The sequence below is a fragment of the Leptodactylus fuscus genome, chromosome 4, assembly GCF_031893055.1.
Source record: "Leptodactylus fuscus isolate aLepFus1 chromosome 4, aLepFus1.hap2, whole genome shotgun sequence".
Lineage (NCBI taxonomy): Eukaryota > Metazoa > Chordata > Amphibia > Anura > Leptodactylidae > Leptodactylus > Leptodactylus fuscus.
The window spans coordinates 37,223,801-37,295,889 of NC_134268.1; the positions used below are offsets into that span (position 1 = coordinate 37,223,801).

At 44.3% G+C, this 72,089-nt stretch overlaps 2 protein-coding genes across 3 annotated transcripts; both read right to left on the bottom strand.

Annotated features, from left to right (window-relative positions):
- Positions 1 to 12,972: 12,972 nt before the first annotated feature.
- LOC142201271 (RNA-binding protein 12B-like) lies at positions 12,973 to 23,977 on the bottom strand. Of its 2 annotated transcripts, none has more exons than XR_012715492.1 (2): positions 23,864 to 23,977; positions 12,973 to 13,201 (listed from the first exon to the last, which is right to left on the bottom strand). XR_012715492.1 is itself a non-coding variant. In XM_075272104.1 (2 exons), the coding sequence occupies exon 2, from the start codon at positions 19,974 to 19,976 to the stop codon at positions 18,633 to 18,635; it is 1,344 nt and encodes a 447-aa protein (XP_075128205.1). In that variant the 5' UTR covers positions 19,977 to 19,990; positions 23,864 to 23,977; the 3' UTR covers positions 18,044 to 18,632. The 2 variants fall into 2 exon arrangements, 1 of the variants encoding a protein (XP_075128205.1); XM_075272104.1 differs by lacking the exon at positions 12,973 to 13,201 and adding an exon at positions 18,044 to 19,990.
- A 5,825-nt stretch (positions 23,978 to 29,802) lies between these two features.
- CIBAR1 (CBY1 interacting BAR domain containing 1) lies at positions 29,803 to 43,062 on the bottom strand. Its single transcript, XM_075272105.1, has 9 exons — positions 42,958 to 43,062; positions 39,852 to 40,086; positions 39,229 to 39,297; positions 36,720 to 36,821; positions 35,515 to 35,520; positions 33,297 to 33,401; positions 32,930 to 33,043; positions 31,581 to 31,688; positions 29,803 to 31,147 (listed from the first exon to the last, which is right to left on the bottom strand). Exons 1-9 carry the CDS (start codon positions 42,984 to 42,986, stop codon positions 31,046 to 31,048), a joined length of 870 nt encoding a protein of 289 aa, XP_075128206.1. The 5' UTR covers positions 42,987 to 43,062; the 3' UTR covers positions 29,803 to 31,045.
- Between the last annotated feature and the right edge of the window lie 29,027 nt (positions 43,063 to 72,089).

Genomic DNA, 72,089 nt, shown 5'->3' on the forward strand with positions numbered 1-72,089 from the left:
AATCAGTATGAGAGGTCAGAGCCAGAATAGGTATGAGAGGTCAGAGCCAGATTCAGTCTGAGATATATATGCGAGCGCATATATATGCGCGCACATATACAGGGTGTTCCATATATATGCGCGCACATATACAGGGTGTTCCATATATATGCGCGCACATATACAGGGTGTTCCATATATATGCGCGCGCATATACCGGGTGTTCCAAAAAAATGTATACACATTTTAGCAGCTGATAACTCAATTATTTATTCTTTCTTTACAGACTGAACCCATTACGAGCGCTCCCATTGAAGTTAAAGAGGACCTTTCACCATTTTTCCCAAAGGCAGTGTTATATACTGCTGGAAAGCTGACAGTGCGATGAGTTCAGCGCACTGTCGGCTTTCCCGATCTGTGCCCGGTGTGAAGAGCTTACAGTCCGGTACCGTAGCTCTTCTATGGTCAGAAGGGCGTTTCTGATCATTAGCCAGGAACGTCCTTCTGCCTCGCGGCGCCAATCGCGCTCAGCTGTGAGAGCCGGGAGGAACGCCCCCTCCCTCTGCTCACACAGCTCGTCTATAGACGAGCATTATCAGAAGAGGGAGGGGGCGTTCCTCCCGGCTCCACAGTACAGCGCAATTGGCGCCGCGAGGCAGAAGGACGTTCCTGGCTAATGGTCAGAAACGCCCTTCTGACCATAGAAGAGCTACGGTACCGGCACCGTAAGCTCTTTACACCGGGCACAGATCGGGAAAGCCGACAGTGCGCTGAACTCAGCGCACTGTCAGCTTTCCGGCAGTATATAACACTGCCTTTGGGAAAAATGGTGAAAGGTCCTCTTTAAAGGGAAATGTTCGGCAGCCTGCCGTAGCGCTGGCGTGTACGGCTGTGATACACGCTCGGCGTTACTCTGTGTGAATGTTCCCTTACACGTGGTTGTGCACGTCAGTTTCACAACCTGAACAGGTGAGAGGCCATCGGGTCTAAATAGATATTATTACTTTTTATACTTTTTTTGTACCAACCATATTTTAAAAATTACTACATTATCATCGGTTTTTGCTCGGTGCTGTTTTGTTTTGTGTTCTCTTTGAGGTTTAATATGATGGAAGTTCTTGGTTGTCCTGATCTGGTCCTAGTCTTCGCTGAAGTCCTCGCCTGTCTTGGATTGTGTTCAGTCCTGGTCTTGGGTTGTGTCTGGCCTTGTCCTGGATTGTGTCTGGCCTTGTCCTGGTTTGTGTCTATTCCTGTCCTTGGTCTGTATCTAGTCCTGTATTGGGCTGTGTGTAGCCTGGTCTTGGGCTGTGTCTAGACCTATTCTTGGGCTGTGTCTGACCCTGTCCTGGATCGGGTCTAGTCCTGTCTTGGACTGTATCTAGTCCTGGTCTTGGGCTGTGTCTGACCTTGTCCTGTCTTGGGCTGTATCTAGTCCTGTATTGGGCCGTGTCTAGACCTATCCTTGGGCTATGTCTGGCCTTGTCCTGTATTGTGTCTAGTCCTGTCTTGGGCTGTATCTAGTTCTGACCTAGGGCTCTGTTTAGCCTGGTCTTTGGATGCTTCTTAGGGTGCATGCACACTGAGTAACGCCGAGCGTGTATGAGAGCCGTACACGCCGGCATTACGGCAGACTGCCGAACACTTCCCACTCACTTCAATGGGAGCGCTCGTAAACGCCGCTGTTACGAGCGCTCCCATTGAAGTGAATGGGAAGTGTTCGGCAGTCTGCCGTAATGCCGGCGTGTACGGCTCTCATACACGCCCGGCGTTACTCAGTGTGCATGCACCCTTAGTCTTGTCTTGGGCTCCGTATAATCCTGATCTAATATTATCTATAGTCAGAGTGTTTTGAGCATGCATTATCCCTAGCCTCACACAGCAGGGACTCAGTAGTCAGCACTGCTACATCTGTCAGACCCCATAGGAATGTTATTATCCATATTCTGCACCGATTCTATGCTGAAGGCTTAAAGTGACAGAGCAGACTTTCATATAACCTTCATGGAGTGCATCTGTCAGGGGTTTGTGTGATGCTGCGGTGCTGCACGTGTCTCATTCAGTCCATTCTTTTTTACACACACACACACACACACACACACACATACACATACTGTACATATCATGGAGGCTTCAGACCCGGGAGGTCAATTATTACCATCTCCCAGTACATGCTCGGCGTTCTACCTCCCAGAGGACACAATCCGCAGCAGAACCATCACCCAGTTATATCGACAACCCAGCAGGAGCCACAATTATTATTATTTCTTTCTAGTCACGTCCAATGTAAGCATTATAAAAAAAGTATTTGCCCCCTTCCAGAATCATTATTTATGAGTGTAAATGTACTTCAGTACTTTCCTCCTGTATTTGTAGTGCAGAAGTCTCGCCCCTGGCCATTGGGGGTAGCTGGTTCCATAGATCCAAAAAGCCTCAAGATGTCTCCGTAGGACAGAGGCAGGGTCTTCAGTATGGCACCTGTGAACCGAGTAGGGTCCAGTACGTAGACAATGGGGCTGAGCCACAGAACTACCATTGGAGAGGCTAGACAATGTTGCAGACAGAAAAATGGAAGAGTCCATGTTGCTAGTTGGGATGGGTACAGCACAGATCCAGTTGTGAACCCTCAACAACATGGAAGACGTCATCTTATCAAGAAACTGAGTTGGCCTGGAACCTGGAGGACAAACCTGGGTTTGTCCTTGTAACGTAAGAGACCAGCTTGTAGGCCGTGGGTTGAAGACCAGAGGCAAAGACAGCAGAGACACTGCACTTATTTGGAGATCCCTGGGTGGAAGTGGTGATCCTGACACCACCAAAAACGGCCTATAGAGTCACCTGTAGGGGTGGGATGAAGTCGCTTCTCCCCAGTTCTGTTGATCTACTTGTTAAATATTTGGCAGGTTTGCAAAGACAGTGATAAAAGGTTCCACTGATGTGATTCTGAGCCTCCGGTAGAGCAGGAAGCCATAGGCCTCCTGCCCTACCACTCTGATATATAGGTTAAAAGTACCCTGCGGTCTACAAGGTGCGAGGAAAACAGACAAGTTACGTGTCCTGGTGCAGGTGGTGGAATAATCACTGCCTTGTGTCCCCCGTGTCGCGTCACTCATGTCCTCTCAGAACTCCCGGTACCTTGTATGTGGCTCACAATCTGGAAGAAGAAGCAGCGTCACCGCGGGATGGCGGAGGTGAGTATAATATTCACACATCGGGGGGGTTATAATAAGGGGACATTGTGGGGGATTATATTATTGGGGGAATCAGGTTACATTACAGGAAGGAATAAAACATGGTGGCAGCAGGTGACATTGATGGTCTTAGAGCACATTGGGGGGATTGGTTATATCATGGGGATATCAGGGGATATTGGGGGAATATTAATACAAAGAGACACCATTTATATCAGGCTATAGTCATACTACCTTCTTTCTATCTTGAAACACTATGCTAAAAAAGCACAATGCCACAAAAAATGTTTAACACAAAATATATCAGACTTTATTTAAATACATGTTAAAACATATATAAGAAAAGAGATAATGAGGTGGTACAACCATACAAAAAATGGAGGCCCAATTGAGATAATACTATATATTAGTAAGTAAATGACACTCTCATTGCATACATATAAGGATATATACAATATCCATAATTTTTAGAGTGCAAATACAACATAGAATTATCATAGTACAAAAATATTAATTATCTATGGGAAGACCTCCATATAGTAAACGCACCCCAAGCATGGGCATGTTATACTGTATGGGGGAGCACTGCTGGGCTTGCTATACTGTGGGGGGACACACTGCTGGGCATATAATACTGTGGGGGGGACACACTGCTGGGCATGAAATACTGTGTGTGTGTGGGGGGGGACACTGCTGGGCATGTAATACTGTATGGGGGAGCACTGCTGGGCTTGCTATACTGTGGGGGGACACACTGCTGGGCATATAATACTGTGGGGGGACACACTGCTGGGCATATAATACTGTGGGGGGACACACTGCTGGGCATGAAATACTGTGTGTGTGGGGGGGGACACTGCTGGGCATGTAATACTGTGGGGGGACACACTGCTGGGCATGAAATACTGTGTGTGTGGGGGAGACACTGCTGGGCATGTAATACTGTGGGGGGGCATTGCTGAGCATGAAATACTGTGCACGCCACTGCCCTCCCCCTTAGATGCAGCAGTACCCCCAAAGATCTCCTGCTCCCCCTTAAATGCCAGAAACACCCAAAGAACCCTGTCTCCCTCCATGCCAACGACTCCTATACCACCCTAAACATCAATCCAATCCCCCAGACCCTCCGGGATACAGTCCCATATAAAACATCACTCTCTTTTCAACCTCATCCAACATGCAGTCCCGTGTAACTACATAACTCACCCCCCCCAGCCTTACCCAACGTGCAGCCCCATGTAACTAACTCACTCCCCCCTCAGCCTCATCCAATGTGCAGTCCCATGTAACTACATCACTCCTTCCCTCAGCCTCATCCAACATGCAGCCCCATGTAACTACATCACTCCCCCCTCAGCCTCACCCAACGTGCAGTCCCATGTAACTACATCACTCGCTTCCCTCAGCCAACGTGCAGTCCCATGTAACTACATCACTTGCTTCCCTCAGCCTCGTCAAACATGCAGTCCTATGTCACTACATCACTCTCTCCCCTCAGCCTCATCCAACATGCAGCCCCATGTAACTACATCACTCCCCCCTCAGCCTCACCCAACGTGCAGTCCCATGTAACTACATCACTCGCTTCCCTCAGCCAACGTGCAGTCCCATGTAACTACATCACTTGCTTCCCTCAGCCTCGTCAAACATGCAGTCCTATGTCACTACATCACTCTCTCCCCTCAGCCTCATCCAACATGCAGTCCCATGTAACTACATCACTCTCTCCCCTCAGCCTACTCTAACGTGCAGTCCCAAGTAACTATATCAATCCTTCCCTCAGCCTCATCCAACACGCAGTCCCATGTAATTACATCACTCCTTACCTCAGCCTCATCCAACGTGCAGTCCTATGTAACTACATCACTCTCTCCCCTCAGCCTCATCCAACATGCAGTCCCATGCAACTACATCAATCCTTCCCTCAGCCTCATCCAACATGCAGTCCCATGTAACTACATCACTCCTTACCTCAGCCTCATTGAACGTGCAGTCCCATGTAACTACATCACTCACTCCCCTCAGCCTCATCCAACATGCCGTCTCATGTAAAACAAACCTGTCTCTCCCCTTCCATCCTCCATTACCACGCTACAATCCCCTCTGCTTTCTGTTCTCCAGCTCCATGTGCTCCGGCTTCCTCTACACCAGGCATGTCAAACTCAGGGTACCCCGAGGGCCACATGAGTAACAAGAGGTTGTTGCGAGGGCCGCACACAGCAGCCAATGGCTAGGGTCTAGGGGACTGATCACTAATACCATGCATCGCAAAAATCCAGCATTTCTATTGCAGGCTACATAGAGTAGCCTACAATAGAAAGTATAGAATGACAGGCTGGAGCCTCACAAAGCTCCCGGCTGCCATAAAAATGCACGCAGGCCCCGAATCTTGCTCCGGATGCCTGTGATTGCCGGTAAAATGGCACCTCAGTTAAAGCTGGCAGACACCATTATTGTGTTGGAGTGCTGGGGGAGAGGGGTGCTGGGGAAGGGGGGGCTGGGGGAGGGGGGCTTCTGGATGTCTGGCCCTTTCATGAGCCTGAGGACTGTTTTTTCCCACCCACTTGCAATTCTTGCACGTGGGGGTTAATAGGAGCACTACAGACTGTAATGCTCCAATTAACCCCCAAGTGAAAGAATTACAAGGTGGGTGGGAAAAAAAACAGTCCTCAAGCCCAAGGAAAGGCCAGACAGACATCAAAAAGCCCCCCTCCCCCAGCACCCCAACCCTTCCCCAGCACTCCAACCCTCCCATCATCATAAATCTAGTATTTATCCCCTATCCGTAGGATAGGGGTTAAATACTTGAAAAATCACAATTTCTTCTGCAGAAGCTTACCTGCTTCTGCTCTTCAGCCTGCGCAGTGGTCTTGTGAGACCGCATAGGATGCAGGCACACGTCGGGTGCGGGCCTGATTACGTGGCCACGTCACCCGGCGTCTGGGGAGGAGGGGGCGGAGCGGAGGGAGGAGGGGGCGGAGTGGAGCAGGCAGAGAGCAGGCAGAGAGACCTGCTCTCTGCGAAGGGTGAGGGGCGGCCGCTGGAGCAGCGATGCGTCCAACAGGGCCGCACCAATCCACCGCTCACTTTCCTTGTACAAATTGTACACTTTCCTTGTAAAGTTTAGAGACAAAGTTTGAGACTTTTGTGCGGGCCGCAGATATGCCTGTAAAGGGCCGCATGTTTGACATGCCTGCTCTACACAGCACAGAGCAGTGATGGCCGAAACTCCGCCCTCCTCTGAGAGGCCACGCCCCTTCCTTTGACATAATACCTACCAGGAGCAACTCCACTCTAGTCACGACCGATACTGTATATAGGAAGTTGTCAGACTACTTTAGTATCCCATTATGGCAGGTTGTCAGGGCAGTGCATTATTAACCCACTCATGGCCATGTTAAGGTTAGGTTTCTGTCTTGTATATTTATATAGCCACTGAGATTGTCCAGCCATACAGATTATTTAATGAAAATAGTTCATACCCATACCTCCCAACTTTTGAAGAACTGAAAGAGGGGCACATTTAGCTCCACCCACTTTTATGTTGACTCCGCCCATTCTCATTCATTTTTCATGTGCTCCCACACAGTATAATCCTCCTACAGTCACCATAAATTATATGTCCTCCCTACATCTCTCCCCTAGTTTCATATACCCCCTTCATCTGCTCCCAGTTTCATATACCCCCTTCATCTGCTCCCAGTTTCATGTCCCCCCCCATCTCTGCCCCCAGATTCATGTCCCTCCATCTCTGCCCCCAGATTCATGTCCCTCCATCTCTGCCCCCAGATTCATGTCCCCCCATCTCTGCCCCCAGATTCATGTCCTCTCCATCTCTGCCCCCAGATTCATGTCCTCTCCATCTCTGCCCCCAGATTCATGTTCCCCCATCTCTTCCCCCAGATTCATGTCCTCTCCATCTCTGCCCCCAGATTCATGTTCCCCCATCTCTTCCCCCAGATTCATGTCCTCTCCATCTCTGCCCCCAGATTCATGTCCCCCATCTCTTCCCCCAGATTCATGTCCCCCATCTCTTCCCCCAGATTCATGTCCCTCCATCTCTGCCCCCAGATTTGTCCCTCCATCTCTGCCCCCAGATTTATGTCCCTCCATCTCTGCCCCCAGATTCATGTCCCTCCATCTCTGCCCCCAGATTCATGTCCCTCCATCTCTGCCCCCAGATTCATGTCCCTCCATCTCTGCCCCCAGATTCATGTCCCTCCATCTCTGCCCCCAGATTCATGTCCCTCCATCTCTGCCCCCAGATTCATGTCCCTCCATCTCTGCCCCCAGATTCATGTCCCTCCATCTCTGCCCCCAGATTCATGTCCCTCCATCTCTGCCCCCAGATTCATGTCCCTCCATCTCTGCCCCCAGATTCATGTCCCTCCATCTCTGCCCCCAGATTCATGTCCCTCCATCTCTGCCCCCAGATTCATGTCCCTCCATCTCTGCCCAGTTTCATGCTGTTCTTCCCCCCCCCCCCCTTCATCTGCCCCAGTGTCACTGGTCCCCTTCATTATGTTCCACCTCAATGTTTCACACAAAAAAAACACTGATACTTACCCTTCCAACGCTCCCCCGTCGCTCTCTCCGCAGTTTCACTAACAGAGTTGTAGGCGCAATGTGACGTCATCACATCACGCCTACATATCCACTAGCCGGAGCACAGCGGCTAGTGCAGGGGTCCTCAAACTTTTTAAACAGTGGGCCAGTTCACTGTCCCTTGGACCATTGGAGGGCCGAAATATAGTTTAAAGGGATTCTACCATTAAAATCGCATTTTTTCTCGATAACACAATCAATTGAATGGGTTTTAAAGGGGCTCTATCAGCAAAATTTTGCTGTATGAGCCCCACATATGCGCGAATAGCCTTTAAAAAGGCTATTCAGGCACCGCTAATCTTATTTTAAACCCCCCGCCCGTTTTCAAATAAAACTATAAAAACATATATGTAAATCATACATGTTTGCATGCACAGGGACTGTCTTGCACGATCCGACGTCATCTTTGGTCCCGCCTTCCTATTTTTTCTTCTTCCAGTGACGTCCTCCTGTCCTGGATCTTCTCCGCCTTCATCTTCTGTTCTTCTGGCGGGTTGTGTTCAAATCCCGCGCGTGCGCAGTAGCGCTCCCTCCGGAGAGCTACTGCTCACGCCCCGACGCCATTTTTGTTGCAGTTCTAATTATCCCTTAGAACTACGTGAACATGCGCAGTACGCTCGCGAACGTCTTCACTCCGGAGGAAAAGAAGATGAAGGTAGAGAAGAGCCAGTACAGGAGGATGACACTGGAAGAAGAAAGAAGAGGAAGGCGGGACCGAAGATGACATCGGATCGTGCACGACCGCCCAGCATACACGCTAAGGTATGATTTACATATATGTTTTTATAGTTTTTAAACAGTCGAGGGGCTTAAAATAACATTAGCGGTGCCTCAATATCCTTTTTAAAGGCTATTCACGCATATGTGGGGCTCATACAGCATCATTTTGCTGATAGAGCCCCTTTAAAGGTGACTGCCGGATTTCCGTCCCCTGTCCAGTTTCGCTGGGACTGAAGATGGAAACGCGACGGAATGCAGACACCAGACACCGAGCACAAGTGTGAACGCCCTCTGAGGTGTTATTTATCCTACAGTAAGATATTATACTGCCCACTTCAGGGGGCACAGATAGGGTCCGTCCAGGAAGGCAGCAGGTACTAAACCTGACCAGTGAGACCACTGCTGAGCGGCGCAGCAAACTGTAGTACGGTAGTGGCTTTGCTTACTGTAATTTGGGCTGTGTCAGGTCAGGTCACGTTGCTAGGGTGACCTGACTGACGAAGTGACGGAGGGGCACAGTTGACTATATTGGGCCAGGCCATGGAGGCAGCGCGCTTCACTCTACCTATTGGAGGGCACCGCTCCTGATGTCTGTGCGACCTGCCCTGCCTCCGGTGTCCACTTATGTCCTCCTGCCACATTGCTTGTATGCGATGTAAGGAGAATACAGGAGGCACCAATCCTTATGTCTGTGTGGCCTAATCTGCCTCCGCTATCCTCCTTACATCGCATACATGTGATGTGACAGGCGGACACCGGAGGAAGAGCAGGTCGTGCAGACATCAAAAGCAGTGCCTCCTGTATACTCCTTACATCGCATACAAGCGATGTGGCAGGAGGACATAGGTGGGCACCGGAGGCAGGGCAGGTCGCACAGACATCAGGAGCGGTGCCCTCCAATAGGTAAAGTGAAGTGCGCTCCATGGCCTGGCCCGAGCTCCCCAGGAGCTTCATTATAAATGCACGCCTGCCGGCGTTGTCGGCGGGGCCAGACAGAAGTGCTTGGCGGGCCGCAGGGTCTTTGATTATTATACTCTGGGGTCTGAAAAGAAACCCAGAGTGTAATAATTGTTCATGGGTGTCCACAGTGGAGCATAATACTGTGTGCAGGGGCCACTATGGGGTATAATACTGTGTGCAGGGGCCACCATGGGGGATAATAGTGTGTGCAGGGGCCACTATGGGTGATAATACTGTGTGCAGGGGCCACTATGGGGCATAATACTGTGTTCAGTGGCCACTATGGGGCATAATACTGTGTTTAGTGGCCACTATGGGGCATAATAGTGCATGCAGGAATGGGCGGGGGAGTGGTATTGTAAGAAACAGGAGCCTTTATTGGTCACCTGTTCAGCAGCTAACTAGTGAGTGACTATTGCTGGCCAAATTCAAAGACTAAGTGCTAGCAGCAGTGAAGACTCCACACCACACAAATGTTTGGTATAAGAATGTCTGTCTTAGTCTGAGCAGTGCACACAAAGAGACCTTTTATTACAGAATGTGCAGGGTTTTATATCCACATGCAGGAAGGAAACAACAGCAAGCTCTGATTGGTTGCTCGAGGTATCCGCCTCCTGTGACATCAGCTCCAGGGCACTACCTCCAGGAAGTGATGTAGCTTCTTGTCATGTGGTTTATCTGATGTCACTTCCTGTGGGAGTGACTTCTTGCCATGTGGATCCTGTGATGTTGTTTCCTGTGATGTCACTTTCTGTGGGTGTGCCAGGTCCTCCCATGCTCTCATGGGAAACCCTGTATAATCTCCCTGTGTCCACATGTTCAGGCCTACACCTGAGCACAGTATAGAGGCCATCTTGCCATGATGTCTGGTACACTGTCAAAAGCCCATAACACACAGTAATGTCTTTGCAGCCTCAATCTTCACAATCCCATGCGTGCATTACAGTATATACATATAGCCTAGTATACAGCTTCGGCTTAGCTCTGACCCCCATCCACCCCCAGTCACTAAATGTGTAAGGGCTGGGGGTTAATTGGGGGGTGGGGGGGGGGGGGTGTGTCACACTCCACAACAGCCTAACTGCTTTTTCCACTTAAAGATGCCCATTGTCTCCAACCAAATGCAGACTGCTCAAGTCAGCTGGGGGAGGAATACTGTCTCCAAAGACAATAGATTACAAGATGCCAGGAGGGACATATGATTTTAGTTTCAACCTCCATCATCTTGTCACATAATATCATATTCAGTTTGAAACATTATTAATTATACTGCAATTAGTTTTAAGGATAACAATGTTTTTTTGCGATCATATATTTACAACCTTCACAGTATTATGGCTCTCACGGAATTACATTTTAAAATATGGCTCTCTCAGCCAAAAAGGATCCCAACGCCTGCTGTAGGTCATCAGTATCTAATCTGTGGGGGTCCAACACCCAGCCCCTGGCTGCTGGAGTCTGCTGCAGTGGGAGCGTGTGAAGGCAGCTCCTATTCAAGTAATTCCCTGGAACTACCGCTATACACTGGTTGGGGATGTAGCCTCACTCTTAGTACTTGAATAGGAACAGCCTGCAAGCGCCCCTCAACCACTGCAGCACCCCGTTAGCACAGTACACTTTGGTATAGTCCTCTATGGACCTATAATCAAAGTATTTTCTATGAGGGTAATGAGTATCAGCATCCTGTTTCTACTCGCAGGCTGTATCAGCAAGCACTTGTCATTTTTTTGCAGTCCTTCTCTGCAGACAAACAGGAATCTCAGTGTGCAGCTCTGCAAATTTATAGGCTCATAGATAATATGGACTAGTTTTGTGCATAGCTGTTTCTTTTGCTGTTATACTGACCTTGGCTTGCTGTCTTCTGATTTTGGCATTGACTGTGTACTCTCCGAGTGACCTTCACTCATATATTTACCCTTTTGATTCTGCTCTCCTGTTTTGTTCTGCCTAGTGACTATAGCTGTGGATTCTGGTTTGATTTCAGATTGCAGGGCATCTATTTTTCGGGGCATAATTTCCATTAGGGGATCAGAGAATACCGAGCGTGATGGGGGACTGTGGGGGAACGCCATACGGGAGTATGGTTTCACAGTAAAGTAGGGAGTGACTTGAAAATTTTCAGCACTAATGTGCGCCACTCCCTACTATAAAAAAAACAACAAAAAACTAGCCCCCTCCCCCCACGAAGTGCATTCCGCTATAAAAATTGTACCCTCTCAGCCTGCACACTCGATCATGTACATGAGTCAGTAATTCGACCTTCCGAGGAAGTCTTTATTAGAATTCATTGCCATTTATTTTAATTCTAATCAATACCAAATGATCATATCTTGTGCCCAGTGCTCTACGATTTACCAGCTGGATCTTGAAGGCATAAAATACTTTTTATATACAGCTTTAGAGTAAGTTCACACAGGGTTTTTTGGACCAGAATCTGAGGCAGAGGCCGCCTCAGGTTCTGGTCCAAAATATGGGTAGCTGCGACTGGATGCATCCAAGGACATCCAATCGTGCACTCCGCTCCAAATTAGGTCCAAATGAATGGGCCTAGTCAGTAGGGAGTGTCTTCAGGCAGATGTTGCGAGGCGAATCCACCTGAAAGAATGAGCATGTCGCTTCTTTTTTACAGGAGCTGGAACAAACGGCTCCCGGGAAAAAAGAACTGACCGACTCCCTCAAAATTCTGACCAAAAAAAACAGTGTGAACTTACTCTTAGGTTTGTAATACTTTGTGTAATATTTTATGTCGTATAAGAATATAACTTTATGTAACAAATATAATTTTTTTTCCTGTTAAAAAAACAAACAAAAAAAAAACCAACCAACCATCCATCAGCACAGCAGCTCTTGCACGTCCCATACAGAGTCTTCTCACACAAATGAACAAACATCTACAGTCCAAGTGCTGCTGAGTGCACTTATGAGAGTCCTTAAACATGTAACATGTAACCTCTGCTGGGTCATCCTCCTCGGTAACACATACATCTGCATCACACATGTCCATGTTTTTTAGTGGCGCCAGTCAGTTGAATATTGGTCCAGGAAAGAGTCCACACCAAAAGCTTTCACCTGCTCCTTGGAGCCAAGGGACTTACACTCACTAGATGGGCGTAAAATTCGCCAATGGACGACAAGTTCTGGTTATTCTTGCTTGCTTGAACTTGTTGGCTTGCTTCATCCTTAGGATCAGGATCAAGTTTACCGCCACTCGAGACCCAAATCCTTTCACTTGACTTTCTTGCTCTGAATACAGTAAATGTTTGAAGTTCTTCAGATATTTTCTTAGAATTTTTTATTCTTCTGGGAAACATTGACAGGACCTTTTCAGCATCGCAGTTTTTTTCAAATTTAACAATTGCAGAGCGATCTCTAACTCCCATGGTGTGATAGAAAAAGACACTTTCTACAGAAAATTCTCTGAAAAATGCTTTTATATCAGGAGCTGTCGCATCTAAAGGTCTAAATAATATAGCTACATAGCCAGGGTTATACGGAGAATCTGAATATTTGGCCGAAATGTGTATGGGACAATCCAGCAGGCGTCTTCCGCACCTCCTCACAGCTTATGCAACATTATTACTGTCCACAAACGTAACTAACGCCTCGCCATGTTCCCCACCAATAATATTAACACCTTCCTTTTCTATCTTTAATCCAGTGAAGAAACATTGAATGTGATCGGAGTCTGCAGTAGGTGGAAGACCTCGTAATCGCACGGTCAGCACCATTCTTTATTCGTAATGTAATCTCTGTCAATAGAGAAAATATAGATATTTTTCAATTGAAGCAGCTTTCCAAAAAAATGAAACATCCTATGTAATCTTTCATATGACGCAAAAATAATCACTGTAAGTCTTGGGCAACTAGAATCCCCAGGCACCGAGGCAAAACAGTCCTGAGTGTACTACGTTCTCCTAACTGGAGCGGAACCAGTCCCCGGAGTTCTTCGCCAGAGCTCATGATGGTGGAGTTGGACTTGGTAAAATCCGGGGCCCAGATCTGTAGCTGCCCAGAGAGCGCCGCATACCCAGCGAACCCCAAATAAAGAGGACCCAGAAAAACCCAGACACTAACCTCAGTGTATGAAGTTCGGGAGAGCAGGTCAGCACTGAGAAACAGACATACAGGGCAAGCAGGTAATCCAGAGGTCAAAGCAGGTTCTCTTTAATATATGTGCCCACTTTCGATGTGATACCTAGCTAAATATTGAGAGGATGTGGCATTCAGTAGAGATCCCCCTTTCCCAGAACCCTCCTGGATGCATCAGGTTAATTGGCAAGTTTATTTTATTTCTAAATCACTTCAGGGTTTACCTTAGCTCACAAGAAGGCTCCCACTTCTCAGTGCTGTGAGTATAACCACAATAAATCACATATGCAGGGGTCGATGTATCACATGGGCAGCCGGTTCGACAGCACAGAGTCCATGAAGGGAATGTGGCCCAATCAGTTGGACAGTAAAGAGGATACACGGGGGATGGGAGGGTCTGTCGGGTCGCCTTGACTCTATACCATTAGAGCAGAGGCCGCTGGGCGGCACAGAGTATTCGCTGGGTGAACCTCCTGAGATTCATCGTGTCAGGTTTGCTCAAAAGTTTAACTCAGATTGAAAACGTCTGAAACAGAACTGCGGTTATACTCTGAGGTCTCTTTAGTAATAATAATAGGCCCAGGGGAGGTGATTAAACATAATAAACAGACTTAATCACCTATCCGGGGATCTCATGATGGTCTGCCGACATGTGTTACCTGTTTAATGTTTCAGAGACCAGAAAAAATAGGAAGACTGGCACCAGAGCCCAGGAGAGGTGAGTAACACTGTTTATTACTCACCTCCCCTGGGTTCAGACCCCAGAGTATAACAATAAATCATGGATGGAGAGCCCCCAAATTTTAAGTTCTTGTTATAGTGCACAGAAGGGCCACTGTGACATTAAACTGTATGGAAAGGCTACTGTGAGACATTATACTGTATGGGGGGCCAATTTGGGGACATTGTAGGGTGTGGAGGGCCTACTGTGAGACATTATGGTGTGTGGAGGAGCCACTAAGGGACATTATGCTGTGTTCCAGGGTCCCGGTATCTGATACCGCAGCCTGTTCAGTCATAGACCGTTCTTCTTTCTCCAGAAGCCCAACACCCCATGTGACTGCTGAGGCCAATTAGTGGGGACACATCATTTGCACAGGGGCATCTGCAGTTTGTGTCTCCCACTACATGTTTGCTTTCTCCAAGATAGTTGTTGTGTCCTCAACTGTTTAGCTTAATTTAGAATTATCAATTTATCCTGGACAACCCCTATAAATATTGAAGTGATTTTCTGACTCTAAATCAATTTTTCATACTGATGACCTATCCAAAGAATAGGCCACCAATATGTTATATGTGGGGGTTCAACAACAGGACCACACACAGACCAGCTGTTTCAGCAGTCTTCAGGTTGCTGCACTGAGCAGGGAACATGTGCAGGCTGTGCCTATACAAGTCACAGGAGCAGAGTTGCAGCTCCCCAGAGCCACTGCTATAATGGATGGGGCTGTAGCTCCATTTTCTTACATAATAGGAGCAAACTGCACACGCTCCCTGCCCACTGCAGCGCACCTTCAACACAGCACACTTTGGCACATCCTTCTATGCACAGAAAATAATTTTTCGGTGACCAATGCTTCTGAGTCTCACCACCCGGTTACTGTGAGCAGGCTGCATTAGAAAGCATGTCAATTTTCTGCAGTCCTTCTCCACAGTCACTTGCAGGATGAGTATAAACCTATTTGAGCTTTATTAGATTTAAAGAGGACCCTGAACAGCCCTACAACTTATTCCTGATAGCGATGGATATGGGTACTGCATCGGTATCTCAGATTCTTTAAATGTATACAACTGTAGTATCCACAATTGTGGTTATGAAGAATATGGTGAGCGAGCAGTACAGTGCCCTGTATGTAAACAATGCTGGAAGCTGCGTGCTTTAGAAAATAGCTGATCTGTGGGGTCCTAACAGTCTAATAGATCAGAGATGGTGCAACACCAGAGACCTCTGCTGATTGACAGTTTGAAGGGACTGTGGTGACCCCTTCACTATTTACATGTCACAGTACCTAATATATAATAGCTGTGCAATGTCAGCAGCACGCCCACATAGTATAATATGCTCCCCACATTTAAAATCTCTTCATACACTAGAGCAGGGGTCTCAAACTTGCAGCCCCCGCGCAGCTCCCTGCATGTCCCTTTAATCAGTGTTTTACTTAAACTTTCCTCCGATCACTCTCCCACTCTTATAACAGCAATAAAAAGTGATGGGTGATCCGTGGAAAGCTAGTACTACTGAAGTTTAAAACTCAAGGACCTGTGTGTGACGTCAGACGGCACGTGACTAGGGAGGCGTGTCTTAGTGTGTCGGACAGAAGATGAAGAGATGTAGTACTGAGAGGAATGTGAGATGCAGAGTGGAGTGTGTCAGTAACCTAGGGGCAGAGATGGAGGGGGGGCATGAAACTGGGGCCACAGATGGAAGGGGAACATGAAACTGGGGGCAGAGATGAGGGGGAGCATGAAAATGGGGGCAGATGGAGGGAGGACATGAAAATGGGGGCAGATGGAGGGGAATATGAAACTGGGGCAGATGGAGGGACGACATGAAACTGGGGACAGATGGAGGGGGGACATAAAATGGGGCAAATGAAGGGGGATATCAAACTGGGGATAGATGAAGGGGGGCACTTAAACTGGGGACAACTGGAGGGGGCAGTAAACCGTGGGAGTAGCTGGAGGGGGACCTGTCTACCTCTACTTGTCCCCAGTTTATTGTCACAGTCCAGCTACCCCTACGGTTTAATGTCTGCTTCTAGCCCCCCGAGTTTAATGTACCCCTCTAGTTGCCCCCAGTTTAATGTCCCACTTCAGCTGCCATTAATTTATTGCCCCCCTCCAACTACCCCCACTGTTTTATGTCCCCCTCCAGCTGCCCCAGTTTCATGTCCCCTCTAGTTTCCCCCAGTTTAAACTGGGGCACCAGGAGAGGGACTTAATACTGTGGGGCAGTTGGAAGGGAACATTATAATGTGGGGACATATAGTGTACGGGTGACTGTAGGAGGATTATACTGTGTGGGGGGACATGAAAAAAATGAAAGAATGGGCGGAGTCAACATAAAATTGGGCGGAGCTAAATTTGCTGCGGCGAGCATAGCTTGTGGAAAACCTGATGTGGCCCAGCCTCTACCTCCAGCAGCCCCCGCGTAAATTGAGTTTGAGACCCCTGCACTAGAGTATAAGTGGAGGCCCAGGGGAAGTGAGTGAAAATGAACCAACACTTAAACTCACCTTGCCTTACCTCTCCTGGGCATCTTCACTGCATCCAGGTGTCTCCAGCTTTTTAGGGTTCTCTGGCCTGCAACTGATGTTATGCATACCTGGGTTCACCATTAAGTTTTGCGATTTGTCCTCAGTAGTCATTTCGGGAGTGCAAACATCAAGACGCCCCCTATGACCACTGAGGACCAATTGCAGGCCCCAGCAGTGCCCTCCAGGGTGTGTGATGTCTGCAGCAGAATAGAAGAGACCTAAAGAAAAAGCCAAGAACCATCGGACACCAAGGAGAGGTGATTATAACTGTTGTTATTTTGACTGACTTTCCCTGGGCAGGCTTCTATTGGAAAGGGGTCTGTCGGCAGGTACATGATGCCTGGCCCCTTTCCATGAGTGACGATCTCTGCTGCCTGATGTATAGTGGTTGGAGAATCAGGCTTTCCCCAACCATCTCCAATTGGCCACAGGCCCCCTACCCCTCTTGTTATGTCACTGGCTGTACACCATCGTACCTCAAGATAGTCCAACAGATACACCATTTTAAAAAGTAATTTTTCATACAACGCAAATGTTGCTCAAGTATAATGGAGGTATGTCAGCGCCTCTAGGGGCTGTATAGTCAGGTTTGAAACACAAAGACTATATCATGCCCCCCAATACACCTGAATCTTATTTTGCATATTTATAACAACAACATTTTCATACGATCTATTGAACTAAGGCTATGATGCTGCTCAGTATATTGTTTCCTACAATACACTAAGGGTTGGTTCACATCTGTGTTGGTATTCCATCCAGGAAGGTCCACATGGGGACCGGAATACCAAACGCAATTGCAAGCACTGTACAGTAAAAGCAGACGGATACCCATAGACTATAATGGGGTCCGTGTGCTGGCCGCCAGATCTCCACACAGAACATGCGGACAGGAAAGTAGTTCACAATCTACTTTCCTGTCCACATGATTTGTGTGGAGACCGTGCGGAACGCACACAGACCCCATTAAAGTCTATGGGTATCCATGTGCTTTTACTGTACAGTGCTTGCAATTGCGTTTGGGGGTCCCCATGTGGACTCCCCCGGACGGAATACCAACGCAGATGTGAATGAAGGGTAAGGCTAGTTTGATAGCGAGTTTCCTGGTGACAGACTCCCTTTAATACCTGTTTCAGGATTATCATAACTGATGAACATTACACTTAATATTATAAAACTATAATCTTTATTTAATTAAACTCAAATGTACAAATAATACAAATCAACAAAAGAAATTATTCTGCTAATTATCCTGCCTTATTAATGAGTAGATATTGATCAGAATCGGGGCTGTGGAGTCAGAGTAGGGCCTAGCTTTAGTTACCAACTTCGGCTTCAAAGATTATCAAGATTATTTTAATTATATTATACAACTATTGATCTAATCGTATAGTTTGTTGCATATTTACTGGCAGACAGTCAATGACTAGTTTTTTTTTTAGTAAATTAGAGGATCTTTACTGTGTATGGCTGACTGTGGTGATCAGCCATTTATGAAGGAATCAAGATGGGGATGGGGAAGGAGTAAGTGGTTTGACCTCCCAACTCCACAGCACTAATTAATACCAAATGATCATATCTGCTCTTGTGCCCAATGCTCTACTAATTACCAGCTGGATGTTGAATGCACAAAATACTTTTTTTTTATACAACTTTTGATTTGTAATACTCTGTAATTCCATCGTATATAACAAAAATTCCATTTTTTTCCATGTTCCAAAACAAATAAGAATCCATCAGCACAGCTGTTGTTGTAAGTCCCATACAGAGTCTTCTCGCACAACTGAACAAACATCTACAGTCCAAGTGCTGCTGAGTGCACTTATGAGAGTCCTTAAACATCACATGTAACCTCTGCTGGGTCATCCTCCTCGGTAACACATACATCTGCACCACACACATCCATGTTTGTAGAGTGGCGCCAGTCAGTTGAATATTGGTCCAGGAAGAAGTCCACACCAAAAGCTTTCACCTGCTCCTTGGAGATGCGTCTCACCAGGATCTCCGTATCTTGGAATTGTTTATGGTTTAGTTGCTCAGCCATGAACGCTTCCCGTTTTGTTGAAAATTTTACAAGGGCTTCCCCGAGACTGTTCCCATAGTCATCATACAACATACAAATATCCTCCTCGGTCACAGAAAATCCATCAAAAAATTTGAGAACGTCCAGTCTATTCACAGACGCTGCAAAGTTCCGTAAATAGAAGTAGCGTATGTCAAGTTCCTCCACTTCCTCCTCGGAAACTTGCCTCTCCTTGGCTCTTCTGTTGCGTTCTAACATTTCGATCACATTATCTTTGGAGACAGGCATCACTCGCACACGCCGACCTAGGAGAACGGATTTGTCCAACATAAGAGCCTGCACGTAATCTTCTTCCGTTATGAACATCACTAAACACTCCGTCCTTCTTTTGCCGCCTTTATCGTACAGAAGTGTGATCTGAGAGTTGTCAACGCGGTTGGACAAAAATTTCCTTATGCGTGATTTAGAAGTCGAGGGACTTACATTCACTATGTGGGCGTAAAACTCGCGAATGGACGAAAAGTCCTTCTTATAGGGAGGCATTTCCGGAAACCACTTGCTGGACGGGTTTACTCGGTTCTTGCTTTCTTCAACTTGCTTGCTTGCTTTATCCTCATGAGCAGGAGCAAGAAAACCACCGATCGATATCCACGTCTTTTCGACCGCCTCTTTTGCACATAATACGGTAAATTTGTTTTGCTCTTTCGATATTTTTTTTAGAGAATTTCTAGGTTTGCTGGAAAACATTGACAGAACCGTTTGGGCGTCGCGAGCATTTCCGAACTTAACAATTGCCGAGCCGCTATTAACGCCTTTGTATTTATAGAAAAAAACACCTTCTACAGAAAATGTTTTAAAAAATGCTTTTATATCATGCGCGGTCGCATCTATGGGTCTAAAGGATATACATACATAGCCAGGGCTAGAATCATGGTTCAATGAAATGTGAATAGGACAATCCAGCAGGTTTCTTCCGGACATCGTCACAGCTTGTGCAACATTATTACTGTCCACAAACGTAACGAACGCCTCGCCATGTTCCCCACCAATAATATTAACACCTTCCTTCTCTATCTTTAATCCAGTAAAGAAACTTTGAATGTGATCGGAGTCTGCAGTAGGTGGAAGACCTCGTAATCGCACGGTCAGCACCATTCTTTATGTAATCTCTGTTAATATAGAAAATGTACATTTCTCAGTTAAACACAGTAGTCATCCAACAAAAAGAAACATTCACATGGAGGAATCTGCTGCTGATTGTAAACCTGGATTCCATCTGTCTGAACGGCCTAAAAGTATTGTTTCCGTTTTTTTAAAATTAGTATTATGTAGGTGGTGTCTAGTGAACATTTTTATAATTTATAGTAGTTGTCATGGGATGGGATACCTCAAATAGCTGTATGTCTGCTTTTATACCACATAGAACAGTGGTTCTGGTTGCATATAAAAGCTCAAACAGATATCGCCGATTAAGGAGGACCTTTCATCAGATTGGGCACAGGCAGTTCCATATACTGCTGGAAAGTCGGCTTTCCCGATCTGTGCCCCGAGTGAAGAAGTATCGGTCCCGGTACCGTAGCTCTTCACAGTCAGAAGGGCATTCCTGACAGTCAGTCAGGTACGTCCTTCTCCACAGCAGCGCCTATCGCGCTGTACAGTGTGAGCGAGGAGGAACGCCCCCTCCCCTCCTGATAGTACTTGTCTATGGACGAGTGCTGTGAGCAGAGGGAGAGGTGCTCCCCACTCACACAATACAGTGCTGTGGAGAAGGATGTTCCTGACAGACTGTCAGAAACGCCCTTCTGACTGTGAAGAGCTACAGTACCGGGACTGATACTTCTTCACTCGGGGCACAGATCGGGAAAGCCGACAGTGCACTGAATTCAGCGGCCTGTCAGCTTTCCAGCAGTATATAGAACTGCCTGTGCCCAATCTGATGAAAGGTCCTCTTTAACAATACAGTTGGAAATAGGATTGTAATATGCAGATTTCATATGACACCAGAAACCCTCTTCTATAGTCCTGCACAAACGTCTTAGGTATGTGCTTTCAATAGTTAATGTTTGTCAATTAACAAGTTTACGTGAATGGACAATATGGCCCCTGCACAGCCCTGATGCCAACATCATCCAATCCATCTGGGATTACACAAAGAAAAAACACACTAAGGACAGGTTCACACCTGCACCCTGGTCTCCAGTTTGCCAGTTTCCATCTTCTGCCCGAGAAACTGGACAGGGGATGGAAGTCGGCAGTCACTTTTCAAACCCATTCACTTGAATGGGGTTGCAAAGTGTCCGCCCGTGAGCGTCTTCTGGTCTCTGCAGCGAAACTGTTTTTTTTTTTTTGTTTTGTTTTTAAACCAGACACAAAGTCCTGCTTGTCCGACTTTGTGTCCGGTTAAAAAAAAATGGTTTTGCCACCGAGACCACAAAACGCTCACGGGTGGACATCGACTGCCGGGTTTACGTCTCCTGTTGGCAGAAGACAGAAACCCACAAAGCGGAGACCAGGTGCGGGTGTGAACCCTGCCCTTAGTTGTGGAATCTATGCTGTTCCACAACAACCAAAACCCGGTGGGCGCACGCTTCCCTTGACAGTAAGAGCCGAAGCCGGAGATGTGAAAAATGATGTGACTTTTATCGATAGACAGATAATGCGTTTCGGGGTTTATGGTGTTAATTCAAACACCACCCCTTCATCAGATCTAGTTAAAAACAACAATATTGGTATATAATCAGTAAAGTATGAATATATAAGTAAAATTATACTGATTATGTACCAATATTGTTGTTGTTTTTAACTAGATCTGATGAAGGGGCGGTGTTTGAATTAACACCATAAACCCCGAAACGCATTATCTGTCTATCGATAAAAGTCACATCATTTTTCACATCTCTGGCTCTTACTGTCAAGGGAAGCGTGCGCCCACCGGGTTTTGGTTGTTTTGGAACAGCATAGATTCCACAACTTTCACACAGCTTAGTCCACGCAGACGGCTGGTTTCCAGGTGTTGGCGACCCCCAATTTGACCACTCAGCCTCATCAATTCCACCCGAACACTGTAAAGGTCAAGTGGGTAGTGTGTGGTCCTGGGGAATGGCCACAGACCCACTACACCTAAGGCTTTGTTTACATCTGTTTGGATTCTCTCTGCGGAAGTCCGCATGGAGACCCCCCAAACGGAATACAAACGCAATTGCATGTGCTGTGCAAGCACACAGACCCCATAGACTATAATGGGGTCCGCGTGCTTGCCACGCACTGCCTGCATGAATCATGTGGACAGGAAAGTACCGTATTTTTCGGACTATAAGACGCACCTAGGTTTTAGAGGAGGAAAATAGGGAAAAAAAATTTTGAAGCAAAAAATGGTAAAATATTTAATATATGGGAGTTGTAGTTTTGCAACAGCTGCAAGGCCACATTGACAGGTGACCCTGCAGCTGTATGGGGACGCATAGAGTGTTTTTTTTGCGGGGCCAGCTGTACTTTTTAGTTATACCATTTTGGGGAATATCTATTGCTTAGATCACCTTGTATTGAAAAAAAACCCGGTGGTTTATGATAGATATATATATATATATATATATATTTTTTTTTTCCTAGGGACAGGAGGTGATTTAGAACTTTTATTTATATTTTTAAAGCTTTTTTTTTTTTTTTTTTTACTATTTTATTCCCCCCCGGGGGCTTGAACCTGCGGTCACTTGATTGCAAGTCCCATAGACGGCAATACAATTATTGCCGTCTATGGGACATTCTGTCTATTAGTATTACGGCTGGTCATAGAGACCAGCCGCAATACTAATACAGCAGTGACAGGCCGGGGAGCCTCATTAGGCTCCCGGCTGTCACCCGAACAGGTCGGCTCCTGCGATATCGCTGCGCAGGAGCCGGCCTGCAACTTTACAGGTACGGGGCCGGCCCCGGGGGAGAAGGGGCCACCGATACTAACCCGGCATCCGCTGTACTAGAGAGGCGGATGCCGGGGAGGGATAGAGGCTGGCACAGGTGCCGGGGCCTGAGACATCGCTGCGCTCCACTGTCCTGCATGAAGCCAGCGGCGGGGGACGGAGGAGCGGAATAGCATCACTCCTCCTGCTGCTGGCTTCATGCAGGGCAGAGGAGCGCAGCGATGTCTCAGGCCCCGGCGTCTATCCCTTGCCGGCTTACGGCGGGTGCCAGGCGCCACATTCGGACTATAAGATGCACCCTTCTTTTCCCCCAAAATTTGGGGGAAAAAAAGTGCGTCTTATAGTCCGAAAAATACGGTAGATTCTGAACTACTTTCCTGTCCACAAGATCCCTGGTGGAGATCTGGCAGCAAGCACATGGACCTCATTATAGTCTATGGGGTCCCTGTGCTTTTACTGCACACCGCTTGCGTTTGGAATTCCATACGGGGGTTCCCCATGTGGACTCTCCCGGATGGAATCCAAACTCTGATGTGAACGAGGGCTAAATACTATTATTTCCCGTTCCAAAGGAAGCGCGGACCTGTCTTTTTTGTGTTCCTGATGATACCAACAAAGAAAAAAAAGGATTTGAGCAAGCCTACATCCCTCAAAAAATCCGTGGTTAGTTCTCCAAGATCTTTGGAAAAACCTCCTTGCAAGATCCTTCAAAAACTGTTTGCCATTGGACACGCACATGTTCTATTCAGGGGTTGGACTAAGGAGGTCACATGACTACTGATCAGTGACGTCACACTGCATATGGTTAATGAGCTCACAATGCAGATAATCAATAATGAGGTCCCATAGCTAATGGTCATTGATGTCACACTGCACATGATCAGTGACGTCACAATACTAATTCGTGAGATCACTGATTAGTGACGTCACAACGCTAACTTCAGCAATGCCATCTTCTGGTGTGTCCTAATAATCGATCTTCCAAGCACATGTAACAGCCCGGTATACGACCCTACACTGGCCAGTCCCTCCTGCATACACAACCCCGGCCCACCAAACCGAACTTTGCTTGCTCCTCCCACCAGAGCGCCCCTCCTCCACACCGATTTCCCTAAACTTCGTCACCTCTTAGCGCTCTGTCTTAGCCACGTTATAAGGATACAAGACCCGGCCTGACTTAAGACAACACCGAGACGCAGCCCGCACAGTACCGGAACGCAGCACCGAGAGCCGCTAGGCTACACCCGGAGGGGGCGGGAGCTACTACGTCAGTTCCGGTGACAGCTGTTTGGATCCGGCAGTGGTCACGTGACTTAAACCTATTGGTGGAGCGCGTGGAAATGGGCGTGTCTTATGGGCTCATGTATGGTGTTCGTTACCTGCAGGGTGGGCAGGGGTCTATAGAAGTATATGGGGTCCCTGGGGGTACAGACCTAATGTGAGAGGGCGGGTCAGTGGGGGCCTACGAGTTGACTGTCTTCATTTGAGAGGCAACTATGAGGAGTTTATATGAAAGGCTGTGACTGTGAGGGGCCTCAGGGATGGGGGAATCTTGGGGTGCTGTTGGCTATGGAGGTCCCTGGGTTGTAGCTACCTGTGTATTGGTGGGGGCTCCTGTGTGTGAGGCTGTGGTGGGTCTCTGCCACTTTATGTGCAAGCAGGGGTAGTGGGACTATATAGGGGCACTACTGTATGACATAACTCCAGTGTCCCTGCCCTAACTAACCAGGGCCATGAGAGTTACATTGTGGTGCAGGCGCTCTATAGCAAACAAAATGGTGAGTGAGGAAAGGAAGGTGCGCCATGTGCTGCTGCATGTCTGTAAGAGGTGGTACCAAGAAAGCAATCAATCAAAAAAGCTTTATTGGCACGTCCGAATATACATTTGGCCCATCCCTGACAGTACAGATGTAGTCATTGCCACCTACTTTGCAGCCATGTTATTTCATTAGAAATCGTGCACCTGCACTACGATATAAGTCATGTGGCCCTGGTCGCTTAGCACACGCCTGCTGGAGCTATAACATACAGTAGTGCCCATGGTCATGTCTTTGTGTAACCTATTAACCCCTGCACTCAGGGTTAGTCATGGTCAAGGAGTAGCAGGCAGCACCATCAGTACAGAAACATGACATGAGACAGGGGCAGCTCTATCTGGAGGCATCAGTCAGAGGTGTGTGACAGTCCTCACAGCCATGACTGATTAATTTTGACAAACGTAATTGTTTTACACACTCAGGCTACAATCACACCTGTGTTGGGTGACTGAGGACTCCATCCTCCCTTCCCCTTAAAGGGATTCTACCGTTAAAAAACTTTATTTTCTAGGTAACACGTCGGAATAGCCTTTACAAAGGCTATTCGTCTCCTACCTTTGGAAGTGATCTCCGCCGCGCCGTTCGTTCAAAATACCGTTTTGTACCGGTATGCTAATTAGTTCTCTCGCAGTGATGGGGGCGTCCCCCAGTGCAGGAGATGCGATGGGGGCATTGCTGCTCGAAAACCGACTCCAGCGCCGCCTCTGTCTTCTTCTGCATCCTTCCTTTCCTTCTTCGGCTTGACGTCGGACACCTGTGCAGTACGCTCTGTTCGGCGAACTTCGCCGAACGTACTGCGCATGCCCGCGGCCATAGTGCCGACACCGCAAGTTCGCTGAACAGAGCGTACTGCGCAGGCGTCCGACGTCAAGCCGAAGAAGGAAGGGGAGGATGCAGAAGAAGATAGAGCGTGCACGATAGAGTCGGTTTTCGAGCAGCAATGGGGATGCCCCCATCACTACGAGAGAACTAATTAGCATACCGGTACAAACTGGTATTTTGATCAAACGGCGCGGCGGAGTTCACTACCAAAGGTAGGAGACGAATAGCCTTTCTAAACGCTATTCTGACGTGTTACCTAGAAAGAATAGTTTTTTAATTGGTAGAATCCCTTTAAAGTATGCAAGGACTTTTCTTTCTGCCAATTTCAGGCAGAAACCTGGTAGACCCCCATTATAGTTTATGGGGTCTGCCAGTAACCGCTTTTTTAGTGGATAGGGTTTCCATTTTTTTTGGGTCCTCAAGTGGACCTGAAGAACAAACTTGGTGTTACAGGGGACAGTTTGGTCCTTCTAGGTGTTACAACATCACAGGCAGCACTGAAGACCTTCTTAGGGCTAGTTCACACGGGACACGGTATGGCGTATTTTGGTTTTGATTGTGACACGGGAAGCAGAGTCATAATAGGGTCAAAATGCGACAGTTGCGGCTTCCCGCTCCAGAGTGAAATGGGCCTAGCCAGGAGGGTGCTGCCGCGAGGCGGACGCCAGGGGTGAATCAGTCGCGGAGTCCACCTGAAGAATGGGCAGCTCGCTTCTTTTTTCCGTGAGCGGGAACATACCGCTCACAGAAAAAAAGTAAGCTAGCAGTCTACATAGACCTCTATTGTGAGGGGGCAGATTCTGATGTGGATTCAGCACCAAAATCTGCCCCTTGTGAACAAGCCCTTAGCCATTATGCTTGAGGATGAACAAAATAGAACTCCTATGGCAAACTAGGCCAACCCCTTCCACTACTCTGATTGGTCCAGGATTCCATGGAGTCACAGTAATAGTGCCTTGCGAAGGTATTCATAAACCTGGAACTTTTTGACAATTTGTCACCTTACAAATAAAATTCAAATGATACATGGTTTTCAAAATTTTAATAAAATAAAAATCTCAAAAGTGTGACGTAGTAAAGTATTCATCCCTCTGTACTCAGTTGTTTGTTAGACAACACTAGTGAACAAACAGCATGATGAAGACCAAGAAACTCACCAGATCAGAGGTCAGAGATAAAGTTGTGGAGAAAGGTTCCCTGTGTGGGCCGAAATGTCACCTGTCTTGGATTAAAAGTCACTAGTTTTTTGCATAATCGTATCCAGCCCTTGACTAAAGAACTTCCCCCAATTTGTATGGGAGAACATAAATATTGTACTTTGATTTACTGTCAGCCATCCATGGTTTTAACCATATGGGCCTGCAAGCAACTATGGCAAGAGTCATAGAGGAAGGCATCCACTAAGAAATAATCTCTTAAATTAATATACCTCATGGAGTTTCAAAATTCATCTGTAGGAACCCCAGAATCGATAAACTTCTGAAGTTGAAACAGGTCATCGTGTAATTTTCAGGAGACCTCATCAGAGGCTACTGCTACTGAGGCTGACGTGGCAGAGTAACAGCATCTTAAAGAGCATTTCGCTCTTCTGCCCATAGGATCTTGAACGTTTGAGCCATACTCTGCCTGTACAATAGTAGGACTATCCCATACTCTGATCTTGACAGTACAGTAGTGCCATGGTGAGGCAGTCACAGCATCATATCACAACTACCATACTGTGAGTCTGGATCTCAGAACAGAGCGCAGGGCGGGAAATATGGCTTAAATACCAACCATATTTTTTTAGAATGAAAAAGCTCACGTGGCTGGCCTCAAAATCAACTTAGTGGAATTTGGTGCTGATTTTGAGGTCGATTGCAGCTAAAAGTTCTATTCAGATTCTACTATTATTTAAAAAAAAAAAAAAAAGTCATCCTGCTCAATCTTGTTGTGCAGTCTGCAGAACTAGCCACTCCACTGGCCCATTCATCTGAGTTCTGCTTTGGCCAATTGCCGTGCCATTCAGGACCGGCAGAAGTAGAAGAAGAGGCAGAAGTTCGCTCTCTCTCTATCAGGGTGTGTTCACACGGCAAAAATGAGCCATCAACTTCTTTGGCGGGGAGGCATCACATGGTTGTAAAAATATTTTAATTTCATATACAGTACACATTCACAAAAACCAATGTCATAGACACACACATGAATAAGAGAAGACGCAGCCGTGTTCTGTGCGATATGTCAGTAATAACGTTATTAGAATAGTCACTGCCGGGTCACAGAGGTGCTCAGGGTATAAAACAGCACAGTATATAAGAAATATTATAAAATACTGCTCTTTACAATATATACTGCATTTCTTAAAGCGGACATGTCAGGAATGGCGACAGCTCCTCTATGATGTAGACTGACACATTGCTAACACTGGAACACCTATGGTTGGGTTTCTTACCATTTTCCAGTCATGCCTTAGTCTTAAAGCGATTTCTAGGATCTTGTTTTATTGCCCATCCTATAAATAAAGGAGCAGAAGGGAATGGAGAAATGGTCTCGGCTCATGCTCCGATGTCCGTACTATACACAACATGTGGCCAGAAACACTTGGCCATGATCCCTGTATAGCTGGTATACTGCAGCTCAGATCCCATTGAAGTCCAGGACTATGATACTGAGCTCCCCTTCCTCTGCCTAGGCCACTGACATCACATCCATTAGTGACATGACCGTCCCATTCATATGAATGAGGCTGAGCTGAAATACAAAGCACAGTTACTATACAGTGGACAGAGCTGAGGTTAGTGAGTAGTGAAGACCTTACAGCAACCAATATCAGTCTATAGGACCCCTGGAATTTGTATCATTCTCCAACATCTGTTCTGTACTTTCCTAAAGAAAAGGTATTCCCATCTTATTAAGCAATGGCACAATTTTAGAACATGCCATTGGTGTCTATGTGTGCGCATGTGTATGGAGGGGGTGTCAGGGGTGACCTCTCAGACCCCCACTGATTGATCTAGTATTGGTGAAGCACCCTAGTCAGCCACTGTGCAGGCAACTACACCAAGCCTCTATTCAAGTGAATAGGGGGCAGTTGCAGTTCCCCTGCATAGCAAATAACCAGAGGTATTATACTTCAGCAGAACTGACTCACAGCTGTGACCCCTTCATTTTCAGGGCTTGGAGCCCCAAGGTCATAAATTGATGGTATATGCTAGTGACTTAACATCACTTTATATGATAGAAATGCCCCTTTCTAGAGGTCTGTACATATGGCCAGGGATCAGAACGGCTACAAAGATGATCCAATTTCAGCAGAATTGGAGACGCCTACAGTCGATCGGACATCTCCCTGTTCATTTTGTAGCTATGCAACATTTGTATATTATAACATCACAATATATCATACATACATTAAACACGGACACAGTTTAAAACAAATTCTCTTATGTCACCCGTTGTGTGTAAATCTCTTCTTGGAAAGTTTTCATTTCGGCAACAAACTAGAAGAAACGAATAGAGAAAACACTCCAGAGCTCGGTCTATTCCAGCATAAAGGACTGCAACATTTACCAGACTGCTGAGGTATTCTATGTAAGGCACAGGTTAACATCGAAGTAACCAGATGTCTCATACAAAGGATTGATGGGGTCACAAACTTATTACTTTGTATAGATCTGTATAGGGAATAAGAGAAGGAGTCAACACTGTCACTATCAGCACATCCAATAGGGGCGTAGTTTAAGGAGGGGAAAAAAAAAAAATTCAGCTGAAATGGCGACCAGTTGGTTTGTAGGCGCAACCAGGCTAGTTCTTCAGTTAGCCAGGTCTAACACACAAGTATCCCGGAGTAGGGAAATTTTTATATAACCATTTACTTTTGGTTTCAGTTCACACCATTTTCAAGATCTCTTAATGGATGAAATCACTTTATACAGAACCTGCAAACTTTAGAGGTTATTCACACCTAGGAATTTGACGCTGAATTTGTCGCTTTAGCAATTTGAAACAGATTTAGATACCGCCTCCCATTAAAATGAATAGGTGGATTTCCTTTCAAATTTCTATGTATGAACACTCCCTAACAGTCCTATTCCTGCTGACTGTATCCAGTCTAGACTCTCCACAGCGAGTTAAATACTGCAAAACAAATCTCTCTCTGGGCATTAGGGCAAGTTCACACAGGGTTTTTTGGTCAGGATTTTGAGGCGGATATGGCCTCAAAATCCTGACCAAAAAGACGTCTCCCATTGAAATCAATGGGAGCTGGTCAGTTCTTTTTTCCAGGAGCTGGCTCCCGGAATAAAGAAGCGAGATGCTCATTTTTTCAGGCGGATTCGCCCCGCGACATCCGCCTGAAGACACTCCTTCCTGACTAGGTCCATTCATTTGGGCCTAATCTGGAGTTCGGTGCACGACTGGATGCCTGTGCACAGTACCAGCATCCAGTCACAGCTACCTGTATTTTGGTCCAGATTCTGAGGCGGCCTCCACCTCAGGTTCCGGACCAAAAAACCCCGTGTGAATTTACCCTTACAGTTTGGGACAATAGATCAGTGCAGGTAAAGTACCAGCAGGTGATGGCCTGGAGTCTGGACACAAGTCTATACACTTCAGTTGAGGACATGACCAGGTGTGTAAACATTTTTGGCCTCTGAAAGTAGAAAGTTTTTCATCCACGGACAGCAAACATCTTGAAAATGGTAAAAATCTTTCAATAGTAATTCCAAAATGTATGTACGTAAAATTGTGTAACACCTTTAAAAAGTCTTATTTTTTCCAACCCCTAAGGCATGTTTCATACTGATGACCTCTCTATCAGATCTGTGTGGGGGTCGAATCGGTCATCTGGGTGCTGAAAGCTATAGTAAGTGACGGGGAGCAGAAACAGCTCTGCTTCTATTCATGTAATAGGAAATGAGCTTCTGTTCTCAACCCCATAGCTATACAGTGACTAGGACTGCAGCTCCGCTCCTATTACTTGAATAGAAGCAGATGGCACACGCTCTCCATCAAAAGCTGGAGGCTGCTAGGACAGATACCTGGTGTTGGACCCCAACAGATCAGATACTAGTGACCTATCCTGTATAAAACATATATCATCAGTAAAAAACAAACTTTAGGGGGTGGATAACCCCTTTAATTATTTTATAATGGAAAATACAACTTAGTAACATTTTTTTTTTCCTTTCTGCTTGTTTCCATTTTCCAGATCTCAGTTAGTTCTGAATGAATGGAAACGCTGTCAGCGTAAGCTCCAAAATGGTAGCTTTGATACGCCATGAGCAGGACTGAATGTGTTTATACGTTGCCAGCAAGCAGAGATCTTGAAAACTGTGAGTATGAAACATGAAGTATATTAATAAATTGCTTACATTTTTATGCGTTATAACACAATACTGATGATTTCATTTCCCATGTAACTCTCTGATGGACCGTGGGCAGGTGAAGGATATACAGTATATATATATCTATAGCCTCTGTTTGCTCTCTTCTTTTTGAGCGCAAATGGCACAAAGTATTGAAATAAAAGGAACCGAGCATTTAACATTAAGGCAGTATTAACAAATCCTCGAAAATGCAATCCAGATTCCATAAAAGTATCAGTCCTTGCTCATCCAAAAATGATAAGACCGGACATCTCCATAGGTCTATAGAAGATTCCATAGTGTGGAATGCCATAAGTAACTGGTTAGTTGTAGCCGTCTGTTGATTCATCATCCTCGTCATCGAGGTCATTTTCTTCTTCATCCTCCTCCTCTTCTGTCTTCTTTTTGTGCCGGCTTGCAGCAGTCTGCTAAGAATATAAGAATCGAGTTCACTCTCAAAAATTGCTAAAAGGGTTTTTTAATCGAATACTATGAGAGCAGTCAGAATAATACATCAAAAACATTGCCGATCATGGTCACCATTGGTTTAAGTAAACCATTCAGGGGGCAATAAAGGCATTTTATTTCAAAAATGCCTCCAAGCCCTCCTATTAGTTACAAAGGATCTCTATCTTCAGGAGGATTCTGTCTTACAAGGCCCATTAAAATGAATGGGAGGCAGAAACAAACCTCCCATTCATTTCTATAGGGTTCCACCCAAAGATAGAAATCCTAAAGCTTTTTTTGGTCCCAATAATGTACATATCCTTTAGCATTGGGTAATTTTAGCACCATCGGCCCAATTCTTTTCATAGTAAAGTCGCACCACAACCTATAACTGAAAAATGGAAATCTTACTGATGATAAAGAAGCGGACATCCTCTTTGATGTTCCAGTTCTTGAATTGGCACGTACTATATCTAAGCGAGATTGAAAATCTGGAGGATGAAGAGAACTTCTGAAGACCTGGCGATGGAACATAAATACAGTCATGAGTGGACGCTACGCACAGTGTAGAGTCTACCTATAGGATGCAAAATCCACTCTGTTCCCGTGTGAACATTACCTATAAGATTCCCTACACCAGATGAAGAGAAGGGAAAAAAACAAATGGGGGAGGGGGGTAACAGGGAAGAGAAAGCCTGAGGTACTGGAGGATCAGATGGATGAAAGATCAAATGCAACAGAAAAAAGCATCCCATAAGGATCACACCACTTGAATTGCCTTTAGTCTACCTTAGGTACTCCATTGTCCTCGATCCTGCCGTTCTATTGTTAGGTGTATTGCACAGTGTTAAAGGGGTTGTGCATGACTTCAAAAACATGGCTGCTTTCTTCTTCTCAAGAAGTGACTTCATGTTCATTGGCCACAAGGCCATGCTGAAGCTCAGTCATGTGACCAATAGACGTGAAGTCACTTCCTGAGAAGCAGCCATGTTTTCGAAGTCTAGCACAAACCCTTTAATGGCTCCTGATGCTTCCTGGGTCCCCCGACAAGGCTCTACTACCTGGTTCCTCATGACATACAGAACGTGCTGCCTCACTGAGGCAATACAATACTGAGGCCAGCGTTTAGTTGTGCAATTGGAAGCGACCCCTTCTGAGACTTGTGGAAATTTTCTACTCACTTAAAGAGGACCTTTCACCATTTTGCCCACAGGCAGTTCTATATACTGCCGGAAAGCTGACAGTGCGCTGAGTTCAGCACACTGTCGGCTTTCCCGATCTGGGCCCGGTGTGAAGAGCTTACGGTCCCGGTACTGTAGCTCTTCTATGGTCAGAAGGGTGTTTCTGACAGTTAGCCAGAGACGTCCTTCTTCACAGCACAGCCAATCGCGCTGTGCTGTGAGAGCCGGGAGGAACTCCCCCCTCCCTCCCTGATAATGCTCGTCTATGGACGAGTACTACGCGCAGATGGAGGGGGCGTTCCTCCCGGCTCTCACAGCACAGCGCGATTGGCTGTGCTGTGAAGAAGGACGTCTCTGGCTAACCGTCAGAAACACCCTTCTGACCATAGAAGAGCTACGGTACCGGGACCGTAAGCTCTTCACACTGGGCACAGATCGGGAAAGCCAACAGTGCGCTGAACTCAGAGCACTGTCAGCTTTCTGGCAGTATATAGAACTGCCTGTGGGCAAAATGGTGAAAGGTCCTCTTTAACAACTCTTAAGAATGTGACCATACATAGATCATCGCTGCTTCTTTACCTCTAGATCTTCCTCTTCATCAATGTCCTCGATATGCTGAAAGGCAGCAGTCAATACTTCTAAAGCCTTCCCGTGGAACAACATCTCAACGGTTACAAAGTCGCTAAAAATTTTCTACGGAAAAAAAAAAAAAAAAGAACATTCATTCTGCGGGTCCATATAATGTATTTTATATCTGTCCTCACAATTTATAGCAGGATTACAGACAAGCCACGAGGATGACGTCTTTGCGGATGGACTAGATGTGTTCAAGATGTATGTATGTATTTTAATCTGGCGTCGGGATAAAGCATTGGATTGTATTCTTTGTATCCAAGTTCTGCAATGGGCTCCGGATGATACTTGGCAGAATAAACACTTGACTTACTTTGATATCTTTAATCTTCTGTTTTTCAAAATTGTCAATGGTTTCCTCCAGCTGGCGACTTATTCTGGCCGCGTCCATTGTAGCTCTCTGTAATTCTGTCTCAGCCTTGAACACAACAGGTTATGAACAGGATTGGAAACATGAATGTACATCAGGTATGCTGTAATGTTACATGTACTGTCTTCACATGCAGCTATACATCAGGAGGATTTCTCTACGTATGCCACTAGCATAGGGTAGTATACGTTGGCATGTGTTGGTCAGAGACCATGATAAAAAAAAAAAAAAAAAAAAAAAACATTGTCATCTGCATTATTCTATACAGAAAAAGAGGTATTCACACATATCACCCATATGTAGACTGAAACAACAATTTTGGCCTCGGTCAGCTAAATTTGGGTTCACACAGAGGAAAATGAAGAGAAACTCCTCTTCATTTTCTGCCGCAGGATTGCCTATATCCCTGCATCAGCGTTTCGTTGCGGCTATCCACTGATGATTAGGCCCAGATGAATGGGCTTCTTCGGCAGGGACTCCTGAATTGCGAAATCCACAGTAAGACTGAGCAGGATGCAGATTTTATTTTTTTCCACGTCCTGCTGCGATCTCTGCCTGCCATTGAAAGCAATGGGAGGCAGAATCAGAATGGAATGTGTCACGGATTCGGGGTTGGAATGACCACAAAGGCCAATCAGCGGCTTCAGCACAACGACGGAAAAGCAGATGAAATAGTAGGTGCGAGGGGGGCAGAGGGCATACACTGGAGCATCAGAGACAGTTGAGTATTTTCTTTTTTTCACTGTCCCCAGCTTTAAAAGTGTTGTCCAGTTTTGCCTGGACAACCCCTTTAAGGCTTATGGCATGTATCATGTATAATAAATAACGTACTAATTTTAGGGGTTGTTACAGATTTGGTGATACAGTTTATTTTTACTTATTTTTTTATTTGACCACAGCCTATAAGAGGTTAAATGGCAAGTATACTTCTGATTGATAATGGGGTTCAAGAATAAAAGTCCATAGTCCCCTGGGGTTATCTGAAGAATAGAGCTAATGCTCCTCTCCATGTACTGTCAGCTGCTCATGTTCTCCGACACACTGGTTAAAGTGAAGCTGTGAGTATATACACCCCCGCTTTAACCAGTGATATCTCTAAATCTATGGGGCTACAGATATGATCTTGGTCTTATCTTAATTTATTGATGTCACAAATGCTGCCTGAACATCAAAAAAATTGTTCAAAAGATTAGTTGTGCTTTAAAGCTGCATTAGGCCACTGTATATACAAGTAAGAATACTAAACACCCCCTATAGAAGTAAAATGAAGGAACAATTTGAGACTTCCTGCGTGTTATCATTAGCATTTGGGATGTAAGTCACACTTTAAACCATTTCTCGGCCATTTATAATGTGTGTGATATGACAAGGCTAATCCTAAAAGACTACAGTTCAGCAGTCACATGTATTGATTTCAGAGTCAATGATTTATGAAGAATTAACAACTTGCAGTCACTTCGGATTGTTTAGCAGATCCCAGCCCTACCATTCAGCACAGATCAAGAAGTCCCATACTGGATTAGCTATGGTAGGAACAGAGCATCGGGCATTTAGGAACACACACAATGTATCTAGTTAACTGTTGTAAATATCAACGTGCAATGGGGATTTCTGCTAAAAACTAAACAACTAAAATATTGACCTATTCTAAAGATAGATAATCAATAGCAGACAAATAGGTGTCTGACACCTAATTCCCCACCAAACAGCTGTTCTCAGCAGGTGTCACTAGAGAATGGCGCAGGAAGTAGACAGCTCTGTTTTCCATGTAGTGGCCAAACCAGGTACTGCAGATCAGCTCCTATTTACTTGAATATCGGTAGGTACTAAGCTGCAGTAACTCAATTCTGCCACTACACAGAGAAGAGCGCTATCAACTTCCTAAGCCATCCTATGTGTATTTGCTTCAGAGAACAGCTAATCATTCCAGTTGTTGGGACCCACACAAGTATATTAGTGACCTATGTTTAGGATAGGTAATCAATATTTTTTAGTCAGGAGGATCTCTTTAATGGCAGAATCCAAAGCTTGTGGCACTGTCGTGTACTACAATATACTAATAAAATGTAACTAGGCGGCTAACTAATGGCTGTTCACAAGCAAAAGCAGACGAGCGGTCCATCCCATTCCAGCGATTTCATGAAAATGATTCAGTTTATACCTGTGACTGAGTATAGATTAAGGGAAAAAAGTGAATAAAGGGTCTGAGCAAAACATTCTTTACAAATCAATAATAGCCTGGGATAATATCTCATTGATATTACAGCTTACGTTCACCTTGGACTCACTGGGGCAAATTCATCATACCCTGTCGCTTCTTTTTTTCCGCAAGCGGGAACAAACCGCTCACGGAAAACAGAAATGACTGGCACCCATTGATTTCAATGGGAAACTTTTTTTGGTCAGGATTCTGCGTCAAAATCCTGCCCAAAAAACCCCATCTGCACTCAGCCTTAGAAATCAGTTATAATAGAAAAATCTGCACATATTTTGTGTGTTTAACCGACTCCTGGTTGTGACTTATTAACACTGATGCAAAAAACTGGTATGTGAATAAAGCTTAGGCCCGGGGACACATAGGGAAAGTCTGCAGTGGGTTAGCTACGGTGGAATCATTGATGGTGGTCCTCATACAAAGTACAGTACAAGTCAGCTGGATGGGAGTTAAACATATTGCAGAAAAAAAAACCATAGCCTGAACTTTGTAGCACTGCAGGTATTGACTCTGCAGCATGTCAACTTTTTACTGTTATTTTAGCCATGATTTTTAACCGCCACAATACAAAGGTTGACAGTCAGGTCAGACACACTGGGATTCAGTTGTGCAATGAGGAGGAAAGGCTGAGTTAGGACCCCCATTCTAGTGATCATTGGGGGTCCTAGCTATGTGCCCACTGGCGATCAGACATTTAATCACCTACCCTGTTATGAAGAACCCTATCAAATCAGAGGGATCAATGATATACCAGAATGCTCTGGAGCTCCTTTCAGGTTGAGGACTACACAATAATAAGCAAGGTTACAAAATTTTGCAAGGGGAAAAAAAAAAAAAAAAAAAGAAAAAAAGTTACTTTAGTTTCCAAATTGGAAATAGCAGATAACTTCTTCCCTAAATACTAGACGTTGTGTATGACAGTCATCATATAGCCCTGGGATCTTAAGGAGTGAGCACCTTCACAGGCGTATGAAGACTTACAAAGCCTTTTTCACTCCACTGGGGGATTATGGGAAAAATATGCAAATCTGTTTTCCCAAGATGTAAAGCCCTGGGCATAGCGCCACTATTCTGATGTCAGCTGTATGCACATGCTGCAAATGTCAGCCTTCACTTCAGGCCATTTCAGGTTTGTACAGATATAAGGATACAATGATTTGCCGATCTGATGGGTTTCTCTGACGGGTTTTCTCTAGCTGTGCCATCTGCTTCGATTCTCTGTTTCTTGCATTTAAGGTCACTTTAAGATCCTCCTGTGAAAAAAATAAATCAATAAATAACATTGTTCATATGACACAGGCCTCCGTGAGAAGTTTTGCTTAGTAGAGGTCTGAGTGCTGAGACCCTCTCCCTCAATTGCTAAAATGAAGGCACACAAGCTCTCAGCTGAGCACTGTACCCCTTTGGATCTGACAGGTTCTCTATGCGAAACAGGTTAGGTAGAGTATGAAGCCATAGGAGCTGTCGTGATCACGCTTACCCCACTGTTGTGTACGCCTAATTTATGATGAGGTGCTCACTCCAACGGAAACACATCCTGCAGGTCCATGCATGTAGAAATCTATGCCAGTTCCTTGCTGGTTGATATTACTGGCTTCAGTTATAAATCTGACATAGGGCTGGGCAATTCATTGAAATATCAAAACTGACCGTCAATCCGGACAACCAACATGATTTTGTTCACCTCAGTTATTTCAGTTCGGGTATCCCAGCATTCTCGAAATTTTACCTGCCGCTTTGTTCAGATCAAAAACGTGTGAAGTGAAACTTGTATTATTATACTTCCTTCAGACCCCAGAGTATAATAAGCGAAGGCCCAGGTGAGGTGAGCAAACATAAAAAACAGTGTTACTCACCTCTTTTTAGCTCAAGTGCTCATCTTTGTACTCTTCAGGTCTTGTTGCATTGTGACTCAAAGATGCAAGCCAAATGACATAGCGTGAACAACGGTGACTGCCTCAGGCCTCAGTGGTTCCTGACACAAATCAGGAAGCTTGAAGAGGAACAGGGGAGGTGAGTAACACATTTTTTTATGTTTGATCTCCTCCCAGTGGCCTCCTCTTATTATACTCTGGGGCCTGAAGAGATCCCAGAGTACAATAATAGCATTTCCTCTTCAGTCCAAACAAAAACGGCCAGGTAAACCTCACGAGACAATACATAGCCGAGGCTCAGTTCACATCTGTGTTCGGGCCATTCCGTTTGTCTATCTGCATGACATATGCAGAGAGAAAAGTCCTGCAAGCAGCACTTTTCTCTCCACATTTTTTGTGTGAAAACCAAGCGGAAACCACATGGACCCCATTATAGTCTCTGGGGTTTGCAGGTTTCCCAAGAACCTCTTTTTTATGCAGCTTAGGTTTCAATTCGGGGAGTCCCTAATAGGACTTCCTAAACAGAAACCCAGGCACAGATGTGAAAGGTGACATTTTAAAAGGGTGTGGCATATATAACAACTATTAATCATAACCAAGGCAAAATACCCAATTAATATCAATTTTAATTTAGGTCCTAATTGCCCAGTCCTAATATCACGTGACCCTACCCCAACCACATCTCCTTCATGGAAACTGGCACGTGGAACACAAACTTTGAAAAGTTGCTATTTTTGAACAAAAGTTCTAACTTCCAAAAAAATTGCAGCATTTTCATGACTTCCACTTTTCTGCTGCATGGGCCATAAGTCTCATAGTCTATGGATTATGTAAATTATGACAAGAATTCTCTCCGCCGTGAATCTGCTTTTTTTTTTTGGACAGACACAAAGTCCTGTTTGTCTGACTGCGTTCATCCAGAAAAAAAAAAAAAAAAAAAAAAGCCGATTCACGACAAGAAGCTGCAAACGGACACCTGCAAATTGCTTTAAATACCCACTGACGGACAGCAGGTGCAAGTGTAAATGAGGCATTAGCTAATAAATGGGGCCCTGGGTGGAGGATCTCTTCTTAATATGCATACAGATAAAGGTAAGTTCACCCTGACCCGAAAGACGTTTCTCCCATTGAAATCAATGGGAGCCGCTCAAATCTTTTTTCCAGGAACAGTTTCTTCCGGCTCCTGGAAAAAAGAAGCTAGATGCTCATTCTTCAGGCCGAGTCGCCTCGCGATTCAGCCTGAAGACACTCCCTCCTCCAGACTAGGCCCATTCATTGGGCCTAATCCGGAGCAGAGTGCATGGATGGATGTCGATGCAGTGCACTGGCTTTCAGTTGCGGTGATCTGTCTTTTGGACCGGAACCAGAGGCAGCCTCCGTTTCAGGTTCCAGTCCAAAAAACTCTGTCTGAACTTACCCTAAGGGCTAGTTCACACGGGCAAAGAGGGGGCGTATTGTGGTGCGTAATCCACGTCATAATCCGCCCCCTCACAATGGTGGTCTATGGAGACAGCCAGGCTACTTTTTTCCGTGAGCGGCAGCGGGTTACCCTTTCTTCAGGCGGCCTCCGCGGTTCGTTGAGCTGCGGCATCCGCAACCTCCGGAGTAGGCCCATTCATTTCAGCCTGCTCCGGAGGGGGAAGCCGTGACTGTCAGAAGCCGTGACAGGCGGGTTTTGGCCTGAGAGTGTGGGTGCCAAAATCCGCCATTACGCCGCACGTGTGAACTAAGCCTAAGAGTTCACATCTCTAGCCAGACATACACAATATACAGACAACGTACATACCCTTTTAAGCTTGACTATAGCGCCATAACTTTTCAGAGGTTCAACTACTTTGGCTTCAAGTCTTTCCACCTAGTAATAAAGGTAATTTATATCAGTGTAAAAAAAACCAAACTTTGACACCACAATATCCCCCGTATTGTACTTTAGCAACCAGCAATAATTTCACATATTTTAAAGAGGTTTTGTCACAGGATAAGTGCCAGATTGATGGGGTTAGTCCACTAAGATTCCCAGCGATCAGTAGAATGGGGGTCCAAAAGTCCCCCTGCATCCTCAATGTGAATGTAGGGCCAATGTGCTTCTGGGACAGCAATCTCCAGAAGCCCCCCAAAAAAGAATGGAGCGCTGATCAGGCAACCGCAAAGGCGTTCATTCACATGTAGGATGTAGGTGAACTCTTAGGCCCCTGTTCTGATCGCTGGGACATCTAGCAGTCTGTCCAAAGTATAAGGGATAACTGTAGTGACAAACCCCTTTAAGACGAAAAAGAGAAAAAAAAAAGCAAAACTGTCCTGACAAATTATGGTGATATATTAGCATTGCAAGTTTACTAGCTCAATACACAATAGTCCTGCAGCCTATGGCCAAGTGTAAGGACCAGATTGGAGAAGAATCCTCCTTACCTCCGCCTGTCGATAATCCTGGAGTTTGGCAAGTTCATCAGCAAAACCCTTGAGTCCATGTTTCAGATTCGGCGTTTCGGTGTCGGCATACGCATTGACTTCTCTGACCAGGAGATCCGCTTTGTCCCGTAGCCTGGCTGTTTTACGGACATACCCGGCATAGATTTGGCACAGTTCTCCAAAGTGCTTTTCCACATTACTGACAGTTTCTTGAATCTGTCTGGTCTGATTGTCTCTAGAGTAAGAACAACAGTATAAGGTCAGGTCAGTTATCTGGAGAAATGAGGTGAAATATTGGAATGATTGTGATGAAATTTCCTTTATGGCTGAAAAAAAAAAATCATTTAGATGTCTATAAGGCAGAAAGGGAAAGACCGTCATTTATAAAAACAAAGACATTCTCTACTGAGGAGCCCCCTCCTGGCCAAACTGTGGCAGTACCACGAAGACTTGGCCAAATAGCAGTCTATAGTTGAAAAAAAGGTTCACTACCCATACTCTATAGCCTACCTCCACTTAATACCTGTAAGAAGGTAAGATGCGTCTAAATTGTCTCAATTTTATTTGGAAATAGCATGGATATGAAATAGGTTTATTCCAGAACGTTCTTTCAAAATGCAGAAGTAGCCATTTTATATATTATAAAACCGCAAAGATGTAGCACGTACACAGCTCATATACTGTACCTATCTTCATGCCATGTATGTACGATGCAATTGAAGGTATAATAAACCTAGTCTGAAAGGATCGTCTTCCAGAGCTGCTCTGTGGTTCTTCTGATCTATGACCGTGTGCAAAATTCCAGAGAATTTAGTTGGGGAACATCAGAGACCCCAAGGACTAACGCATGCAACTGAGTCTGCAGGTCAAAGTGAGTGTCTAATGGTCTGTTTTGCTCTGAAGAACACAGAGAAGATCCTGGTCTGACCCAGGTCATTGGAATAGACGGTATCAGATGTGACCATAGTGGTAAGTACATTATAGAATGAACCCAGATGTCACTCCGAGGGTTATTAGAATTCATTCCGCTGCAAAATCAGCCCCATCTCAGACAGCACACTGGGTCGTGTCATGGGGCCTAACAGTTCTAGAACCAGATTTAGGTAAGACTTAAGTCATTCCACCAGGTCACAGATATCAGGAGATGAGATATAGGGAGCTGGATTGGTCTTCAGCCTGTACAGCTGCGTAAATGGAATCTGGCAGGTAGATTTGGGACACTAATCCGCACACAGGTCTTCATGGACTGGGGATTTAGTGTCCCAAATCGCCATGTTCTAACACAGTCAGTGGCCCCATTGAAAATAAAAAAAACCCCCTTAAACACTCACCTATTAGGAGGCGGTCACACTTGTGCCCATGTCCACCTTCCGGGTCTCCGTCCTATTCCCCAGGAAAACTGCATAGGGGACGGCTTCCCGGTGGTCAGTTTTATAACCGATTCATTTGAATAGGTTTTTAAAGCAAGCCGCCGGTGTCTGTATGCAGCCTCCCCACGGAGAAGCTGTATATGGACACCGGTGGTTTGCTTTAAAATCCCATTCAAATGAATCGGTTATAAAACTGACCACCGGGAAGCCGTCCCCTATGCAGTTTCTCTGGGGAATAGGACGGAGACCAGGCGGGTGGAAGTGTGAACTCCCCCTAAGATCTATTCCATGCACCAACACAGTTTGTCGGTGAGGCCAGAGGAGTTCAGTGCGCATATATCGTAAGATCTGTGCAAACGCCAAGAGCACCAGAGATGAGTCCGATGAGACTCATCTCTAGATAAGTATAACCTTTTATTATTTTTAATGTGGTCACAGATTGCATTATAACAGGGAGATTTAGGACATTAACCCCCCCAGTCCAAAACCAACCTACTGACTTCTAGCCTGAGCAAAGGGACATGTGGTCTGGCCACCCAGGAGGTTACTGCTTCTGTACATATAAAGATCCCCCCAATACACTAGGTTAAAGGGGTATTCCCATGTCGCATACTCGCTAGTCTTCGCTGCAGCAAATTCTTCTGTCTTCTGGCTTTGTTGCGTCATTGGTGGGCGGGGTCACATATGCAAAGCCAGCGGCGAGAAGTCGTCGCTTCTATGCCGCTGGCCCTGCGTGTGCGCTGCCGATGCAGCTAGGCATCGGCTGTACAGCCTTCACAATGTAATACAGACCCGGCATCCGCTGTAACAGAGAGGCGGATGCCGGGGAGTGTAGACGCCGGTACAGGTGAAGGCAGGAGCGATGCTGCTATTCCGCTCCTCCGCCCCCTCCTCCCCTCCGGAATAGAAGCATCGCTCCTGCCGCTGCTGGCTTCACCTGTGCCGGCGTCTACACTCCCCGGCATCCGCCTCTCTATTACAGCGGATGCTGGGTCTGTATTGGTGGCCCCTTCCCTCCCCCCAAAGTGTAAACTACCCCCCTCCAGGCTGGCTCCTGTGCACTTAGCCCCTCCTCCCTCCCCCTCAGAGCAGCAGATACATCAATTGACTTATGACCAGATAAGTCAAGGGATGTGTAAAAAAAAAAAAAAAAAAAAAAAAAAAATTGAATAAAGTAAGATAGTGGACAAACAAATCAGTTTTGCTGAAGCAATGTATTTAGGAAACGTCTTAGGCTGTATCCACACAGAGTAACGGCAGGCGTTTTTTGTGTGTTTTTTGCACATAGGGCCGTGTTAACGCCGGTCAACGCCACCGCAAAATAGCGCGGCGATAACGCGGTTAACGCAGATCTGTATGCGCCAATTTACTACGGTTTCAGCATCCATTTTTTTTTTCACATTTTGTTGCACATAAACCCACGACAACTGATTCCATTGGAATCGACGTAAAGCGGATTTTACACGGATATCGTCATGAAAAACATGCCAAAATCCATCTAAGGATCCAGTATAGAGCAGATACAGTGCAGGTAATGATATATAGCCACATCCAGAACAGCCTCCTATAGATTTCTATACACCCCCCTCCTCAGGCTTCATACACACCTTGGCTGGAGGAACATTGCAGCGGATGGTCGGGACACAAGCCGTACACAGCGCTATGGTGAGAGGAGCGGGACGTGCACCATTCCTAATAAGCCCCTGCACCCCCCGCCCGCCGGCTACACTCCTCACCTAGCCCTGGCCTCTGCTGTCTGGCTCATGGTGATGATGATGATGATGATGGCGCGTCCTCCCTGATCGCCGCTCTAGTTCCTCCCTAGACCTCTCAGTCGCCAGGGGGCGCCGTTGCCATGGTTTCTGCTTGACGCGTCTTGCCGTACAGGATCACGTGACGGAGCCGGGGAGGCGGAGCCTGTGCTGCTCTGTGTCTGTGGCGGAGGCGGGGCCTGATGTGCGCAGCTGCCGCTCCTGACCGTGGTGATAACCGGGACTGGTCGCTGGTGTACACTACGGCTTGTCCATTCACTCAGCTTCTCCGGTAGTGTGCTGACAATGGAGAATGCAGATAGTAAACTGAAATGCACAGAACAGTAAAATGTTTTTTTTTGGGTAGTTCACACAAGGCGGTTTTTAAATGCCACTGCGGTTCTTGATGCAGTATTTGGAAGCAAAGCATCATTCCTGCTGTAACATTTATATTTCATAACCTCAGTAGTGTTTTATCCGTTTATCCGTCAGAGGGAGCAACGGATCAGGCATAGTGGTTATCAGTATGTCCAATCCTTCATGCCTGTTCAGAGGTGAACACTAGGGGGAGCTGTCACTGGAACCTATCAGGGCAATTTAGGACAATAAACCACCCACAGCTCCTTATGGAAGGGGGGGTTAGTGTCCCAAATAGCCTTGTTATCATGCAGTCTGCATAGACTTGATACAGATTGGAGGTGGGGCTTGAAAATGTGATAATTTCCAGATGTTAGGCTTGGTTCACATCTGCGCACAGGTTTCCATTCGGGGGATCTGCTTGGGGACCCTCCAAACGGAAACCTAATCCGTATAAGAAAGCGGTTACCTTAGAAAATCCACGGACCCCATAGACTATAATGGGCATAGCTTCCTATATGATTCCCAGCACAGGGATAATTCTGTACAATGTTTTGCATCATAGATCTCTATTTTGTGGGTTTGTTCATCGTTTTTTATATTGATTTTCCTCACCAAAAAACTCAGTGTGAATGGACCCTAAGGCGCCACGGGCTAGAGCGCTGTGGGAATAACCGCGTGTGAACGCATCTCGGTTCTTCCTGCAGCGCTTTGAACTGAAAGTTCACAGAGTTTTCCTCCGCAGACTTTCTGTTACCATTATATGTACGGGGAAGCTGCCGGCGTTTCCGTAGATATAATTGACATGCTGCGATTTTCAAAACCATGTCCGCACTGTGATTTTTTTCTGCAAAGTGGGGATGGGATTCGCATGAATCCCATCCACTTTGCAAGTACTGTAAAACGCCGCGATCTTTTTGCCCCGGCCTTACATAGGACTGTATTGTGAGGCTTTTTTTGGAGACGGAATCCGCGTCAAAATCTTGACCAAAAAACTGTGTGAATTTAGCTAAAGAGGAGCAGAGAGAAACCAAGAAGAAGGAGAGGGGTGTGGTACAGTAGAAAATCAATTACAGAGGTGAGGGAATAGGACAGTGTTCAGACAATACAAGAAGAACCTAAAGCAGGGGTAGGGAATAGAGATGAGCGAGTACTATTCGAAACGGCCGTTTCGAATAGCACGCAACCATAGAAATGAATGGAAGCGGCCGGCACGCAGACTTTGCCGGTGTCCGGCTGCTTAACCCCCGCATGCTGGCTGCGTCTATTCATTCCTATGGGTGCGTGCTATTCGAGACGGGAGTTTCCAATAGTACTCGCTCATCTCTAGTAAGGAATAGAGATGAGCGAACACTGTTCGGATCAGCCGATCCGAACAGCATGCACCCATAGAAATGAATGGAAGCACCTGTGATGCCGGCCGCCGGCAAAGTCAGTGTCATAGATGCTTCCATTCATTTCTATGGGTGCGTGCTGTTCGGATCGGCTGATCCGAACAGTGTTCGCTCATCTCTAGTAGGGAACCTTCGGCTCTCCAACGGCTGTGAAACTACAACTCCCAACACGTTCCATTCACTTCCATTGGAGTTCCAAGAACAGCAGAGCTAGTATGCATGCTGGGAGTTGTAGTTTTGCAACAGTTGGAGAGCCGTACGTTCTGTTGCAGAGTGCAGTCGCAGAAGAAAGCTTCAGAGTAGATTATATGGGTTAATCTTCAGTTTACTTCTCAGAACATGAGGTAACATACATCAGCATCTCTATACAGCAATATAGAGGAATACACTAGAAAGGACCTTAACCATAGATATGCAGCATTCTGAGATACAGACAAGTCTCCATAGCTTATCATTACATGTATTCAGCACATAACAATAATAACATCGCCATCTAGTGTCCGGAAGCTGTAAGTTCCTCCAACACAGTATAACACAATAAGTCTATATCTGTTGCATATATGTATATACCAACACCCTTTCTCAACAATAAAGACTTATTCAGTCAAACTTAATTTCTTCATCAGTTTCTGATGTCTTTCAGCATTCAATGCCTTAGTAAGAATATCGGCTGTCATATCTTCAGTTGGACAATATTCTAACTTCAGCATTCCTTGCTCCTGGCAATCCTTCAAAAAATGAAACTTTATATCAATGTGTTTTGTTCTTGGATTAACTCTTTCCGTCTGAGCAAGAACAATACAACCTAGATTGTCTTCATACAACTTTGTTGGTTCCAACAGTTGTTCTCCTAAGTCTGTCAGTAGTTGTCTCAACCATAAGACTTCTTGAGCTGCTTGTGCTGCGGCAACATACTCCGCTTCTGTTGTCGACAGTGTCACTATTGATTGTTTTCTACTAGCCCAACTAATTGGTCCACCTGAGAGTAAGAAAAGATAACCACTGGTAGATTTTCTGTCAAGTGTATCTCCAGCCCAGTCTGCATCCACGTATCCAGTTAAAATGCATTTGTTACTTGCAGGTAGTTTTAGTTTAACATCAATAGTTCCTTTCAAGTAACGTATTACTCTCTTTACGGCATTCCAGTCCATTTTATTTGGTTTTGACACCTTTCTGCTCAAAATTCCTACTGCTGCTGCAATGTCTGGTCTTGTAACAGTTGCAAGATACAGTAATTTTCCCATTGCCTTTCTGTACTGTTCGTTGTCTGGCAACATATTTTGTTCACTGTTCATCTCCTTCAGATAGTTGATTTCCATTGGAGACTTTATTGGTTTCGCATCTTTCAATCCAAATGTTTCAATAATGTCCTGAATCATGTGACTTTGGTTAAGAAGATAACTCCCGTCTTCTTCTCTTTCTATTTGTATCCCTAGGTACTGTTTCACATTTCCCAAATTTTTGATCTCAAAGTGTTGATCCAGAATTTTCAGTATTTCTGTTACATCCCTTTCTTTTTCAAAACAAACTAAAATATCGTCCACATATATCAGTACATAGATCCATCTGTCTCCCAGTTTCTTGGTGTATAGACACGGATCTGCTTTACTTCTTTGAAAATGTTCATTTGTGAGCACTTCTGTGACTTTATCATTCCAGGCTTTAGCGACTTGCTTTAAACCATAAATACTTTTCTGTAGCTTACAAACCATGTTTGGTTTTCTTTTATCTTTGTATCCTGGAGGTTGCTCCATGTAGATATCTTCTGTTAAATCTCCATTTAGGAACGCTGTCTTTACATCCAGATGTCTCAATTGCATTTGTTTTGTTGCTGCAACTGCAAACAAGGTTCTAATTGTAGTATGTTTGACGACTGGTGCAAAAACTTCATCATAGTCTTCTCCATATTTTTGAGTATAACCTTTAGCTACGAGTCTCGCTCGATATCGTTCAGCTGTGCCATCCGTTCGATATTTTACCTTAAAAACCCATTTACATCCTATAGTTTTTCTTCCTTCTGGTAATTCTGTCAGTGTCCAGGCCTTATTATCACGCATGGATTTCATTTCTGTTTCTGTTGCTTTTATCCATTTGTTAGCTTCTTCTTCTGAGAGTTTTGATATGTCTTCCCAAGATGTAGGTTCATATATCTTGTTTGTACTCGCCTTGTATGAAAGACGTACAGGTGGTTTTCCCTTGTTCTCTCTTATTGAACGTCTTGGTTCATTGTTTGCCTGTTGTTGTATCTCTTTACTTTCGGTGTTTTGATTTTCGGCAATTTCCACTTCTTTCTCATCAGATATTCCTGCATTGATATCACTGCTTTCATCATTTCTCATTTCCCGTGATGTCATTATGTCATCATTTAGATCCTCAATGAATGTCACACTGTTACTCACTGTAACTCTGTCTGTCTTCGGATCTAGGATTCTGTATCCTTGGCAGTTTTCACAGTATCCAACAAATATTCCTTCTACGGCTCTGTTTTGAAGTTTGGATCTTTTCTCTTCTGGAATAAACACAAAGGCTTTACAACCAAAAACTTTTAAATGCTTCACACTTGGTTTATTACCTTGCCATAGCTCATATGGGGTCTTTTTCAGTTTCCTTGAAAAAAGTCTGTTTTGCAGATAAGTGGCCGTCATTGCTGCTTCGCCCCAGTATTTCTCTGGTAGTTTGGAATCTGTCAGCATACATCTTATCATTTCAGTCAAAGTTCTGTTTTTTCTTTTTGCTACCCCATTCTGCTCGGGTGTGTATGGAACAGTCTTTTGATGCTCTATTCCATTCTGTTTTAAGTAGTTTTCTATTTGGTGTCCTGTAAATTCACCTTCATTATCACTTCTAATGATGATTGGCTTCCTTCGAAACTTGTTACTCGACTTTGTCACATAGTCTTGTAATTTACTGAAAACTTCACTTTTGTTCTTTATCAAGTACGTGACTGTGTATCTTGAATAGTCATCTATGAAAGTCACCATGTATCTATTACCTCCTGATGTGGTCACTTCCATGGGTCCACATACGTCAGTATGTACCAAGTCAAGTGGTCTTTTGCTTCTTGTTTCACTTTCTTTAGACATTGACACTCTTGTAGCTTTTGATTTTATACAACATTCACACTTCATGGTCATTGAGCAATTAGATATTAATAGATCTTTTGTCAAATGTTTCTTCTGTAATGCCATTATACTTTCAGGATGTCGGTGTCCTAGACGTCTATGCCATACATGAATACAATCCTTGTGATCATGTGTACATAACTTCACCTGTTCCTGTACTGTGTCTAGATGATATAATTGTTCTCCTGCAGTTACACTGACTATAACCTTGTCTCCTGCTAGAATTGTACACTTATCATCTTTGAATTTTACAGTAAGTCCTTTATCTGTTAGACGTTTTACGGATAACAATCCTCCTTCTAGTCCTGGAACATACAATACATCCTTTACTAGGACTTTTACATTATTTCCAGATTTATCAGAACAGATCAACATTCCTTGTCCAATACCTTCTGCTGTTATTCTGCTGCCATCTGCAAGATAAATTGCTTCCTTCTTATCTAAATCAAGCTCAGTAAAGAAACTTCTATTACTTGTCATGTGACTTGTTGCTCCTGAGTCAATAAACCAACTTGATGATGAGGATGATGACTTTTTATCAGCTGCTTTGAACGTACCATTCCTGTGATCTGCATGTGAGTTAGAAATGGAGCTTTTCACTTTCTGTTTACTGTCTCTCTGTAGTAATTTTTGTTGTTCTGCTTTCCATATAGAACAATTTTTCTTTAAATGTCCCTTTTTCTTACATCTGAAACACTCTCTTGTTTCTGTGTTGTGGCGCTTTTTATCTGTAACTTTAAGAGCATTCCCACTAACCTCTTCTGTGGATTCTTTTGTTTGCTCGTTCCTTCTCTGGTATTCATCTATGAGTCTGGTCTTTACAAACTCTAGTGTGATCTCTGCTTCAGGTCTTGTTTCTAGAGCGTTTATCAGAGCAGTATACGAATCTGGTAAGCTGCATAATAATATCGCTGCTATATGACTTTCCTGAATATCTTCACCAATAGATCTCAGCTGGGTTATCACTTCCATCATGGCGTTTATGTGCTCATGCATGTCTTTCTCTGAACTTAATCTCATCTTGTACAGTTTCCTTAGCAGAAATAACTTGTGATTTAAGCTGGATCTTTCATGTAACTTCCTCAAAGCTTGCCACATTCCCATTGCTGTATTCTCATTTCTTATGTGAATGAGCTGATCATCCTCCACTAATAAGCTGATTGTAGCTCTAGCTTGTCTGTTTTTCTTCTCCCATGTCTGATCATTCTCATTGGGTCTATCTGTGGTGATTACCTCCCATAAATCATCCTTAGACAACAACATCTCCACTTTGAACTTCCATAACTGATAGTTCTCATTGTTCAGCTTAGCTACTGTAAGTCTGAGCTCTGAGCTGCTGTTCATCTTTAACTTATCTTACTTGGTTGTAGAGACTTGTTCTGGAGAATTCTTTTGCATTCACAGAATCCTCCTGTCTTCTCTGCCTGGTTGCTGGGGTCTGTGTCTGGGAGCTGTGTCTGTCTGGGTGCCTGGGTTGTCTGGATTCCAGGGTGCCTGGGCTGTCTGGATGCCTGGGCCCATAACCTGTTGCAGAGTGCAGTCGCAGAAGAAAGCTTCAGAGTAGATTATATGGGTTAATCTTCAGTTTACTTCTCAGAACATTAGGTAACATACATCAGCATCTCTATACAGCAATATAGAGGAATACACTAGAAAGGACCTTAACCATAGATATGCAGCATTCTGAGATACAGACAAGTCTCCATAGCTTATCATTACATGTATTCAGCACATAACAATAATAACATCGCCATCTAGTGTCCGGAAGCTGTAAGTTCCTCCAACACAGTATAACACAATAAGTCTATATCTGTTGCATATATGTATATACCAACACGTTCCCTACCCCTGACCTAAGGCAAGGCATCATAGCCAGACTCGTCTCTTCCGATGTACAATGTGGCCAGAGGATGGTGCACAAGTTCAAATGACTGCGGATGTAACACGTGGACATTGTCTCCAGTTCCCCATGTCAGCTCACACCTTGTACCTACATTGATTTTCTACACCAGGGGTAGGGAACGCACGGCTCTCCAGCTGTTGCAAAACTACAACTCCCAGCATGCATACTGGCTCTGCTGTTCTGGGAACTCCCATGGAAGTGAATGGAGCATGCTGGGAGTTGTAGTTTCACAGCAGCTGGAGAGCCAAAGGTTCCCTACCCCTGTTCTACACAATGTGTCACTTGCATGTATCCCTAACCTCACATGTAGAAAACACTAATACATCTAATGTACCGGAACCAGCTATAACGTATGCTTGTTATGACAAAGGGGAACCCCATGCGTGCTTTGTGTGTCCATCACCTCGCTGGTGTCATAATAAGTTATAAAGCGATGGAGCTCATTAGGATCTAATGGTTTGCCCACACAATATAAGTAATAATGCACCAACATGTATCCACACAGGGCCGATTTATTAAGGCGAGCTATACATTATTACATGGCAATGACAATAATTACAATAGATCCCAATGAGTTCCGATAAATAAAAGTATATTGACTTTTTCCGAACCCTCATCGTATAAAATAGCTAAATAACATGCTTACCACCCTTCCTTTCTCTGAATACGGTTAAGTGGTTTGGACGTCTGCTGAATAGCCCTCCATTATTAAAATACGGCTTAGAAACGGCATGATTATTCCATATGCTATAGCTTTACACATAAAAGAGCCCTGCTTTATGCGCTGAAGTGGGCTGAATTGTCATTGAACTGGTCTGGGGATAGTCTTTTATGAAGCCAGTGGCAACCAATCTGTGGCGGGTTTTTACACAGTCTGAAAGTGGGTGCGGAGGACCTCACTTATGGTACATTAGGGCGACTGCTGTAAAGCTATTGAGAAATGCATAGGAATTTAGGGATTAAGTGCGAATAAATGTAGTCAGTCTCAATGCACAAATTGCTTTTCTTGTTGCCACTGAATTCTGTATTCTAGTAACACTTCTATAACGGCGATGGCTTCTGTTATTGGCATCATTGAGTCCTTTGTACCATGCAGCATATAATAAAAAGGGCTTTATAGCAGAAAATTGTAATTTCCCTTTGTTTCATTCAATTCCACCGCCCTGTGTTGGGCGACATTTTACATTGATTCAATAGGTACTTTGACTACTCTCCAGTATACGAGAAGACTAAAAGTTATGTACGGTAGATACTGGTTTAGACCTGGCGCTTTTATCAGTTAAAAAAAAAAAAAAAATGCAATAAAAACGCCATTATTACCGGCATATTTTTTTTCCATGTTTGTTTTTTTTTTTTTTTGTAAATTTCATAATCTTTAGAGATGAGCGAGTACTGTTCGGATCAGCCGATCTGAACAGCATGCTCCATAGAAATGAACGGATGCACCTGGTACTTCCGCTTTGATGGCAGCCGGCCGCTTAACCCCGCGCGTGCCAGCTACGTCCATTCATTTCTATGCGAGCGTGCTGTTCAGATCGGCTGATCCGAACAGTACTCGCTCATCTCTAATAATTTTTCCTATAATGAAATCTGTAGGAAAACAACTGACCCACAGAATGCGAAAGAAGATGAAAACCAACCAAAAAATAAGAAAAAAAACATGATTATTATTATTATTGTTTATATAGCACCATTAATTCCATAGTGACTTACATTTGGGGGCTACATACAGTACACAGAATATACAGGTAGATATAATACTGACAGTGACCGACTGGCTCGGTGGGGTAGAGGGCCCTGCCCGCGAGGGCTTACAATCTATGAGGGAAGGGGGTAGAGACAAAAGGAGAGGGGGAGACTGTACAGATGGCGGTGCGGTGATAGTGTTATTGGAGGTTGTAGGCCTTCCTGAATAGATGAGTCTTCAGCGCCTTCTTGAATCCTGTGATTGTGGGGGTCAGTCTTATGTGTCGTGGTAAGGAGTTCCAGAGTATGGGGGATGCACGGGAGAAATCTTGGAGACGGTTGTGTGAGGAGTGGATGAGAGCAGAGCGGAGTAGGAGGTCATTGGAGGATCTGAGGTTATGTGTGGGCAGGTAGCGGGAGATGAGGTCAGAGATATATGGAGGGGACAGGTTGTGGATGGCTTTGAATGTAGCGTTAGTAGCTTGAACTCAATTAGCTGGGCTATAGGTAGCCAGTGAGAGGTGAATTAAAGAGGACCTTTCACCACTTTTGGGCACATGCAGTGTTATATACTGCTGGAAAGCTGACAGTGCGCTGAATTCAGCGCACTGTCGGCTTTCCTGATCTGTGCCCGGTGTAAAGAGCTTACGGTGCCGGTACCGTAGTGCTCTATGGTCAGAAGGGCGTTTCTGACCATTAGCCAGGAACGTCCTTCTGCCTCGCGGCGCCAATCGCGCTGTACTGTGTGAGCGGGGAGGAACGCCCCCTCCCTCTGCTCGCAGTACTCGTCCATAGACGAGCATTATCAGGAGCGGGAGGGGGGAGTTCCTCCCCGCTCCACAGCACAGCGCGATTGGCGCCGCGAGGCAGAAGGACGTTCCTGGCTAATGGTCAGAAACGCCCTTCTGACCATAGAGCACTACGGTACCAGCACCGTAAGCTCTTTACACCGGGCACAGATCGGGAAAGCCGACAGTGCGCTGAATTCAGCGCACTGTCAGCTTTCCAGCAGTATATAACACTGCATGTGCCCAAAAGTGGTGAAAGGTCCTCTTTAAATAATAGAATACATATAAAAGTAAAAATTACCCTGAAGCAAATACACATTAGATATCACTGTGACCGAAAATGTTCAGTCTATAAACCTATACAAATATTTTTCCCATACAGTGAACACTGTAGTGGGAAAAGAAAAATCAAAATTCCCTGTTTTATACCCAGTATTGTATGCACAGTATTATGCCCCATAGTGGCCCCTACACACAGTATTATCCCCCATAGTGGCCCCTGCACACAGTAGTATGTCCCATACTGGCCCCTGCACACAGTATTATGCCCCATAGTGGCCCCTGCACACAGTATTATCCCCCATAGTGGCCCCTGCACACAGTATTATCCCCCATAGTGTCCCCTGCACACAGTATTATGCCCCATAGTGGCCCCTGCACACAGTATTATGCCCCACAGTGGCCCTTGCACACAATATTATGCCATATAGTGGCTCCAGTACACAGTTATTACGCCCTGTAATGTCCCCTGCACTCAGTATTATACCCCATAGTGGCCCCTGCATACAGTATTATGTCCCACTGTGGACACCCATGAACAATTATTACACTCTAGGGTCTTTTCAGGCCCCAGAGTATATTAATCAGAGACCTAGGGGAGAATACAAACATAAAAAACACTGTTACTCCCTGGCTACAGTGCACTCTCCTCTGATGTCGTCCATCTTCAATGATGTACGAGACGTCACGTGAGCCGGGGCTTGTGTCGCGACGCATAATGACGCAAGCCTGGCCCACATGACATTTGACAGGTCACACAAGTAGGCCTGAAGCCTTCCGGAGCCCAGGAGAATTAAGTAATATTGTTTTTATGTTCCATCCCCTCCCCTGGGCCTCTGATCATTATACTCAGGGGGTCTGAAAAGTGTTTGTGGGGATTGAGGGCCTGCGGCCTTACTTACCGATCCCGGCTCCTTTTCACGGAAGGGGAAGCACTGGCGGCTGTGAGCAGGACCTAGGATCGGTAAGTAAATAGGGCCTATTAAAAAAAATTAAAAATCTGCAGTGGTAGCAGCTGCTGCCGGGCCCCCTGAGGTCCTGGGCCCTGCGTCAGCCGCTACTGCTGCTACCCCTGTACTTACACCCCTGGCTGGTATGTAATAATACTTTTACCTTATAGGACTTGCAACTTCATCTGTAATATTTGCTGCTCGCTTTCAAAGTTTTTTGATGAAGAGAATTGTTGAGGAGTAAACCATCGAAAAGAAAAATGGCTGATTTTATGAGTGGTAGCAATTCAGTCATCCAAAAGGGAGCAACAGTGAAATGAGAACTTACATTGTTACCTTGTGAATCAATCAACACAATTCTACGAGACCTCTCCAAATGCAATTCCAGTCAGAATGGTTTCACATACAGGATTTTTTTTTTGATACCACTATAGTTTTTGGTGCAGTTTTCAAGCCAGAAGTTTATTGAAAAGGAATGGGAAATATAAAAGAAGGATTTCTACTTCTCCTTCTTGTAAGATCGCTTCTGAGTCAAAAACTCAAGTTTTTGTCCTCAAAGACTGCAGTGGAGCTTTATGGAAAATACTGTTTGTGAAATCATCCTTACTGAAGTATTTATAAGAGAGGTATCCTAAAACCCTTAGGGACACCAGGTTGTTTGCATGTAAATACTTGGTAACTTTTTCATATTTCCCTTCCCTGCCTTTCAAAAGATTGCAGTATGTTAAACTTACCTGCGCAATTCTAAATCTATATTGGCATAGGCAAAAATGAAAAATGCAGCGTCAAAGCAGTGAAAAATGTGAGGACTTACAAAAAAGCAAGAGCAGACACGCCGCGCTGTGCTGTATCCCTAATGTCTATAGAGATAAATGGGAGCTACGGAAACAGTGTTGCACATTTTGGACTTGCAGCCAGTTATTTCTGTCTTGGACTTGAATGGACAATTTGGAAATACCCCTTTAATTCAAGAGCCTTCTTTTCCTAGGCGTGCATTCACATTAGCAGAGCAAAAACAAGTTATTACATTGATCCACTTCATTTGGCAAAGTAATTAGATGATGCATTTATGGTAATGAGGAACATCTGTCAGGGTTCTCTATCTCAGGGCATATATATATATATATATATATATATATATATATATATATATATCGCCAAAAGAGCATGCCTAGACTGGTGCGGTCATATATGTTTTTTGTGTGTATATATATATATATATATATATATATATATATATATATATATAATCTATCTATCTATCTATCTATCTATCTATCTATCTATCTATCTGTCTATCTAGTAATAAACAATTCAAACCACCACAGCACAAATATCAAAAATGGGTGCAAATCCAAGGGAAAAGGCAACCTTCCCAAGATTTTTAGGTAAATTATCTATCTATCTATCTATCTATCTATCTATCTATCTATCTATCTATCTCTATATACATTGAAATTTTGTAATATCTTAATGTAAAAATTTTCATGTCCCCCATCTCTGCCCCCAGATTCATGTCCCCCATCTCTGCCCCCAGATTCATGTCCCCACATCTATGCCCCCAGTTTCATGTCCCCATCTCTGCCCCCAGATTAATGTCCCCCCATCTCTACCCCCAGATTCATGTCCCCCATCTCTGCCCCTAGAATCATGTCCCCACATCTCTGTCCCCAATGTCATGCCGTCCTCTCCTTCATCTGCCCCCAGTTTCATGTTCCACCTCAATGTCTACACACAAAAACCACTTAAACTCACCTTTTCCTCGCTCCCCCGCCGCTCTCTCCGCAGTCTCACTAATACTGTTGTAGGCGCGATGTGACGTCATCACATCGCATCTACACAGCCACTAGCCGGAGTGCAGCGGCAAAGCAAGGAGCTGATCTATGACAGCTCCTTGCTTTGATCTATGACAGCTCCTTGCTTTAGTCGCTTATGTATTCAACTCAGATCTGCGTCCTCCAGACACAGATCTGAGTTGTAATCGGGACATACCTCCCTCCAACCAGGACCACGTCACCGAAATCGTGAATGTCCCGTGGAAATCGGGACGGTTGGGAGGTATGATACACATACCATTAAAATAGACACTATGATAGTACTTAAGGGTTAAGACTATATCAGTGCTGCTGGAACATCTATATAAAGGGTGGCCCTCCATTTGCGTCTGTTAAACGGATGTAAAAACCGTGATGTGAATAGAGCCTTATACTGATATACAGAATACATTTCATTTGACAACCACTAGAGGGCAGCAAAAGATAAAGCTTTGTAGGTCCCTGAAAAATCTGACTGCCTGTAATATTACCATTTGTAGTCCATTCTATTAAATAACAATGGTATATGTCTGTATAATTCATTATAAATTGTTTTCTTCCCATATGAGTCTCCTTTCTAGTCTTACACTAGATAATTCCCTTTTGGAGCATTTTGCATTATTAACTGGTGCAGTGTTTGTATGGAAACAGAATAATTCTAATCTATAATAGATGATGCGAATTTACACGACACGCTTTTCTTTTCTCTTTTTTTTTAAATTACAATTTTAATTGATTTTGAATTATTTTTCATTTTTGCCCATTTATCTAAATATAAAGTTGTTTGTATTTAATATTTATTTGCGCGACCCATTTCAACGCAGAGGAATTTATTATAAGATGTATGAAGATATTAAACTCATTTACAATGCAAATTATGCATCTGATTATAGCAATCGCAGCCTGATGTGTGCAGTGGATGCATTGGATCTGCTTACTGAAGTGTGTGACAGAAGAAAAAAAAGGAGCCTCAATTTTAAAGGGGAAGTGGAAATAAAATTCACACAATACAGACGTATACAGATGCTGCGGCATCAGCTCTTTATTGAACTCCGTTAGGTTTTATCAGACTAGAATGCTAATTGCTAGCTATAGGCTTTAGGTCATATTCACACATCCACATTTCACATATGTATTTTTCGTAGACGCCATATATACCCATTCATTACAATGGGCTTATTCAGATGTCAACGAAAGCACATCCTTTTTTTTTTTTTTATGGATGCATCACAAAGTCTATGGGTGATCTGCATGTCATCCGTTTTCACAGACCAAAAAACATATAAAATATAAAAAAAAAATCCGCCTCGGACAGCCCAGCAGCTGCAAATGAGTAGGGTAGGGTGCTGTCCATTAAAAGCACGGCCCATGGGTGTGGACATATGAATAAGGCCCAAGTCCTGGATCACATCTGAGTTCGGTATTCTGTTCAGGAAGTCCGATTGGGGATCCCCTGGACAGAATACCCAACGCATTAAAAAGGGGTGAGCAATGAAAGCACATGGACACCATAGACTATAATGGTGTCCGTGTGTTTTCTGCGCGGTGTCCGCATGAAACATGCAGAGAGAAAAGTACTTCATGAACTACATAACTCGTGCGGACACTGCACAGAAAACACACAGACCCCATTATAGTCTATGGGGTCCATGTGCTTACATTGCTCCCCGCTTGTCAATGCATTCAGTAATCCATTCAGGGGGTCCCCAAGTGGACTCTCCAAACGGAATACCGAACACAGATGTGAACCAGGCCTAACTCTTGGAAGATGGCTCTATTTAAATAGTAAAGGGAAATAATGATCCTTATATTTATGGGGTTAGATAGAGAGGATCCCTCTGTCACCCCATAGGAACCCTGTGACATCATTGTTGGATGATGAGATGTTGCTATTGCATCTGGGAGCCTAACAATAGTCCCCTGGTCTGCCATGTATGGATAGGATACCCTTCAGTTTTACATTGACAGGCATAATACACTTCAACACAGGAGTACTGAATAGTATTACAGGAGTGAGATTTTTAATTTAAGTAAAAAAAAACCCAAAAACCCAAATTTTCCCCATATTGTATTAAGGAGTTGTCCGAGACACAAGAGTAATGGATACTTATGACCTATCCACAGGATCAATGGAGGGCCAACATCAGGATCCTGTACCGATATATACGAGGTATACTGTATATCTGGAAGCAGCTCTGCTCCTATTCAAGTGAGGCTGAGTTCACCTTTGTGCCACAGAAACTATCAGAAATCAGCAAAGAGAAAAGTCCTGCATGGACTGAAAGTGGTGGACCCCAATATAGCCAATTTCTATTTTAGGCCAGAGCCCCACAGGCCGGAAATGTCACGATTTGCCCGCGGCGGAAATGCAGCGGGAAAAATTGTGGCGTTTTACAGTACTTGCAAAGTGGATGGGATTCATACTAATCCCACCCCCACTTTGCGGAAAAAAATCGCAGCTCGGACTTGCTGCGATTTCCAAAACCATTGCAGTTTTAAAAATCGCAGCTTGTCAATTATATCTATGAAAACGCCGGCGGCTTCCCTGTAGATACAATTGTAACAGAAAGTCCACGGAGGAAAACTCTGTGAACTTTCTGTTCGAAGCGCTGCGGGAAGAACCGCGATGTGTTCACTCTGTGGTTGTTCCCGCAGCGCTTTAGCGCTGGGTTTCCGGCCTATGGGGCCTTAGCGCTCCGGTTCTCCATTGATCAGGTCCACTGGCAGACCCGGACGTTGGAGAGCCCATCACAGAGATGAACCTAGCCTAAATGGTAGCAGAGTGGAAGTTACACAGTATCATACGCTGTATAGTATAATGGTGGCACTAGAGTACACAGAGCTGCTTACGGACCTACAGTACATGATTTCTGGCAATCTGGGTTTGGACCCCACCAATCTGATATGGGCGGCCTATCCTATGGATCATTTGCATCTATTAACCTTGGATCTTAGGCAACCCCCTTAACTGTTGCAACCGGCGCCTTTTGTAGAATAACGTGGCTGTCTCTGCTATAGATGCCAAGTGAAACAAAAAATTGGCCAATGGTATTATCCCTCTCAATCAAAACATGGACCATGGAAACTTTCGGGTACTTGGTTGAACTGTATTCTTGGCTTAGAATGATAAGAAACATTATACTACACAGTTTCAAGATTGATACTCCATTGATAATGGCCTGTCAAAAGAAAAACATGAATTATTAAGATCTTCATATTGTGGCATAAAAGACATAAAAAAGTTCATAAATAGTATATATTATAAATGATGATAAAGCTAGTCACATAGATGAGAAAACTAAAGCTTTCAATGCTCCATGCCTGCACGCACGTAAAATATGTATGAAACATCATGTATATTTATTTAAAATATACAATTAGCAAAGTTGACTGTAGGAATTTACGGTATTATGAAAATTTTATAATGAAATAATTTAATGGAAATTATTTGAAATTACGTGATCATGAGCGTGGCTGGAAAGCACCTGGATGCAGATGAATAAAATCATCCAAGCTTTAAATAATCCACCTGGTCTCAAGGCGAGATATCAACACATATACATCTTCTAATACTAATAAAAAAAATCACTATTTAAGGTGACTGTCACTCAAAGAAGATCCTTTAGAAAAAGGTAAATGACTGAAATGATTTTATATTACCCAATGATTATTGTCACAATATTGTCATTTAAAGGGTTGTCCTATAAGGAGAAACACTCACCATATTATTCTATAGGAATGTCATAGAGGAAGATCCTTTGCTTGAAATTCCCCATTAGCCTTAAGACTCAAAGCAGAGGACTCAGTGTGAGCATCTATCTCATGATCACCGATTCATTTGACTACCATATCATGTAATACCACATACCACCAGCAGTGGCCTCCGCAAGAAAAATGTTCAGCCGTCTGCAGCTTTCCCTAGCAATATCAATTGATAGGTCCAACCACTTCACATAACAATATGGAAATTTGTAGAGAATTAAAATTTTTATTTTAAATTGCAGAGTTTTTAAAGATTTTCTCTAACTCTCTTAGTGGAGAAAGACTTTTGCCTAGGTTATACTGAATCTTTTTTTCCAACGTTATACACCAATTTTTTTCAGCTCCTTGTTCTGTATAACTAAGCCACCCCAATCATGAGGCGAGCCAAGCATTTTGGCTCAGGCGTCAGCCTACAGCCTCATAATGGGGTGGCAGAATATGAACCTGAAGGGGTGAATCACAACCTAAGTGAGGGCTGCAGACAGTTACAGTAGACATCCACCCCGAATGCTGCCCTCTGATATTCCATTCTCCTGTTGTATGGGAAGATCAGACAGCATGGAAATCCTTGGAAGAGGTGGACAGGAGCATCTACCTATCACCTATCTATTTATCTTACATCTATTTGATCTCTATATATTGTATTTTAAAGGGGTTTTCCAGGACTCTTGTATTGATGACCTGTCCATGTGTTATTGATATATATGATTGGTGGGGGTCCAACACCTAGCACCCCACTAATCAGATCTTTCAAGAGATTGCAGAATTTGGATGAATGCTGCGACCTCTTAACTGCTTACCAAGTACAGCACCATACATTGTATAGAATGTGTTTTTGGAATCGCAGCTCAGCCCCATTCATTTCATAAGAAATGAGCTGCAAACAGACTATGTAACAGATAAATGTGACATCACAGACTTGAACTCCACAACCAAGGACCAGAGCCCCTGCCATCCTGATATTGATGATGTATCCTAAGGCTAGGTCATCAATTTCAGAGTCCTGGAAAGGATTGTTTATGTACAATGCTATAGTATCACACTAGGTTCACACTAGCGTTTGGGTTTCCACTCTTCGGGTCCACTTGGGAACCTGAAAAACGGAAACCAAATTTGGTTAAGAAGTGGTTACTTACAGAAACCCGTGGACCCCATAGACTATAATGGGGTCTGCCGGTTTTCGCCCCAAAAATTCCATTACAGATGTACTGTATATGTCTAATATTGAATTAAATTGTATACATAAACATAGTGGAAGAAATGACCTAAGTTGTTTGGCTTGTAAAAATCTTAACATAAGAACACAGAATATATTAAACAATAAAATCAGCAATACTTACCTCCCCAATCCTACACTGCTCCCATTCTAAGGTTTACCGGTTATGGAATTACCTGCTGAACAATTCCCCAGTGGCTGCTGCTGAAACCAGGAAGGAAGAGAATGACAGAGACAGTGAGTTCTAAACTTGACACAGCTCCGATCCCTGCCTACTTGCCTCAACTACCCATGGCAATAGTGGGCAACTGGGCTACCGTCCCTTCTCTGAATAAGTGATACACAGAACAGGACAAGACAAAACAACACAGAAGGAGAGTCAGCAAGCTGAAGTCAAACCAGGGAGACAAACAGTACCAAATCGACATCCAAAAGAGTAGTAAGAAGGGAAGCCAAAGGTCAGAGGTCAGTAAATACAATACAATAGCAAGAGAAGCACTTAACTATTAGAGGAGCAGAGGGAAACCAAGGTGAAGGAGATGGGTGAGGTGGAAAAATCAGTAACAGAGGTGAGGGACTAGGGCAGTGTTCAAACAATGCAAGGGGTAATAACTGAACACGCCTCCTGCACCGTAGCACATGAGCGAATGGGCGTCACAGAGGCCCAAACAGACGGAAAAGTTACATTACCGTTTTAACTGCCATATAACCCCTTTGATGCACCACCCTTTTATTTGCAAACATATACTACAGTACGGTGTCCTGGATTGCTCTGTATATGCATATTGACTTGTGGTCATATATGCACAGTAGCATTTCTTGTAGTTGGGTGGGTGGGAGTACCATATAACTGATCGCCTCGGGTGGCAAAAAAGCAAAGATCAGCCTTATGTATTACATGCTGCTGACAGTAGAGTGACATATTCCATTCTAATAATGCTGGATCTTCCAGATCTTTGGATACAAACAGAAACCTATAAAATCCAAATATTTGATCTTTAGTCGAGACCCTTGACTGACTGAAGATCATCTCACCCCATTACCATTCATGATTTACCAACAAGACATCTTATAGCGGAGTGTTTGTCATTGAGAGATATTTACATTGTATAAATTCATGAGAATAACATAAACATGTAAATGGTGTTCATAACAGAGAAACAGCTGTGCCATTTTATTCAGAAAAAAGGTTCTCTTGGCTTTTGATAACTTGTCCTTGTATAATTGAAATCTCATTTTTTCTATCTAGATCTGCAGACTTCATATGAAACAATACTGTACTAGTCTGCTTTTCATGTGCCATTGTGTATTGCCTGCCATAGCACAAATACATCAGGTGCCTATTCACATTCAATCTGGTTTACATTCTCCACAAACTCTGCATATATTGGAGAACTGAATACATTTCACAGAGCTCTACATTGTAAAATTCTCTATCTGTAGCATTATGGAAACAACAAGAGTAGTCGAGGATCTGAGCATGTCATGTATAGGAAGTGGAGACAAGCAATTAAATAAGGTGATTGATATTGAGGCTGGAACATTATACATATATCTATATTGAGCACAAGAAACCTTCATCTATGGAGCCTGCCTTGGAACTCATATATGTTGCGATCTATAGATAATTCCAAGGTCGTATTAAAGGGATTGTCCAGGGTCAGGGGATAAAACGCATTAGGGAGAGTGTGTGCCTACATAGGCGTACGGAGACTTACAAGTCATTCCTGCTCCACTAGGGATTCTGGGCAAAAAATATGCAATCTATTCTCCAGGATGTAATTAGGAGAACAGTGCCTCTGTATGCCGCCCTCTAGAGGGCAGCCTCCTTAACAGCATGCATGACTCAGTTAATAAGCCTACTAACATGATGTGGATTTAATTGCCTAATTAGTATTTCTATTCCAAAAGGAACAGAGTCCCAGAATGGACAGCGCTGTTTCGGTCTTTTAGAGGGCAGCATACTGTTCTCCTAATTACATCCTGGAGAATAGATTTGCATATTTTTTACCCAGAATCCCTAGTGGAGCAGGAATGACTTGTAAGTCTCCTTACACCTATGTAGGCACACATTCTCCCTAATGTGTATGATTATCCCCTGACCCTGGTCTATAGTCTCTCACTCTGCCAAATTAGTATCTCTGCGCTATGCTGAGGAGGTCCAAAAGACCGAAACAGTGCTGTCCATAGCTGGGAATCTGTTCCTTTTGGAATAGAAATACTAATTTGGCAATTAAATCTACTTCTTGTTAGTAGGCTTATTAACTGAGTCATGCATGATGTTAAGGATGCTGCCCTCTAGAAAGCAGCATACAGAGGCACTGTCCTCCTAATTACATCCTGGAGAATAGATTTGCATATTTTTTTTATATATTTTAGGGATTGTCCAGGAATTTTTAATTGGCATCATCTGTAAAGGGGTTGTCCTGAAATTTGTAATTTATAGCCCATTGTAAGACCATACCATAAATACCTGGTTGGTGGTCCCGGAACAAACCCTCAATACAGAGTCTCTTCTGATTCCTGTACTATACAAAACATGGGGTTGGAGGTGATTGGCTTGAGTCCCTGTATAGAGGGTGGGTGTCAAGAGGAAGTCAATGGGAGATGAGCTTCGGTGCTAGTTCTCGGCCACTATACAGGGCATAATGCCAACTCCTTCCAGGCCCGTGTTGTGTATAGTATGGGTTTTGGAAGCTGACCCATACAATCCCTAACAATCAGATATTTATGGCCTATCCTAAGCATAGGCCAGAATTGACAAATTCCTGGACAACCCCTTTAAAGTCACATTATAGTAAGTGTATGTTCACAAGGCACAGGGATAATGGGATGTGCATTCTGGATTCAGATATGGATTGTTGGGTTGATCTCTATGGATCTGTACATGGCAGGAGATTGAAGTCACAGATTTTGCAATTGCATGACGGTTCTGAATCAGAAACAGGGTCCTTGAAAAAAAAAAGCAATATTTTTAATAAATTAGTAATATTTTATATTTCATTTATACATGGCATATACTTTAGGTTGTGTTTCTTTTTAATTCATAATTGGCCAATTCTTAGGGTCTTTTTCAACTCTGTGGTTGCCTCAGCCATCTTTTTTGGTGTGGCCTGCTGGGGGAGCAGTATATCAACCATGGATAGAAACAGACTTGACAGGCTGGTTAGAAGGGCTAGCTCTGTCCTGGAGCGCCCACTGGATCCAGTACAGGTGGTGGGTGACAGAAGGATACTGTCTGTGGTGACCTCCATGCTGGAGAATAAATCCCACCCCATGTATGAGACCATAATAGCAGTGGGCAGTACTGTCAGTGACCGACTGCTTCACCTCAAATGTGAGAAGGAGCGCTATCAGAGATCCTTCCTCCAAACCGCGGTCAGGCTGTATAATCAACATCAGGCTAAGCGAAGATCACTCTGCACAGAGAACTACATGATCCTGAAGTTTTCTTTCTTTTTTTCTTTAGATGAGTTTATGTGTGTCTCCTTCTGTAATATATTATTTGTTTTTATCCTGCATCCGTATTATCATGCTTCTGTAACACACTGAAATTTCCCCACGATGGAACTATTAAAAGATTATCTTAAAGGGGTTTCTAGGGATGGTTTCTGAGGTCTCCCCACCAGAAGAAAAAGAATAGAGGAACCCTCTGTCCTGTCAAGTAACTCAGCGCATTCAGGTGAACTCTGACGCTATCGTCATACACAATACCTGCAGAGAAACTGATAGGACACCACATATTCAGGCTTATACTGTACGTCTTTAGAATTGACAGCTCAATAAGACCCTGCAGATGTTCAATTTTTAATGAAAGCTCAGGTACCCTTTAGGAGGCACATCTTTTGGTTTCCAATGTGCCAAAAAAGCACATACTATAACAAATCTGCTATGAGCATGCACATGTTTGATCCATGACGTACATCAAATTCTTGTGTAAATTCTAGTAAATCTGTCACTTCATAGTTCACGTGTGGATTGCCCCACAATTTGCTACTTTTAGCTTCCCTCCATAGTGTTCTACACTGTCTACTAATAAGTATTTGGACACCTGCAGTAGAATAGAAAAACAACATTTCTTCCTATACAATAGTTGGTAGAGCCCAGCAGATGCTTCCTTACGGATGGGATTGATAGACACAATACTCCCGGACGCCTGGTGACACTCCTGGTGTATGTGAGCCATCGGTTGGGTGCGGTTTCTCTGGCCAGCACTCGTCGGTCTCTATCTCCCAGCTCTATCTCCCAGTTTTGGGGGTTCTGCCGACTCGGGGCACATTCCGACAATCACCGTTCCCCGTTTTGAGAAATTCAGTTCGCTTGATATATCCCTTAAGGATTGACCATTTCAGTGGTACCCCACAATTACCCCTTTCTTGAAATCGGACAACTCTGTACTTTGTGGCATTTTGCATGCGACTAATGCCAATGCTGTTTCCTATGTAACGGCGGAAGGCGGCGTGACGTACATCACAACCACAGATATCTTCATTTGCATGGGTATCTAAATACTTATGTGGTTGTAAAGGTAATATTTAGATTTCTCTTTTGTTCATTGACCTAATTTTAATTAATAAAATAATCTTTTTTTTTTTTCTTTTTTTTTAAACATTCACATCTGTGTTCAGTATTCCGTTTGTAGAATATCCCTTTAATCAATGGGTCTCATTCTTTGATAAATCTCATCTTATATAGCTCCATGTTACTATCCGTACTCACATCATGGTTTTTGCATGCTAAACAGGGTGCAGGAATAAGTTTCTAATGGAAAAACCAATGTGCAGACACTCCAAAAGTTGACACTGATCGACTACTTTTTTTTTTTATCCAAACATATTTAAAAGAAATTTACTTGTTTTTGTAGCTTTGGATGTTAATAGTTGCAGAGTAAGAGTAACGCGATTAGGAAACATCTGGTCCCTAATAAACTTGCATATTCATACATTAATGAATATGTCTTTTATGGTAATCACAATGTCTTCTTTTTATTTCCTTATGGTACATAAAAACCTTGGACATATTTCTTAGACCTCTAAAATGAAATATGCTAGAATAATGACTCTGTCTCTCCTGTGTAGAAGATTGACTCATTCTGCTCATAAATGAAAAGTGCAATAGCATTTGCATCAATCAAAATCATAATATGTTTACTCCTAGACAAATGTGATCTGAATATTTATAGCCGGCAAGTAAGAGTCTATGGGCCTTGTCCTTCTAGAATATAAGACGGCTCGGTGCTATATGGCCTTCTACTACAATAGCCATCACAACAGGTTGGTATTTTTGTAGGTGTTATGTAAGATCTGGAACTAGAGACAATAAGACAAGTTTCCTCTGCATAGACCAATGATTCAGAATCTATTCAATAGCAAGTTCTCTTCTATAGCACCAGATCAAAATCCTAATATTTGTGATATAAATATATATATACAGTACAGACCAAAAGTTTGGACACACCTTCTCATTCAAGGAGTTTTCTGTATTTTCATGGCTATGAAAATTGTAGATTCACACTGAAGGCATCAAAACTATGAATTATCACATGTGGAATTATATACTTAACAAAAAAGTGTGAAACAACTGAAAATATGTCTTACATTCTAGGTTCTTCAAACTAGCCACCTTTTGCTTTGATTACTGATTTGCACGCTCTTGGCATTCTCTTGATGAGCTTCAAGAGGTAGTCACTGGAAATGGTCTTCCAACAGTCTTGAAGGAGTTCCCAGAGATGCTTAGCACTTGTTGGCCCTTTTGCCTTCACTCTGCAGTCCAGCTCACCCCAAACCATCTCGATTGGGTTCAGGTCTGGTGACTGTGGAGGCCAGGTCATCTGGCGTAGCACCCCATCACTCTCTATCTTTAGCCTGGAGGTGTGTTTGGGGTCATTGTCCTGTTGAAAACTAAATGATGGTCCAACTAAACGCAATGGAATAGCATGCTGCTGCAAGATGCTGTGGTAGCCATGCTGGTTCAGTATGCCTTCAATTTTGAATAAATCCCCAACAGTGTCACCAGCAAAGCACCCCACACCATCACACCTCCTCCTCCATGCTTCACGGTGGGAACCAGACATGTAGAGTCCATCCGTTCACCTTTTCTGCGTCACACAAAGACATGGTGGTTGGAACCAAAGATCTCAAATTTGGACTCATCAGACCAAAGCACAGATTTCCACTGGTCTAATGTCCATTCCTTGTATTCTTTAGTCTTGTTGCCTGTCCTTAGCAGTGGTTTTCTAGCAGCTATTTTACCATGAAGGCCTTCTGCACAAAGTCTCCTCTTACCAGTTGTTGTAGAGATGTGTCTGCTGCTAGAACTCTGTGTGGCATTGACCTGGTCTCTAATCTGAGCTGCTGTTAACCTGCGATTTCTGAGGCTGGTGACTCGGATGAACTTATCCTCCGCAGCAGAGGTGACTCTTGGTCTTCCTTTCCTGGGGCGGTCCTCATATGAGCCAGTTTCTTTGTAGCGCTTTATGGTTTTTGCAACTGCACTTGGGGACACTTTCAAAGTTTTACTAAATTTTCGGACTGACTGACCTTCATTTCTTAAAGTAATGATGGCCATTCGTTTTTCTTTACTTAGCTGATTTTTTTCTTGCCATAATACAAATTCTAACAGTCTATTTAGTAGGACTATTAGCTGTGTATCCACCTGACTTCTGCACAACACAGCTGATGGTCCCAACCCCATTTATAAGGCAAGAAATCCCACTTATTAAACCTGACAGGGCAAACCCGTGAAGTGAAAACCATTTCCAGTGACTACCTCTTGAAGCTCATCAAGAGAATGCCAAGACTGTGCAAAGCCAGAATCAAAGCAAAAGGTGGCTACTTTGAAGAACTGAGAATATAAGACACATTTTCAGTTGTTTCACACTTTTTTGTTACGTATATAATTCCACATGTTACTTCATAGTTTTGATGCCTTCAGTGTGAATCTACAATTTTCATAGTCATGAAAATACAGTAAAAACTTTGAATGAGAAGGTGTGTCCAAACTTTTGGTCTGTACTGTATATATATATATATATATATATATATATATATATTGGGGCGACAGCTGGCCTCTGCATGGATTATCTGTTCAAGGCTGTATACAATCCTCAAACATCAATGGGAGATAAACTTCAGTAATGCCATCCGGTTACTATACAGTGTATAGGGCCACTTGCTTCTGGCTCCGCACATTTACAATATGGGGATTCAATATACCAGCATGTGGGAGCCAGCAGTCAGCTCTTCATAATACTGAACTGCAATACCAGACACAGTCCATGGACAACAGTAGCGCTGTTTCTGATTTCCTTTAACAGCTGTCATTTCAATTTTTTTTTGTAAATGAATAGAACAAGTCTGTAAGTTGAAGTCTATAGAGAAGGGAGAGGAGAGGAGTAAGAGCAGTTATTGATATTATACTGAACTCTATATACTCCTGGGGCGATACATAAATATACATCTTTGAAATCCACAAGTTGATTTATAAGGTTATTGTCCACTTTCTACAATTGATGGCTTAGGATGGCCTCGTAATATTAGATCTGCGAGGGCAGCTGGGACCACTGCAGATCACCTGATAGTGGTCACCAGATCACCAGATAGTACCTGCTGCTTACTCGCGGTACAAACTGTAGTGGTGAGTGTAGTTACTGCAGCGTTGTCCATTGATGTCTATGGATAGGCCATCACTTGTTGTTATGGTCTGGGGATCCCTGACCACGGACTGATAACTTCTCAGTACAGTACAGGAAAAACATATATAAAAACAAACAATAATAAGTATGAGCAGTTTGGACTTCTAGTGTGGATACTCCTACACCCTGCCTCGCACAACTAGAAGTAGCCGTGGGCCCGACTAACTTGCCTGAAGGGGCACGAGCACAGCCGGAGAAGCAGCTAACCTGCAAAGGGAAATAGAGCCCCTGTCTAGCTTCACGTTTACGAAGGAGAGGCAGATACAGAACAAGCCCCCCACGGATGTCCAGACTTGGACTAACGGTGAACGTGAGTAACGCAAAGCATAGGGAGAAAATAAACGTGAAACACAGAATAACTGAACTAAGCAAGGGATAGGGAAAAACAGAACTGAGTATCACACACTATAAAAACCCCTACCAAAAATATTCCAAACCTCCAAAGAGAAAAAATACCTAGGGCTCGCTGCGCCCGGAACACTATGTCTGGATAGGAGCTCAATACTTAGCTAAACAGTCTTGAGTGAACAGGAGCAAGAAACTGGATGGGCCGGGATGCAGATTTTAACAGCTTCAGACACAGACCATACTAGAGCACAGGTACAGACGTTTAAGACCGGCATCAGAGAGCAAGTGCAACAGCCTTATATAGTAAGAGAAGGCCTCGCCCATGGCCTGTCAAGTATTCAGCACTGCAGAGAACTTAACCCCTTCAGAGGCCAAGACACACCAGGCACTGATCCACCAGGCAACTCACGACGTGATCCACGCCCGAGTGCCAGAGCAGAAACAGCATGTCTGGTGTGAATATTCCCCTGCCGTGCATCAGGTGATTCACGCGCTGAATGCCGTCCGGACACTCTGCGCCTGAACCGAACAGGCCGAGACTGCTGAGACCGGGTCATAACATGACCCCCCCCCTTGATGAGGGGTCACCGAACCCTCAAAGGCCGCACCTGGTTTCTCTGGGAATCTCTGGAAAAATTCCTGCACCAGTCTAGCCACATGCACCTCAGATGCTGAAATCCAAGAATTATCTTCTGGTCCATAGCCTTTCCATTTAACCAGAAACTTTAACCTGCGTCTACGCCATCTAGAGTCCAAGATATTCTCCACCTCATATTCTAGATTACCATCCACCAGAACTGGCTCCGGCGGAGAAACAGAAGGAATCAGAGGAGGAAGAAACCTCTTCAACAAGGACTTGTGGAAGACATCATGAATCTTAAATGACTCTGGAAGTTTCAAACGGAAAGATACTGGATTGATCACTTGTGAAATGACATATGGCCCAATAAATCTAGGTTTAAATTTAGGTGAGGGTACTCTCATCTGAATGTTTTTTGACGAGAGCCAAACCTTATCACCAACCTTAAAGTCATCCCCTACAATTCTTTTACGATTAGCGGACTTTTGAGCCACTTCCTGAGATTTCTCCAGATTTTTCAAAGACATGTCCCAAACAGAATTCATTCTATCAGTCAGGGCATCAACTTCAGGACAATCCGAAGACAATGACTGACCAGAGGAAAACCTTGGATGATAGCTCTGATTACAGAAAAATGGAGACACTAATGTAGCGGAGCTAGCCCTGTTATTAATGGCAAATTCGGCCAACGGTAAGTATGAAGCCCAGTCCCTCTGATCAGCAGAAACAAAACAACGAAGATAAGTTTCTAATGTCTGATTAGACCTTTCTGTCTGCCCGTTTGTCTCTGGGTGAAAGGCTGAGGAGAAGGAAAGGGACATTCCCATCTTTTTACAAAAAGCCCTCCAGAAGGTCGAGACAAATTGGGACCCCCGATCAGACACAATGTTTTCTGGGACTCCGTGCAAACGAATGATGTTTTGCACGAAGAGTGGTACAAGATCCTTGGCTGCAGGGATTTTAGGCAAGGGAATGAAATGCACCATCTTAGAAAACCTGTCAACGATCACCCAGATAGCCGTCATGCCCTGGGACCTGGGTAAGTCAGAAACGAAATCCATGGATATATGTGTCCATGGTCTCTTGGGTAAGGGCAATGGAGTCAACAGCCCTGCAGGTCTGGTACGAGGTACCTTAGACCTGGCACAGGTGTCACATGAAGTGACAAACTTTCTGACATCAGCCGACAAGGATGGCCACCAAAAGTGTCTATCAACCAAGCCCCTGGTAGCCAAAACTCCTGGATGACCTGACAGGACCGATGAATGAATCTCTTTAATGACCTGATTGACCAGATGAGAGGGGACAAATAATCTATCCACTGGACAAGCATCAGGGCGACCCTCCTGATCAGTCTGAAGGAGGTTCTGCAGATTCAGAGAAACCGCAGACACAATAACACTCTTAGGGAGGATAGGGGTAGAATCTGAAGAAGGCTGAGATGCCGAAAAATTCCTAGACAAAGCATCAGGTTTCACATTCTTGGAACCAGGTACAAAAGAAACCACGAAATTAAATCTTGTAAAAAACAAAGCCCACCTAGCTTGCCTAGGATTAAGTCTTTTAGCAGACTCCAAAAATGTCAAATTTTTGTGATCGGTAAAAACCTGAATCTGATGTTTGGCGCCCTCTAGAAGATGACGCCATTCCTCGAATGCCCACTTCATAGCCAGAAGTTCTCTATTACCCACATCATAATTCCTCTCAGAAGAAGAAAACTTGCGAGAGAAATACGCGCAAGGATGAAGGCGCGAGGTGCTTGGGTTTCTTTGGGACAAAACAGCTCCTGCTCCTAAATCCGAAGCATCAACCTCCACTATAAAGGGGAGTTCCAAATCAGGTTGTCTAAGAACCGGAGTCATCTGAAAACTTTCCCTGAGCAACTCAAAAGAACGAATGGCCTCAGGAGACCGATTTTCCAAATCTGATCCTTTTTTAGTCATATCTGTCAGGGGTTTAGCTATTAAGGAAAATCCCTTAATGAATTTCCTATAGAAATTTGTGAAACCCAAGAAACTCTGTAAGGCTTTTAAGGAAGTTGGGCGAACCCAATCTTGGATTGCCCTGACTTTGTCCGGATCCATCTTTAAGCTAGTGGGAGTCAGAACATATCCCAGAAAGGTCACCTCCTGCACTCCAAAGAGACATTTAGGACCTTTAACATACAAATGGTTTTCCTTAAGGACCTGAAAAACGGACCTAACATGCTGAACATGTGATTCCCAGGTTGAGGAGTATATAAGAATATCGTCCAAATAGACAACCATGAACCTCCCCACTAACTCCCAAAACAAATCATTTACAAACGATTGGAATACCGCAGGTGCATTTGACAGCCCAAATGGCATCACCAGATATTCGAAGTGACCCTCTGGAGTGTTGAAAGCGGTTTTCCACTCGTCACCCTCTCTAATTCTAATAAGGTTGTATGCACCTCGCAGGTCTAACTTAGTAAACCAGCGGGCACCCCGAACTTGATTGAACAGATCAGTGATCAGAGGCAAAGGGTACTGAAATTTTACAGTGATTTTATTTAACTGCCGATAATCGATACATGGTCTCAAGGAACCATCCTTTTTGGCCACAAAAAAGAACCCTGCTCCCATAGGTGAGACAGAGGGGCGAATATGTCCCTTCTCCAGGCTTTCCTTGACATACGTTTTCATGGCTTCATGTTCAGGTAGAGATAAGTTGAATATCCGTCCCTTTGGATACTTCGCCCCAGGAAGCAGTTCAATGGCGCAGTCGTACTCCCTATGAGGAGACAATTTTTCAGATTGAGATTTGGAGAAAACAGAAGAAAAATCAGACAAGTATTCCGGAATTTGATCATCTTCAGTCAGTACAGTAGACAGAGTAATAGTTGAGTCCATACATTTACACCCCCAACTGGTTAATTTCTGGGATTGCCAGTCACATACTGGGTTGTGGGCTTTCAGCCAAGGGTACCCCAAAATAACTTCACTTTGGAGCCCCTGTAAAACCAAGAAAGTACAAAGCTCCTCATGTACCCCTTCAGTCACCATTCTCAATTTGACTAGAAACTGGGGCTTGGATTCTGCAATAGAAGAAGAATCAATAGCCTGAAGATTGATCTTCTCAGTTACTGGAGCAAGAGAAAAATGACACTGGCGTGCAAAATCATAATTCATAACATTAACCATCGCCCCAGAATCAACCAAGGCCTTAGCGGTACATGAGGAGGACAAACTACAATCAGGAAAC

Bases quoted from the DNA above. Each gene is read 5' to 3' on its own strand.
- LOC142201271 (XM_075272104.1), bottom strand. From the start codon at position 19,976: ATGGTGCTGACCGTGCGATTACGAGGTCTTCCACCTACTGCAGACTCC.
- CIBAR1 (XM_075272105.1), bottom strand. From the start codon at position 42,986: ATGAGCCAGACAGCAGAGGCCAGGGCTAG. The intron at 33,044-33,296 runs GTAAGTCAAGTG...TTTTTTCCGTAG, and splicing joins AGAAGATTAAAGATATCAAA to AAAATTTTTAGCGACTTTGT. The intron at 31,689-32,929 runs GTAAAGAAGCAG...TTCCATCGCCAG, and splicing joins ATGAAGAGGAAGATCTAGAG to GTCTTCAGAAGTTCTCTTCA.